A 65,325-nucleotide genomic window follows, 5' to 3' on the forward strand; every position below is an offset into this window, starting at 1 on the left:
ATCACTTCTGATGAATGATGCATTCAATGAGGGGTGATGGTGCTGTAATGGTAATGGCACTAGACTAGTTATTGATATAAGCCCAGGCTAGTAGCCTGGGGACATGGGTTCAAATCCCACCACGGCAGCTGGTGGAATTTAAATTCAAATAATAAATCCGAAATTGAAAGCTAGACTCAGTGATCTTAGCCATGAAACTATTGTTGATTGTCATAAAAACCCATCTGGTTCACTAATGCCCTTTAGGGAGGGAAATCTGCCGTCCTTACCCGGTTTGGCCTACATGTGACTCCAGACCCACAGCCATGTGGTTGACTCTTAACTGCCCCTCTGAAATGGCCAAGCAAGCCACACAGTTCAAGGGCAATTAGGGATGGGTAACAAATGCTGGCCTTGCCAGCGATGCCCACATCACTGCATCAAAAACCTGGAGCTCCCTCCCTAGCAGCGCAGTGTGTAGCTACAGCGCGTGGATGCAGTGGTTCAAAAAGATGGCTCACTGCCCAAGAGTATTTAGGGGTGGGTAGCAAATGCTGGCCTTGTCACATCTTGTCAAAGAATAAGTTGTAAAAAATTGCACTGTCACCAACAGCATAATTCAAATCTTTGTAAAACCACAAGTAATTATTTGATCCAAATCTGATCAATTTTTACCCAGGGACCTCCCCCACTGGAAGGTGCTAAAGCTTCAGATTTACCATTCTGATAGGTTTCCTACTGAGCATGACTGACTGAAAATAGAAAATCTCCCTTCTCCGTTTTTATGGCGATTACAATTTTTACGCCTACTCCATTACACAGCGATATCATCCCGAATCAGGATGGCAAGAGTCTTGGAGGGGAGCTTGCAGGGGTGGTTTTGCTGCCATTGTCTTTCTACGTGGTAGCAGTCGTGAATTTGGAAGTTGCTGTCAAAGGAGGCTTGGTGACTTCCTGCAGTTGGGGTCTGTGGGTGGTGGGGGCATGGTTGGGATGACGGGGTGGGGGGTGCGGTGTGAGGTAGTTGGGGGGGGGGGGTCGAGAGTTGGTCAGCGGGGGTGGGGTTTTCCAGTGGGGAGTTGGGGAGGTCAGTAGGACAGTAACCCAGGAGTTAGATCTGGTTTTAATCCTCCTCATTTTTCCTGGATAACTACTCAGGTAAGTGAGTCGGAACCCTGCAAAGTCTCCGGCTCACATTCGGAGTTTCGGAAGGTTCCAGAAGCCAGGGAATTGCCAAACAGAATTTGAAGCTTCTCGAGCAATTCCTGTAGGATTCCTGCACTGGGACTTCTGAGGGGTTCCCCAGCACATCTTCCGGAGACTGGAAAACCCGGGCTCTCTTTCTCGCTCCGCAGACACTGCCAGACCTGCTGAATATTCAAACCATTTTCTGTTTTTAATTTTGGATTTCCAGCGTCCGCCACATTTTGCTTCTCTGCATTGGGAGCGCTGTTCTTTAGTTAGAAAAAAGCCATTGGTGTGATTTTGAGAGGGCGCAGGAGTGATGTAAAATTCGAATCACACCAGGGATAACGAACTTCCACTGTGCGGGGAATATAGAAAAAGCTGGGAATGCTGTCCTCAAAGCACAATCTTAGAGAAGATTGGGGGAGATTTTACTGAGGTGTTCAAAACCATGAAAGGCTTTCATAGAGTGAATAAGGAGGAAGTGTTTTCAGTGGTAGAGGGGTCGGTAGTGACACGAATTTAAGATAATCGGCACAAGAATCGGAGGCGACTGGAGGAAACATTTTAGGAACATAAGAACATAGAAAATAGGAGCAGGAATAAGCCATTCAGCCCATCGAGTCTGCTCCACCATTCAATGAGATCATGGCTGATCTTGTACTTCAACACAATTTTCCTGAACTACCCCTGTATCTCTTCATGTTTTTAATATGTAGAAATCTATCTAATTTGTAGAAATATCTAGAAGTCAATGACCGAGCCTCCGCAGCCCTCGGTGTCAGAGAGTTCCAAAGATTCATTACCCCCGAGTGAAGAAATCCCTCCCCATCTCGGTCCTAAATGGCCGACCTCTAATTCTGAGCCTGTGTCCCATGATTTTAGACCCGCCCAGCCAGAGGAAACATCCTTCCTGCATCTATCCTGTTGAAACCTGTAAGAATTTTGATTGGTTGAATGAGATCCCCTCTCATTCTTCTAAACTCCAGAGATTAAGGGCCCAGTGTACTTAATCTTTCCTCATAGGACAATCCCTCCATCCCAGGAATTAATCTGGTGAACCTTCAGGTCTTGGGGCGCAGCAGCAGTGGTGGCCAGTGCCAAGTCGGGATGGTTAGTGGCTCGGAGAGGAACTTCCAGGTGATGCTGCCGCCCTTGTCCTTCTAGATGACAACCTTGGTGAGTTGCTGCAGGGCATCTTGTAGATGGTACACACACCGCTGCCCCTGTGCGTCAGTGGTGGAGAGAGTGAATGTTTGTGGACAGGGTGCCAATTAAGTGGGCCGCTTTGTCCTGGATGGTGTTGTTTCTTGAGTGTTGCTGGAGCTGCACTCATCTGGGCAAGTGGGGAATATTCCATCACGCTCCTGACTTCTGCCTTGTAGATGGCGGACAGGCTTTGGGGGAGTCAGGAGGTGAGTTCCTTGCCACAGAATTTCCAACCTCTGACTTTCTCTTGTAGTCACAGTATTTATATGGTTCAATTTCTGGTCAATGGTAACCCCCAGGATTTTGATAGTGGGTGATTCAGTGATGGGAATGCCATTGAATGTCAACGATGATAATTGAGGGCAGATGACTTATAAGTTTCAAACACAATTAGTAATATAACAGGGCCAGGGTATGGCAGGGTATGATGAATGGAAAGTTATGACTGCCCCTTTAGAGTCATATCAATGTCTGATTTATAAGGTCAGATCTAAATAAAAATCTGATGTTACTTCAGCTTTCTTGCTGTGTTTGAACCTGAGATAAACACCACTTCAAAACCACACAAAAAACATATTGTCACCTACCGCCCATGTAATTGAACCTGTTAATTTAAGTTTAAGAACTGAGGGGATGGAATTAACTGTGCCTTTTCTGAGAAGCCAGGTTTTGTGAGGGGGAGGGAAAGAGAAAGACAGAGTGAGAAAAGGCAGCTGAAGAAATAAGGAAATGAAGATAGAGAGAGAAATGGAGAGAGGGAGGCAAAGAGGGAGAAAGAGAGTAAAAAGAAAAACAGAAAGAGGGAGAGAATATGAAAGATTAAAAAAAGAGAAAAACAGGGGGAGAGACCGAAGGTGGGGTTCCACAAAAAGAAATCGGGTGTTATTTGTGGAGAGAAATAATGGATAAAAGGTAAATGGAAAGAGGGAGAGACAGAGAAGAAAGTAGTGAGGTGGTCATAGTGACAGAGAAAGAAAGAGAGAGAGACAGAATTAAAAAGAAAGGCACACATTCATAATACTGACAAACAGGAGGTTTTCTGGGATATTTAATCCATGAAGGCAAGACCGAGCTGGACTCCCTCTGCTCCCTTTCCCTGCTCCATGGAGTGCGATCATCGGAGGATAAGTCTGCAGCAACGCAGGAAAGACCGTCGATCGTGGCCAGGGAGGGGTCATTTAAAAACACGGACAAGCAATTTGAAACGAATGCACTGCAGCATGGGAAGGTCAGGGAGGGCATGGGCTGACTGAGTGCAGGATAGGATACAGGCGGCAAACGCCTGCGTCGGTTGGCGTTTGTGTAAGAGTGGAACGTCAAGAGATTGGACAGGAGCAAGGGGGTGAAGTGGAGCCTGGGATATCTTCAAGTGAGTGTGGGGGTTACAATGACGGGGTGGGGGGGTGGGTGAGTATGCAGACAAGCGGAGGTGGGTTGACATGGTGACGGTGAACGAGGAAATGCACTCCATGTTGTGGAAGCCGGTCCTTCACCGGTTCACCCAGTTCCATCATGCACTTTACCAATTAATTCAAGCTTCGGACAAATTGGTTCAGGAAGTGTCTCTGCCCAAGATGTAAGTCAAGGTTCAACGTGATCCAAGAGGAATTAAGGGCTATGGGGGGACAGGCAGGAAAGTGGGAGTTGAGGCCACAATCAGATCTTATTGAATGGCAAAACGAGCTCGGGGTGGGGGGGATGTTGAATGGCCTAACCCTACTCCTAATTCTTATGTCCTTAATCAGGATTCCAGCATCTTATGCCGGCATCCTGCTCTACTGTGGCTTCATATCCCAGCAGCTCGGAGTCTCACACATTCCTCAGAACAATTTGTCGAGCCGCCACCTTTCTCTTATTGCAGAGGCCCGCGCTGTTGTAGTCAGGGCCACAGGGGTCTGCTGATTCCAGTCTGTATCCAGCGGCTGTGACCAAAATCACTGGGGGCAGTGCAGCCGGAGATTTAACCACATGGCCAATGAAAGATCGAGCGCTAATGCATAAGATCTGAGCTCCTCTGCCCCATTTCCCCTGCTCCTTGCAATTCGAGCCTCGGAGGACGAGCTCAGATCCCCCTTATAGCCCTAAAAAAACTCCTGTTTGCCAGTTTCCTGAAAGTGACTTTCTTTTTAATTCTGTCTCTCTTCCTTTCTTTCTCTATTACTGTGACTCCCCCACTTTTTTCTTCTTTCTGTCTCCCCCTATTTTCATCTATCTTTCATCCTTTATTTTGCTCCACAAATATCCCCGATTTATTTTTTTACCTGCCGAATCTCTCTTTCAGCCTCTCCCTTCTTTCTCTTTTGTCTTTCACATTCTCCCCCTCTCTCGGTCTCTTTCTGTTTTCCTTTTCTCTATCTCTCTCTCTCCTTCTCTCCATTTCTCTTTCTTTCTTTCTCTCTCTCTCTCTGCCACCTTATCTCTCCTGCTGGCTTTCTCATACCATCTTTCTGTTCTTGCTTCTTATTTCTATTTCTCTCCGACATTATCTCCCTATTTCTCTCTTTAATTGCAGCTCTCTGTGTGAAAGAGAGTCATTTAGTGCGACGATCGCACTTTGAAAGCACATGATTGGCTGTAAAACACTTTGTAACATTGTGAAAGGTGCTACATAAATGCAAGTTCTTTGTTTTGCTTTCTAGGCCACTCTCGGACAGACTGACGACTTGCGGGGACAGTGGGATCTCACCTCAAAGCTAACATTGCGAATCAGCTGAAACAATTGGACGTCACACCTCAACAGTGCAACATGTTATAAATAGCACTCGCGCACACGTTAGTGAACAGAAGCAGCAATAAAAGGAAGTTTGTGTCATTAAAGCCAAGCTAAAACCTCCAACAAAGCCATTCGCCTCCTCTATTGTGACGTTTCGAGGGTTCATGTTCAGTCTATTCCGTTCAACTGCCATTTACAGATTGTCTTATCAGATCTAAATATCTGGCTCAACTGAGTATTTTTGAGATCACCGGTGGACTGCCTTTGTCTCGATTCACTAGTTATCTCGGTAGATGCAACCTTTCTGCATGACATGAACCCAGAAAGTGAAAGTCATTGCATCTCTGAGGGAAAAGCAAACACAGAGCGGTGAAATTTAACATGATTCGCAGATCAGAAATATTTCAGACCTGTTGGCACTTGCATGACTGAAGTGGGCTAAGTTTGATGAAATGGGTTAATAAGGATTACAAGGAGGTTGGGGCTGGGTGTTGTTTAAGAACACTTCAGTACAAGTGTTGTTAAACCCCACCTGGAGTATTGTGCACAGTTTTGGTCCCCTTACCTAAGGAAGGATATACTCGCCATAGACAGAGTGCAACAAAGGTTCACCGGACTAATTCCTGGGATGGCAGGATTGTCTTGTGAGGAGAGATTGAGGAAACTGGGCCTGTATTCTCAAGGTTTTATAAGAATGAGAAGTGACTTCACTTATAAAATTCTTAAGGGGCCAGACAGGGTAGGTACAGAATGGATTGTTCCCCCGGCGGCGGCAAGGGAGGGGTGAGGGGGGTGGTCTTTAACCGGGGTCACAGTCTCAGAATAAGGGGCAGGCCATTGAGGACTGAGATGACGAGAAATTTCTTCAACCAGAGGAGAGAGAATCTTTGGGATTCTCTACCCTGTGGAGGCTGAGTCACTATGTTCAAGACAGGAATTGATAGATATCAGGATACTAATGACATCAAGGGATATGGGGATAACACGGGAAAGTGATGTTGAAGTAGATGATCAGCCACGATCCAAATGAATGGTGGAGCAGGCTCGATGGGCCGAATGGCCTATTCCTGCTCTTATGTTCCTAGTCGAAGAAAACTGGAATATCTTTAAAGGTATAAAGCTGAGCCTGCTTTATCTTATTCGTTTACAGGGTGTGGGTGTCACTGGCTGGGCCAGCATTTATTGCCCATCCTTAATTGCTCTTGAGAAGGTCATTAAGTGATAGGCATAAAATGCTGTCCAAGACAGTGACACACCCCCGTCCTGTAAATGAATTAAAAAAAGCACGCTAGATAAACACCTTTCCAAAACCAACCTAGATAAATACCTTTCCAAAACCAACCAACAGGTTTCAGTTTAGTTTTTGGTCAATGATGATCCCCAAACAGAATGTTGATTTTTTTTTATTCATTCATGGGATGTGGCTATCACTGGCTAGGCCAGCATTTATTGCCCATCCCTAATTGCCCTCAGAGGGCATTTAAGAGTCAACCGCATCGCTGTCTACTTAAACAGTCTACTTATGGTCCAAAATACATTTGCAGATCCCAGATGAGTGTTTATCAATGCTCCACATGTAGGCCAGACCGAGTAAGGATGTTAGTCTTAGTAAACCAGCAATGGTCTCATTCCAGATTTTCATTGAATTCAAAATTTCACCATCTGCCATGGTGGGATTCAAACCCAGGTCTCCAGAGTCTCTGACAATACCACTATGCCACTTTATGGGATGTGGGCATTGTTGGCTGGGCCAGCATTTATTGCCCATTCCTAATTGCCCCTTGAGAAGGTGGCGGTGAGCTGCCTTCTTGAGCCGCTGCAGTCCATGTGGTGTAGGTACACCCACAGTGCTGTTAGGGAGGGAGTTCCAGGATTTTGACCCAGCGACAGTGAAGGAACGACTGATATATTTCCAAGTCAGGATGGTGAGTGGCTTGGAGGGGAACTTGCAGGTAGTGGTGATCCTATGTGTCTGCTGCCCTTGTCCTTCTAGATGGTAGTGGTCGCGGGCTTGGAAGGTGCTGTCTAAGGAGCCTTGGCGAGTTTCTGCAGTGCATCTTGAAGATGGTGCATGCTGCTGTCACTGGGCATCGGTGGTGGAGGGAGCGAGTGTTTAAGGTGGTGGATAGGGTGCCAATCAGCGGGCTGCTTTGTCCTGAAGAGTATAAAATTCTTCATGGTCTGGATAGAGTGGAGGGGAAGGACCTATTCCCCTTAACAAAGAGATCAATAAGCAGGGGGTATTTAAAATAATTGGTAAAAGGGTTGCAGGGGAGTGGAGGAGAGAACTTTCATCCATCAGGTACTGGGGCTCTGGAACTCACTGCCTGAAAGGGTGATCGAGGCAGGAACGCTCACTGCAATAAAAAAAATACTCAGATATGCACTCGAAATGCCGTGACCTACGGACTACAGACCAAGAACTGGGAGGTGGGAACAGCTCATTTTTGGCCATCACAGGCCAGATGGGATGAATGGCCTCCTGCTGTGCCATAAATTTTTTGAAATTAAGAGGGCAGGAGGTTTAGAAAATAGCTGAACTGCAAGGTAGTGTGAGCGAAGGAAGAGAAAAGTATACAGAAGGCCAGCAAAATATTGGGTCTTATGCTGGGGCGTAATACAGTGAGATCTCAATTTTTTTTAATCATTCATGGAGTGTGGGCATCGCTGGCTAGGCTAGTATCTATTGCCCATCCCTAATTGCCCCTTGAGAAGGTGGTGGTGAGCTGCCTGCTTGAACTGCTGCAGTCCATGTGATGTAGGTACACCCACAGTGCTGTTAGGTAAACTTGTACAAGGAATTAGTTAGGTTACACTTAGAACAGTGAGCAGAGTCTCGTGGAGGCAGCAGGGGGTCCCACCTGGTGAGGCCCACATTTAACCTCTATACAGGAAGGCCCGTCACTTCTTGTGACACTCAGGCACTTCGCAGGCCACCAGCAGGCTTTTCCCCAGGGTCAAGGACCCTAGGGGTGGAAGTCCTGCCCACTGAGAGCTGCCAGCCAATCAGAAGCCTGCAGCTCTTCTGTACTTAGTAGCGCCGTCAGGGGGGTGGGGTGGGGGGCAGTGGCTGCTGCCAGTACTACACCCACACGAGACCTTGGCTCAAGGAGAGACCCAGGCCATAGGTGAGCAATGACAGGAAGGGTGGTGGTCGTGGGGGTGGGGTTGGAAGGGGGTTGGCAACAAAGGGCAGACGGTCGCTCTCAGTGGGGTGACCCTTGCCCAATGCCGGGTCCCTCGATCAGGCACTGAGTATCTTTGAACAATGGATCCTTAGGGTTTGCTTGGCATGCTCTCTGCATGGCGAGACCCTACCCCCCCCCCCCACCCACCCCCCCGCTGCCCCACCACTAGGTTAATACCAGTGGCGGTGGGATGAGGGCCTTAAGTAGGCATTAATTTCCCACTTAACAGCCTCAATTGATGGCGGGGCAAGAAGGCAGTCCATGGGCTTTCCTGTCATGGACTTAATCGGGCTGAAGGTGGGAAGGCAACAGGGTCCCCAACACCACCCTGCTGCCTGATAAAATGACCCCCTTTATTTATTTATGAAGTAATTATGATTTTATTAAGTGTGTAATGTACTTTTAAGAATAATACTTGTAGTAACCAATAGGAGAGTAGCAGGGGCTAATTCAGTAATAGTGTAGCGATAGGGTTAGAGTTGAAAGCATAAGTGTAGTTGCTGCTGAGTATCTTGTAAATAAACTTAATGTTTCCACTTAAGAAGTGTCTGCAGATCACCTCTATTACCAATAGTACAACTTGGCCACCCTACAACAAACTGGCGATGAGGATACAACAGGATTGTACAGAAGAAATCAAGTTAAAAAGAAATCGGTACCGTACCTCGCCCAGTGATGGTGAGTAGCAAGCTCCGTTAGAATCGAAGAAATTATCCCCTCTCGAAATGTCACAGTTTGGGAGAATTGATCCTTTTGAACCAGCCACAGATGATTGGTCTGAATACATAAAACAACTTATGTTCTTTATTTAAGTGAACGAGGTTACAAGGGAAGAGAAGGGGTGAGCAATCCTCTTGAGTACTTGTGGGAGCAAAACCTATGGTTTGATTCAAAGTTTGACGGCCCCCAGTGCCCCAGATTGGAAGGATTTTGATGAATTGGTGGACCTTGTGAAGGGTCACTTTCAACCCAAGCCCTCAGTCGCGATGCAGAGGTTCAGGTTTACTTTGTGAAATAGAGCCCCGGGTGAGACAGTTGTATGCCACGTGGCAAATTTGAAGCAGCTAACGGAACATTGTGAATTTGGTACGACTCTGAATGACATGCACAGTGATCGTTTAGTGTTTGGTGTGAAAGAGGACGCTATTCAGGAAAGATTATTGTCCGAAGTGAATCTGGATTTCAAGAAGGTGCTAGAGATAGCGCTGGCCATGGAAAGCGCTGTAAGAGATTCACAAGCAGTACAGGGTGTGCAAAATGACGTCATTCTCCACATTGGGCAGGAAACCGCAAGCGAAAGTGGTGTGAAAAAGTGAGACTCTGCTAAAAAGTGGAAAGCAGCCCCCGCTATCCGAAGAATATAGAAAAATAACTTAGCAATGAGATTGAAGAGTAATGTTAATTGAGGTACAAACAATCAGTCTTTTAGTGATTGGCTGTTTAAAAAAATCAAATGCTACTATTGTGATAGAAATGGACATATAATACATATAATGTAATTATAATATATATTATAAGTGCAAGGAAAGTACATAATATCAGTGCAAGGAAAATTTCAAGCAGGCTTGTAAACAAAAGGAGAAGCCCAATGAAATCTACAATGTAGCAGAGGCTGAAACAACAAATTCAGACATTCACTCGTTGTTTAATCTGAAAGTTGGAAAGACAGAACCAGTATTTGTCACAGTGAAAGTAAATGGCAAACCTGTTAAAATGGAAGGAGACACGAGAGCTTCTACTATGGTATTTGGGGAACATACTTTCAGATATTTGAATAATGCTGAACATCAGTTAAGTTTAGAACAAACAGCCACCAAGCTCAAAACATACACGGGTGAAGACATTCAAGTAAAAGGCATAAGCAGAGTAACTGTCCATTATGGAAGCCAATCAGCAAAGCTACCAGTGTTGGTATTGAGAGGCAGAGGACTGAGCCTTCTTGAGTGAGATTGGCTAAGGGAGATCAACCTTGATGGGCCACTGAGATTCCAAAGGGAAGTTGGAAGCATTCCTGTTTTGGGAAAGGAGTGTGTAAGGACTCAACAACCTGAAGAAACACAGGCTGTCTTAAACCAAAACCTGGAAGAACAGCAGAAGGAACTCGAAGAGACCCTGCTTGATGACAGAGTTCGAGACGAGGTGAGCAACCTTCCCAGGGAAGAAGAAAACCTGCTGAAAGACCTTCACACATGACAAGGTTCCCTCAGGTCAAAGTTTGTACCTCTGGAAAAGTATGAAGAGAAACAGAAAGAATTCAGCACCTCTCTGAACAACCTGAAGAATGGGTTGGCAGAGAGGACACAACAATGTTCAATTTTCCAGGAGGCAGCAAACAAATACAGAAAAGAGACGGAAGAGCTGGAGAATCAGCTAAATGAAGACAAAGAGGATTTGGAAGTGAAAGTCGCAGAATTTCCCAAGAAGCGGACAATGAAGTTCTGGGAGACTCAGCCACTGAACTCAGGCAAGTTGAGCTTGCACCTGAGAGAAGTCTGGCCAACAGCAAAGTCAAAAATAAGGCTGAGAGTAAAGTCTGTGCCAGAAAGAAGGAGGCACAGAAAAAGAAGATACAGAAATACAGAAGGACCTTAATTCTGGTAGCACTTTCATACATAGGCCTGGCAATCAAATTGTAAACGTGATTAGTCAAAACACAGCGCTCTTAGTCATTTGCCTTTACAAGAAAATGATGAGCACGTCTCAGTTCCACTTGTTTTACTGTTACATTTCCTCACCGCTATGTGCTCAACAGATCAGAGACTGGACAAGTCAGGACTCAGTCCTATCTCAAGTACAAGATCAAGTGCTACATGGTTGGTCACAGGGTCCCGTATCAGATGAAATGAAACCGTACTTCAACAGAAGACGTGAAATAACCAGCCAGGATAGCATCTTATTGTGGGGAGCACGAGTGATAGTTCCTCCATAGGGAAGGGATCCACTTTTAGTTGAACTACACAGTGCCCATCCAGGAATATCCTGAATGAGGACCATAGTACGCAGCTATCTATGGTGGCCTGGGATGGATGGAGAAATGGAGAGTTTAGTAAAGCACTGTGTGCAATGGCAGCAACTGCAAAAGTTGCCAGTGGCAGCTCCATTACACCCATGGGACTGGCCAGGTAGACCCTGGGTGTGGTTACACATTGACTACGTTGCACCTTTCCTGGGAACAATGTTTCTGCTCATTGTCAATGCCCATTCAAAATGTTTGGATATATATGAGGTGAAGTCACCAACGTCGGCCACTACGATTGAGAAACTACATCAGAGTTTTGCCATTCATGGACTACCAGAAGTAGCCGTTTCCGATAATGGCACAGCATTTACAAATGCTGAGTTTCAACGGTTTATCAGTCTCAACAGTATCACTCATGTAAAAACTGCACTGTACCGCCCTTCCTCAAATGGACTGGCCGAAAGGGCTGTTCAAATGTTCAAGGCAGGCAAGAGAAAGCTAACTGGTGATTCCTTGGCAACCAAGCTAGCACGCTTTGTTTGTCATTACAGGACTACTCCTCACACAACAACAGGTGTCACACCTGCAGAGTTATTGTTGAAACACTATCTCAGGGTGAGATCGAGCTTAATAATGCTGAATTTAGAGGGGAAGGTGGAAAGGAGTCAGGGAAGCCAGAAAACTAGACATGACTGGTATAGTCGTGAGAGGAAATTTACCGTGGGAGAGCCGGTATACGTGAAAAGCTTCGGGGAAGGACCAAAGTGGTTACCAGATGAAATTAGTGCAGTGACTGGACTTCTATCCTACCATGTGGAGGTGGAAGGCTGGATCATCCGGAAACATGTGAACCATTTAAGGAGGAGAAGGACAAATCACCAGGATTTGGTTCCACCAGTGACCATGACCAGGCTTGCGTTTCCAGTTGAGGAAACTCAACCCAGGACTGACATGTCTGATGTTCCTGCAAGAGTTGAGGATACAGAATTGCAAGTGCCCACCGAAGCACCTGATGTTCAGGTAACTCCGGAAATGGAGATTCCTGACAAAGAATCTGAAGTTGTGGAGCTGCAACATTCCACATGTACCAGGAAACCACCTGAAAGACTGAACTTGTAAATTCCTGACCCAGTGTAAATATTATGTTGTCTTGAAAAATATGTACTTGTAAATATAAAATGTATAGACCAGTTTAAGGGAGAGGAATGTAGTAATTATGGTTTTATTTAGTACCTTTAAGAATAATACCTGTTAGGAAAGATCACATGATCTGTAGTAACCAATGGGAGAGCAGCGCGGGTTACCTTAGCAGTTAGCGTAGCGATGGAGTTGGAGTTGAAAACACACGTGCAGTTGCTGCTGAGTATAGTGTAAATAATCATAATGTTTCCAATTAAGAAGTGTCTGTAGATCAACTCTATTTCTAATAGCACAACTCGATCACCCTACAACACCCCTCTACTGCCAACTCGCCAGAGGAGGCACAAGATTCTGCCCAGTGCATACAATATTGGAGCACACATTAGAGGTAGAACAATATAACCATCAAGAGGATATAACATAGATTGAGCAGGATGATTCTCGAGATAAGACATTATAGTTTATGAGGATAGAATCGAAATACGTGGACTATTTCTGCTTAATAAGAAAATTGAAACAGGATTAATGGAAAGGTTATGATATTGTGAATATGGAATAATGACATGTTTCAGTGACAAGAGATTAATTTAAAATTGGCAACAGGAGAGTGGGGGGAGAGAGTGGAAGAAATTTCTTTACACATTAGGTTGTTGGAACACAGAGTCACACAACACAGAAAGAGACCAGTCCACTCATCACTCCTGTGCTGGAATGTTTTGCAAAAAGGAGAGTTTGAGGCTGAGGCCAGTACATATTTTTAGGAAAATGTATATACACCTTCACTTTCTCAGATGTATCCTTGGCATATCCTCGTGGGACAAGGTCACCCACTCAGAGGTCCTGGAGTGTGCTAATTCCATCAGCATACACTCACCACTAAGCCAACGACATCTGCGCTGCTTCAGCCATACCCATTGGCTTGATGATGGCCATAGAACCAACGACCCTGTGTCTGGTGAACTCGTCACTGAGCCACAACATGCTGGATATCCACAGCTCTGCTGAAAGGACTCTTGCCAGTGAGATGTGAAGATGGCGGACGTCAGCTGGGAGGCAGTCGCTGATGGTTGGGAGCTCAAGAGGCTTGACTGTTCGGAAGGTCATTGGGAGAGGTGAGGGAAAACGGAAAGACTGAGAAGAGGCTCTGAGGAAACAGAGGCTGGCGAGTCACTCACCTTCTCAGCCCCACTGTCTTCCCTCTGAGGTAAGTGTGGCAGGTCCTGAGCCCTGAGCCAACACCAGGCGACGCTTAACACGGAACTGATCACCGAGAAGGGAAGGCTACCAGAAAGCGACAGTTTCAATGGTGAACAAAGAGATGGAAGTATGGGGGGATTGGGGTGAAAAAGAGCTGACACAGAGATGATGGGCTGAATGATTTCACTCTGTGATTTAAACTTCTACAATTCAAATGAAAGAAGCTGAGTTGCGAAGGATGTCATCAGGCGAACTACTGAGAATTATTTATCGAACCACTAACCCACAGCAGCAATCAAAGCAAGTGTAAGTGCTCACTATTCTCTCAATTCTCTCCTCCAAGTTTCTTTTCTTTTGCAAAAATATACTTTATTCATAAATCTTCAACAACACTTCAAACCATTTCAAAATCACCATCACAAAAATACAATCAGGTTCAACTTTTACAACATGAATCACAAGGTGTATCCGTACAAACAATGAATATTACAATCATTGGCAGACATTCATTTTAAGCTGTACAGACTGAGGGACTCTTTACAGTTCCCAGCCCCTCAGTGCACTGTGGCAGAAAGGTCTTAGACAGCGACCCTTCCCCATTGCACCTTTGCGGCGGCTGCCCCAAGCTTTAGTGTGTCCCTCAGCACGTAGTCCTGGACCTTGCAATGTGCCAATCTGCAACACTCGGTCGGGGACAACTCTTTGCGCTGGAAAACCAACAAGTTTCAGGCAGGCCAAAGAGCGTCTTTCACCGAGTTGATGATCCTCCAGCTGCAGTTGATGTTTGTCTCGGTGTGTGTCCCTGGGAGCAGCCCGTAGAGCAGAGTCCTCTGTCACAGAATTGCTCAGGACGAACCTCGACAGAAACCATTGCATCTCTCTCCAGACCTTCCTTGCAAAGACACAATCCACAAGGAGGTGAACAATGGTCTCTTCCCCACCACAGCCACCTCGAGGGCAACATGCAGAGGGGGTGAGAGTCCTGGCATGTAGGAAGGATCTTACAGTGAGGGCCTTTCTCACCACCAGCCAAGCTACATCTTGGTGCTTGTTGGAAAGTTCTGGCGATGAGGCATTCTGCCAGTCTGCTCGGGGAACCATCCCACAGGATCCACCCTCTCCTTTTCCCTCAGGGCCTTTAAGACGTTACTGCCACTTAGAGAAGGACCAGAGGGTGGGCAGGGGGGCATGGAAGCTAAACGTGCAACTGCTGACCCCAGAGAACATTGAGGAGCTCAAGAGGGATTACAAAGGTTGGAGAACCATGAAACCCCACTTTGAGTCACTGACACATGGTGGGAAGCGAACAAGGGAACCTTCAAGAGGTTTTTCACCCTCAAAGGCACCCAGAAAGCTAGAAAGGAACAGAGGGAAATGTCCCGACTCCAGAAAAACATGCAGAACCTGCTCTGGCTGCAGTCGATGGGGGTCGATATCAAGGAGGAACTCCAAGAGGTGAAGAGCCAGCAAGCCTCGCTCTTTGCCTCGGAGGCCTCCAAGATCATCTTCCGTTCCAGAGTCCGCTCCGTGGAGCAGGATGAGACGTGCTCACGTTTCTTCTTCCAAAAGGTACACAGAGAGAGCTCTGTGATCAGCAGCCTGAAGGAAGAAGACGGCTCAGTAAAGTCATCACAGTCCGACATTTTGAGGATCAGCAAATCCTTCTATGCCGGATTGTATGACGTGAAGCCCACAGACAGCACGGCCTCCCAGTCCTTCCTGTCCTCTATCACGGAGGTCTTAGACGACAGTACATGAGAGAGTCTGGACAAACCGCTAACTCCTGATGAACTGACTAAGGCCCTTGAGTCCTTCGAGAAGAGTAAAACTCCCGGAAGCGACGGCTTACCGGCGGAGTTGTATTCGGCTCTGTGGGACTGGATCGGCCCAGACCTGCTAGAAGTGTACGAGAGTATGCTCCTGGCCGGCGGTATGTCAGAATCCATGAGGAAAGGCATTATCACCCTCATCTACAAGCACAAGGGGGAAAGGGAGGAAATTAGAAATTGGCAACCTTTTCACTGCCACCCTGACCAGACCTGCACTGTGCCTGGCAGGAAGATCTCTGACAGCCTCGCACTGCTCAGGGATACGATTGCCTATGTACAGGACAGGGGTGTGGACACCTGCCTCATCAGCCTGGATCAGGAGAAGGCCTTTGACAGAATATCGCACACCTACATGGTGGATGTGCTCTCCAAAATGGGGTTTGGGGAGGGAATTCGCAATTGGATCCAACTGCTCTACATTAACATCAGTAGTGCAGTCTCAATCAATGGGTGGGAATCAGATAGCTTTCCTATTAAATCTGGAGTCAGGCAGGGCTGCCCTCTCTCCCCTGTCCTGTTTGTGTGTTGCATAGAACTGTTTGCTGAGTCCATCAGGAAGGATCCGGGCATAAGAGGAGTGACGATCCCAGGCAGTGGAGGCACTCAGATCAAAGTCTCCATGTACATGGACGATGTCCCCGTCTTCTACTCGGATCCGCTGTCGGTGCACAGACTGATCCACATCTGCGACCAGTTCGAACTGGCCTCGGGAGCCAAGGTAAATCGTGGGAAGAGCGAGGCCATGTTCTTTGGGAACTGGGCTGACCGATCCTTTGTCCCCTTCACCATCAGGTCAGACAGCCTGAAGGTGCTAGGAATATGGTTCGGAGGGACCAGGGCACATGTTAGAAACTGGAAGGAGCGAATGTCTATGGTGTAAAGGAAACTGGGCTCTCTCCTCCAAATTTCGATTAATGTATAGATAAGAAAGAAAGCCTCTACATTAAATAACACTATTCACAACCCAAAGCATCTTATGGCCAATGAAGTACATTTTATAGTGGTGTAGTCACTGCTGTAGTGTAGGAAACATGGCAGCCAATTTGCGCACAGCAAGCTCCCACAAACAGCAATGCGATATTGACCAGGTAACCTATTTTGAGGTGTTAGCTGAGGAATAAAGTGACCAGAACGCTGGGAATAACTCTCCTCCTCTTCTTCAAAATAATGCCATGGGTTCTTTTGCATTCACCTCAGAGGGTTTGTTGGTTTAACATACCTTCTGAAAAACAACACCCCCAACAGTGCAGCACTCGCTCCGCACTGCACTGCACTGTAGGCCTAGATTACCTACCTCTGACACCAAACTTAACAGCCGGGCCTAATTTGAATAAATATTCTCCAACTTTCAGACCAACCTGGCCAGTGGAGGGTGAGAGGTGGGATCCAAGGCAGGGGTTTGATGGCAGGAGACAATTGCAGTGGGTGGAGGGCACGGGGCCTCAGACGGTCATCACGGGTGGAGGAGGGGGCACGCTGGGGGTTAAGGGAGTCCTCAGGCTTCCTTGTGAGGCTAGGATGAACACTCACACTCTTGCTGGGCTGTGAACCGTCACCCACTCCCCCAACCCCCACTCCAACCCCACTCCCCCAACACCCACTCCCCCAACCCCAATCCCCCAACCCCAACTCCCCCAACCCCCACTCCAACCCCACTCCCCCAACACCCACTCCCCCAACCCCAATCCCCCAACCCCAACTCCCCCAACCCCCCAACCCCCACTCCCCCAACCCCACTCCCCCAATCCCTACTCGCCAACCCCCACTTCCCCACGCCCCACTCCCCCAACCCCATTTCCCCAACCCCACTCCCCCAACCACATCCCCCAACTTCACTCCCCCAACCCCCACTCCCCCAACCCCACTCCCCCAATCCCCACTCCCCAACCCCACTCCCCCAACACCCACTCCCCCAACCCCAATCCCCCAACCCCAACTCCCTCAACCCCACTCCCCCAACCCCACTCCCCCAACTCTCAACCCCAAACCCCCAACCCCCACTCCCCCAACCCCACTCCCCCAACCCCACTCCCCCAATCCCCACTCCCCAACCCCCACTTCCCAATGCCCCACTCCCCAACCCCATTCCCCCAACCCCACTCCCCCAACCCCACTCCCCCAATCCCCACTCCCCAACCCCCACTTCCCCACGCCCCACTCCCCAACCCCATTCCCCCAACCCCACTCCCCCAACCCCATCCCCCAACTTCACTCCCCCAACACCCACTCCCCCAACCCTACTCCCCCAACCCCACTCCCCAACACCCACTCCCCCAACCCCACTCCCCCAACCCCACTCCCCAACCCCACTCCCCCAATCCCCACTCCCCAACACCTACTTCCCCATGCCCCACTCCCCCAACCCCATTCCCCAACCCCATTCCTCCAACCCCACTCCCCCAACCCCATCCCCCAATTTCACTCTCCCAACCCCCCACTCCCCCAACCTGACTCCCCCAATCCCCACTCCCCAACCCCCACTTCCCCCACCCCCACTTCCCCCACCCCCACTCCCCCACAACAGGGCTGACCTGATGGAGAAACCATCACTGTTCATCCTTCAACTTCTCGCCCTTTGGTTTCAATCCCTCCATGTCCTCACCCCTCCCTCTCTCTGCAATCTCCTCCAGCCCTACAACCCTCTGAGATCCCTGTGCTCCTCTGATTCTGACCTCTTGAGCGTCCCCAGTTTTAATCGCTCCATCACGGGCGGCTGTGCCTTAAGCTGCCTGGGCCTCAAACTGTGGCACTCCTTCCCTGAACCTCTCTGCCTCTCTTTCCTCCTTTAAGATGCCCCTTAAAGCCTCCCACTTTGACCAAGCTTCTGGTCACCCATCCTAATATCTCCTTCTGTGGCTCAGTGTCACATCTTGTTTAATATTGCTCCAATGAGGTGCCCTGGGACATTTCATTATGTCACAAGCACATTATGTTCTAAACGTAAGTTGCTTTCGTTGTCGTGGATACTGCGCCTCAGCCAGACGTCAGACTTAATGAGTGGATCCAGTTCCGATCACATCACTGGACCTTATCCCACATTTAAAGAGGGACACCACTTCCTGTCTACAGACATGCTGCTCAACAGGCCGCAGGCTCAGGCTGGGACAAGGCCGCTAGACTTGAGGGATGGGAATGTGAATTGCTACCCCCCCATCCCTGATTTAGGTTACTGAGGGCGTAAGGAGGACGGAGAGATAAAATCATGGGCCAGACTACCTTCTTGGTCCTGCCCAAACTCAGAGCTGCCAACTGATGGCTCAGGTCACCAAGGCAAATGGGCACACAACAGTCTGGTGGTTATGTTACTGGGCTGGCATCTCGAAGCTTGGGCTAATGGTCTGGAGGCATGAATTCCAATGCCACTACGGCAGGGGGCAAATTTAAATAAATTGGGAGCAAGCTGAAAAAAGCTGGTCTCAGTGACGGTGACTATGAAGCTCCCAGATTATTATTAAAATCCCACCTGGTTCGCTATAATGCCTTTTAGGGAAGGAAATCTGCCATCCTTACCCGGTCTGGCCTACACGTGACTCCAGACCCACAGACTCTTAACTGCCCTGTGAAAAGGCCTAGCAAGCCACTCAGCTGTGAAGAAGGTGGCTCCTCAATTAAGGACGGGTAAATAAGGGCTGGCTGTGCAAGTGATGCCCACAATCTTATAAAGGAAATTTTTATAATGATCTTGAGTAGCAACTAGATCAGGGGTAACTTATTCACAAGCATCACGTTTAATAATATATCTGTGCCCAATCCATAACCTGCTACTCACATAATGTTACTTCGTCACTGCTTGAGAGTCAGGGTTTGGAGAATCGGTCTGGTAGTGGGGCAGGTTTGCCGCAGTATCAGAAATGACCAACTAAATAAAAATACAATTGACAAAAACAGGAAATCTATAAATAGAGAGTGAGGTTACACCATGACCAGGTCATCACCAGTACCACTAAAAAACCGAGCCTCTTCACCAGTCCTACATGCCTGGCAGTGCATTGCTCCTGCTCCCCGGTGATTCAACCTTAGTCATTCCTATAAAATCCAGATTGGAATGCTTTCTGAGGACTGTGGGGATGCACGAGAAGACATCTTTGAAAGCCTCCCAGAAGGTCTTTATTCTGAAGACGTAGATTATGGGGTTGATCACCGAGTTGACGTGAGACAGGATGACCATGGTCAGCATCATGGAAGTTGGGATGTTGCAGCTGGGGCAATAAAGTTTGATGCAATGCAGAATGTGTATAGGAATCCAGCTCAGGGCGAAACAGAAAAGAACAATGAAGAGCGACATTGCGGTGTGGAGCTCCTTACGGACTATCTTCCGTCGCTTTTCCTCCACACTGATGCCAATGTGCCTCTCGGCTATCCTGCGGATCTGTTTTTTGACCTCGAGGAATATCTTGGCATAGATGACAAACATGGCGAGCAGCGGCAGGAGCGTGCAACCAATAAAATTGAAGTAGACCATGTAGCTCTCGTCGATCACTTTGTCAAAGAGGCAGCCCTCGTTGGCGACAGGAGCCTTGCGCCATCCCATCAGAGGCACCAGCCCAATGGCCATCGCCAGCACCCACGATGCCACGATTGTGAGGCTGGTGTTCCTGGGTGTCACCAAGACCTGGTAACGGAATGGCTTCAGGATGGCAATGTAGCGCTCCACAGCAATGGCAAACAGCCCAAAGATGGAAGCTTGAGTCAGGACGAGCAAGGTGCAGAGCATCAGGACACAGAGGTAGTAGCTGCACTGGGGCAGGCCGAGGTCTGACAGCAGGGCGCATGGGATGGCTACAGCTCCGACCAATATGTCCGCCACAGCCAGTGACACCAGGAAGTAATTGGTCGTCGTCCGCAGCTTCTTGCTCCTGACGACAGCAAAGCAGATAAAGATATTCCCGAGGACAGCAAAGATCGCAGTTAACACTTCCACTATAAAGTACCTGACATTGATGTGGAAGGAAGCGCCGGTACAATTGGTCTGGCTGTGCGACAGATTTGCCAGACTAGCCATGAAACTTCCAAACACGTCCATAATGAAATGACGGATTGCCCACGCTTCCTCTCCCTTAGTCTTTCTCCTTATCTCCTTTCGGCTCCTTCATTCTTCCCGTTTGGATCCTCGATGATTCTGAAATGAGCCATACACAAGTCTTCAGCGGGAAGAGTTAGCCCTTTCTGTTTCCCTTTAGGAAGAAAAGAGGTAATTTTAGAAGGGTTATACTGTCATTCTGTTCATAGAAAATCACAGAAGGGAGCCATTCAGCCCATCGTATCGATGTTAGTTAATGAGGAGTTAGCCAGCCTAATCCCACCTTCCTGAACTAGATCCCTAGCCCTACAGGTCACTGCTCTTCAAGTAGACATCCAAATACTTTTTAAATGTTTTTGGAGACAAGCAATTATTGGTCAACCTATGCTGTGAGAGTGTAAGATGTTTAGCATCTTCATATGATGAAATAAAATGGCATTGAAGCAGTCAGCCCACTCTCTTATTTTTTGACAATATTTGCCCTTTAGTTCATCTCCATTTCTCCTAAGAATGCTGAATTTTTGGTGGGTTTTAGATGGAGAAGCACCTTCCATTACCTCCCCCCAGAGACCAGTTTTTCATTGTGAAATTGGGTACTGAATGTCACCTAACATGGAGTCCTTTCAAATGTGTCCAATCCTAGACTTGCACACTTTTCCTGGAAGTTCCTAGATGATCGGATGAGGGTTGAAAAGTAGGGATGTTATGCTAAATCTGTATCGAGGTTTGGTCAGACCTCAGAGAACTGTGCGCAGTTCTGGTGACCATGCTACCAAAAGAGTATCGAGGCACTGGAGAGGGCGCAAAGAGGCTATTACCAGAAATGCGTGTATTTACACATCAGGAAAGGATTGATAAGCTGGGTCCCTTTTCTCTTAAAAACAGATTGGGTGACCCAATCGAGGTCTTTGAAATTATGGAAGTTTTCGACAGATACAGAGAGAATATTTCCTCTTGCGGGGAAGAACATAACAAAAAGCTATCAGTTTAAGACAATCTTCAAGGAATCCAGTAAGGAATTCAGGAGGAGCATCCTTATCCAGAACGTGGATGAGAACATGGAACTCGTCACCACAGGGAGTGGTTGAAGTGAATAACATTTAAGGGGAAGTTGGGTAAGCACAAGGGAGAAGGGACTTGAGGGTTATGATGGTAGATTTAGATGGGGAAAGGTGAGAGGAGGCTTGAGTGGAGCATAAAAACCAGCATGGACTGGGTGGGCCGAATGGCCTGTTTCTGTGCTGTAAATACTATGTAAACCTATGTATTCACGTTTCTGCATCTCTCTCTCTTTCACTGCATGTATCTCTTTTTGCTCTGTACAACACTCACACCTTACCTCTATCTCCCCAATCTTTCTCTCTGCCTCACTCTTTATTTTTGTCCCTTTCTCACTCACTCTCTTCCTTTCTCTCTCTCTCTCTAACACAACACACACACACAGACACACACACACACACAGCTTCACACATCAAGATAATTAACAAGCCAAAGTAATTGGCATTTTTGAAATCAAAGAGAGTAAAAAGATTCTGTGTGTCAAACTAGTTGTTGTTTAAAAAGCTAACACAGAGGAAGCTATCAGGCAGGTAGGAACGTGATGCAGGGGGAAGGAGACAGTTACCACCAGTTAAACCACATGGGGGTTGATGCAGATTTACAGCTAACCACACAATAATATGACAAACATCACAGCATTTTGAGAAACGGAACAGAGGAAACGTGTCCCAGACACTGTAGAGACACAGTATTGTTATTGGTTTACATTGCAAAAAGCATTATGGATCAGAAACTTCAGGGGGGGCGGGGGGGCATGGGGGGACTGGACAAAGCGGTAATGTCACTGGACAAGGAATCCAGAGGCTTAGGCTAATGCTCTGGGGCCAGAGGTTCAAATCCCACCACAGCAGCTGGTAGAATTTAAATTCAATTAATAAAATCTGAGTTTAATAAAAGCTAGTCTCAGTAATGGTGACCATGAAACTATCATCGATTGTTGTAAAAAGTCATCTCGTTCACTAAGTTTCCTCAAGGAAGGAAATCTGTTGACCTTACCCGGTCTGGCCTACATGTGACTCCAGATCCACAGCAATGTGGTTGACTCTGAAATGGCCCTAGCAAACCATGGACAACAAATGCTGGCCTTGCCAGCGGCATCCATAAAGGAAACAAATCCAGACATGTAGCTAAAATGAGAGGCAACTGTAAAGGAAGTCAGAACTTGCATTTATGTAGCACTGTTCACAAGCTCAGGATGTTCCATGCATTTCAAAGCCAAAGCACTTTTGAAGTAGTCACTGTTTTGAAGGTGCACAGCAAGGTCCCATGAACAGCAATGTGACAAGAACCAGATAATCTATCTTTAGCGACATAAATTGAGGAATAAATATTGGGCAGGACACAATGGTTAACTCACAGAATCCCAGAATTGTTACAATACAGCCCATCATGTCTGTACCGGCTCTCCGAATGAGCAACTCACTCTGTGCCATTCTCCTGCCTTCTCCCCACCCTGCACATCCTTCCTTTATCAGATAACTGTCTGATTCCCTTTGATTGCTTCGATTGTACCTGCCTCCAGCACACTCTCAGGCAGAGCATTCCATTCGCTGTGTGAAAAAACTTTCCCTCCTGCCACTTTTGCTTCTTTTACCGATTACTTAAGGTCTGTGCCCTCTCGTTCTCAATCCTTTCACGTATGGGAGCAATTTCTCCCCATATACTCTGTCCAGGCTTCTCATGATTTTGAATACCTCTATCAAATCTCCAGTCTATCTTCATAACTGGAGTTCCTCATCCCTGGAACCATTCTCATGAATCTTTTCTGCACTCCCTCCAATACCTTCACATCCTTCTGAAAGTGTGAGGACCCAAACTGGATGCAATACTCCAGCTGAGGCTGAACTAGTGCCTTATACAAGTTCACCTGATCTCCTTACTCTTGTACTCTCCGCACCACCGCCCCCCCACCCCCTCCCACCCACACACCCCCCTTACTAAAGCCTATTGCTCTTCTTTGCAATAGCCCACAGGATCTTTTACATCCACCTGAGAAGGCAGGTGGGGCTTCAGTTTAACATCTCATTTGATAGAGGCACCACTGACAGTGCAGCAGTCCCTCAACGCTGCCCTGGAGTGCCTGACTGATTTTTGTGCTCATGCTTCTGGCCTGGTACTTGAGCCCACAGCCTTCTGACTCAGAGGTGAGATTGCTACTTGCTGAGATGCAACAGACGCTTCAACCTTCAGCTCCAGGGAGATCCAGGTTGCTGTGGGCCTGTTACCTCCCTGAACTAGATGGCCAAGGGACAAAATCAGATAAACGCCAATCGCAAGTAAAGCTCTAAAAAAAAGACACAGCCAGGTCGGTCCCTGTGTGGACTCTAACTAACCCCCACCTGAACCACAGAAAAGGCTCTTAGAGTTTCTCACTCCTGAGATAAATTGTGGGCAACTTACAGCCTGCAGTATACCTACCATCCAGTCTCCTTCCTCTTGGCAATGTTAATTCCACATTAGGGACCATTCCAGTTCATTAAAGATTGCAAAGTTGGCCCAACTTGCCTGTCTCAGACAGAACAGTACCTCAAACCTAGGGTGACTCTTATCCACAATTTCCCTCAACAGCAAAGCTGATAAACAGAACAATCCAGCGAGAAACCTCACGCCAGACACAACTTCCTTCCAATTAACTGGTGATTATTCTGTGATAAACCTGAATGAATGGCGTCAAGAGCCTGTTAATGTGTAACAGGTACAGGGGATATAGTAATCTAATCAGCCTGCTTCAGCAACAGTTATAAACAGCACACACTTTGATCTTCAGAGTGGTGACGACAGCTGTGCACCTCAATTCGATTATCTTTAAAAGCAATCCCAGGCATCCATCATTCTATATAAATAAACAAAAGTCATCAAATTGAATTGTGGAAAATACAGAAGCTGACAGCCCTCCCTCTGTGTTTCCGGCATGTTCTGTGTATAAACTATTCAAACCCTTTAAATAAATTTGAATTATGTAACTTATTATCTATGACACTCTATATAATCAGCTGAATCCCTCGATTAGATTCCAGTCTGTAACTCATTCCTCAGTATCTGTTATTCTATATACAAACCCTCCGCACCCATCGATTAGATTCCAGCCCATAAACCACCTGAACCCCTCGATTAAATTCCAGTCTGTAACTCACTCCCGGGTATCTGTTATTCTATATATAAACCGCCTGAACCCCTCAATTAAATTCCAGTCTGTAACTCACTCCCGGGTATCTGTTATTCTATATATAAAACACCTGAACCCCTCGATTAAATTCCAGTCTGTAACTCACTCCCGGGTATCTGTTATTCTATATATAAACCACCCAAACCCCTCGATTAGATTCCAGTCTGTAACTCACTCCCGGGTATCTGTTATTCTATATATAAACCACCTGAACCCCTCGATTAAATTCCAGTCTGTAACTCACTCCCGGGTATCTGTTATTCTATATATAAACCACCTGAACCCCTCGATTAAATTCCAGTCTGTAACTCACTCCCGGGTATCTGTTATTCTATATATAAACCATCCCAAACCCCTCAATTAGATTCCAGTCTGTAACTCACTCCCGGGATATATTATTCTATATATAAACCAACCAAACCCCTCGATTAGATTCCAGTCTCTATCTCACTCCCGGGTATCTGTTATTCTATATATAAACCACCCGAACCCCTCAATTAGATTCCGGTCTGTAACTCACTCCCGGGTATCTGTTATTCTATATATAAACCACCTGAACCCCTCGATTAAATTCCAGTCTGTAACTCACTCCCGGGTATCTGTTATTCTATATATAAACCACCCAAACCCCTCGATTAGATTCCAGTCTGTAACTCACTCCCGGGTATCTGTTATTCTATACATAAACCACCTGAACCCCTCGATTAAATTCCAGTCTGTAACTCACTCCCGGGTATCTGTTATTCTATATATAAACCACCCAAACCCCTCGATTAGATTCCAGTCTGTAACTCACTCCCGGGTATCTGTTATTCTATATATAAACCACCTGAACCCCTCGATTAAATTCCAGTCTGTAACTCACTCCCGGGTATCTGTTATTCTATTTATAAACCACCCAAACCCCTCGAGTAGATTCCAGTCTGTAACTCACTCCCGGGTATCTGTTATTCTATATATAAACCACCTGAACCCCTCGATTAAATTCCAGTCTGTAACTCACTCCCAGGTATCTGTTATTCTATATATAAACCACCCAAACCCCTCGAGTAGATTCCAGTCTGTAACTCACTCCCGGGTATCTGTTATTCTATATATAAACCACCTGAACCCCTCGATTAAATTCCAGTCTGTAACTCACTCCCAGGTATCTGTTATTCTATATATAAACAACCCAAACCCCTCGATTAGATTCCAGTCTCTATCTCACTCCCAGGTATCTGTTATTCTATATATAAACCACCCCAAACCCCTCGATTAGATTCCAGTCTGTAACTCACTCCCGGGTATCTGTTATTCTATATATAAACCACCCGAAGCTCTCGATTAGATTCCAGTCTGTAACTCACTCCCGGATATCTGTTATTTTATATATAAACCACCCCGAACCCCTCGATTAGGTTCCAGTCTGTAACTCAGTCCCGGGTATCTGTTATTCTATATATAAACTACCCGAACCCCTCGATTAGATTCCAGTCTGTAACTCACTCCCGGGTATCTGTTGTTCTATATATAAACCACCCAAAACCCTCCGATTAGAATCCAGTCTGTAACTCAGTCCCGGGTATCTGTTATTCTATATATAAACCACCCAAACCCCTCCGATTAGAATCCAGTCTGTAACTCACTTCTGAGTATTCTGTAGAAAAAATATCCTAACCCTTCTGATTATATATTTGCTTTATACAGTTCAGAACATTATTATATATAAAACAGAGCTGCATTAGTTCCTGTAACCCACTGAAGATCAGATCCTTCATTGATTACATGATCAACATAATCTGCCACTTAATGGATCATTAGCCCAGGCCTCTGGGTTATTAGCACTAGTAACATAACCACTATGTTATTTAATTCACCATCCTTAACTAATTAGCACCGTGTCCAACACACACCCCTTTGACTATAGGCACGAAAAATAACTATTCTATGCTACGTGAGATTCAACTTTGGTTAATAAATGCCAGAAGGAAAATCTATTGCACTTAGTGAAGGAAATCACTTAATAATTCCCAAAAGCATTTGCACAGAATGTCCTGGGATCACTGCTGGCGGGTGGAATATGATTTTTTTAACCATCTTTCCTGCTGGACTTTGTCCCACCCACTCCCCAAGTGCCTTAATTGAGTGTCCTCGTCAGTGCAATGATTTAGATGCTTTGGCTTTCTGTTTTACACAGCCATGCCTCTCATTTGATAGACAAATTGAGGTGTGGCATTAAAATGAATTTGCAGTTTACGTGCTCCCTCTTTATCTCGATGCTGCTAATAAAGTGACCTTCCTGCAGCACGGCTTATGGCCTGGGGTCATGAACTGGAGGGAACGATTATCACGCGGCCTTCCAGTGCTGTTCTAGAAGATTCCACTGTCCTAATGCGTCCTTCAAGCTTCCTTGTTGACTTCCCGCTCAGACTGGCAGTGAATCGCACATCTGTGAGTGTCAGCTGTGGTTCAGTTGGTAGCAGCCTTGCCCCAGAGTCACAAGATTCTGGGTTCAAGTCCCACTCTAGGGTTTGAGCATAAAAATTTAAGGCTGAACTCCTGGAGGGAGTGCAGTACTGAGGGAGTGCTGCACTGTCATTGATGCCGCCTTTCAGATGAGTTGCTAAACTGAGCCCCATCTGCCTGCTCCACTCTGGTAAATATTGAAGATCCAAAAAACATATAAGATCCTGAGGGGACTTGACAGGGGTGGATTCTGAGAGGATGTTTCCCCTCATGGGAAAGGCCAGAACTAGGGGACACAGTTTAAAAATAAGGGGTCTCCCATTTAAGACAGAGATGTGTGACAGACAGAGATGGGAGTGCACAGTTAATTCTAGCCCCACTTCTCCACAGGTTATAACAATAGTTTAAATGTTTAATTCACCCACAAAAAAATAGCCAATTGTTATCCTTTGATATTGTTATTCCCAGCGTGAAAAGACTCTAACCAGGTTTCTTTCAGTAAACACAAAAAAAATTGATTTATTATATAACAAACTACTTTTAAAAACGAGTAAATAAACTGGTTAACTTACAAGTTGTGGGTTAGAGTGTAATGATTTTCCTTTTTATTTAAAAACAGATATTTGAACCCCCATACACTCACACACATACACACAAAACGGGACAAAACAATCAGTCCCCTGCAGAGGCTGGAGTATGGGAATGTTTCTCTTAAAAGGATAAAATTTGAAAAGATCTCGACGCTGCTGACCAAACAGAATTCTGGTCACATTGGGTCTGGAAGTTCTTCTGGACAAACTTTTTTGATGAAACAAGTCCATGGTGACTCTTACTTATCACAACTTTGCAGACTTGCAAAATAGAACAGATGAGTTATTCCGATGAGACGTTTCTGACGAAAGTTTGACACAGAGAGAGGGAAAGAGTCTTTTTCTTGCAGCCTGCTTCAGAGGCGTACCCTCGCACTCTCTGACTGAAAGTCTTAAAGACTGACATGTTCAAAGGATACTTCTCTTAGGCCAGATGTTTTTAACCAATCAGCAAGAGCCTTTAGCCTGGCAACAGCAGGACTTTGTTAACTTAAATGTACAAAGTATCTCTACCCTCTCCAGGTGTCTCCGCTGGACATCTATCTTGACCGGTGTTATCTTGGTGAATGGCATATTCACAGCCCTGAATTAATATCGCAAACTTTTAAAAATAACTTGGGAGGAAGAATGTCCCAAGATTCAATGTCATTCAAATTTTTCCACAAAGGGGTTCTACACACCTGAGAAGAATTTTTTGCTCTCAGAGAGTCCTGAATCTTTGGAACTCTCTTCCACAAAGAGCAGTGAGGCAGGGTCAATGAATATTTTTAAGGCCGGGGTAGATAGATTCTTGACTAACAAGGGAGTCAAAGGTTATCGGGGGGAGGCAGGGAGTGGAGTGTGGAGGTGAGGCCGCAATCAGATCAGCCATGATCTTACTGAATGGCAAAGCAGACTTGAAGGGCCAAATGGTCTACTCTTCCTCCTAATTCGTATGGTCGGGTTGTTCGTATCCCACGGCACTATTTTGAAGAAAAGCAGGGTACTTATCCCTGGTGTCCTGGTCAATATTTACACCCCCCCCCCCCCCCAATCAACATTACAAAAATGCAAATTACCTAGCCATTCATCACCTTGCTGCTTGTGGGATCTTGCATTGCGCATATTGGCTGCAGTGTCTCCTACACTCCAACAGTGACTGCGCTTCAGAAAAATACTTCATTGGCTGCAAAGCGTTTTGAAATGTCTGGCGGTCATAAGTGGTGCTATATAAATGCAAGTCCTGGTTTTCGCACACAATTTACAAAACAGAAAGAGGCCATTCGGCCCAACTTGTCTATGCTGGTGTTTATGCACCACATGAGCCTCCTCCCACCCCTCCCCATCTCAGCCTATCGACATACCTTTTTTTTACTTTCCCCCCATGTGTTTATCCAGCTTTCGTTCAAATGTATCTCAAATGCATCTCTGCAATTTGCCTCCTTGTGGGAGCGAGTTCCACACTCTCCCCACTCTCTGGCTAAAGAAGTTTCTCCTGAATTCCCTAGTGGGTCTATTGGCGACTATTTTACATTTATGGCCCCTTGTTTAGGCCTCCCCTACCAGTGGAAACATCTTTTCTAAATCTACCCTATCGAACCCCTTCATAATATTAAAAGTTCTGTCGAAGGGTCATGAGGACTCAAAACGTCAACTCTTTTCTTCTCCGCCGATGCTGCCAGACCTGCTGAGTTTTTCCAGGTAATTCTGTTTTTATATTAAAAGACCTCTGTTAGGCCACCTCTCCTTTCTAGAGGAGAGAGCACCAGTCTGCTCATTCTTTCTTAGGGCTCAGGAAACTCATAGGTTCAGTGTCTGGTCTGCATTGAGTTAACAGATTGCAAGTCAACCAGGCAGGTTGGACATCAGAGGCACTAGCTACATATGTGACAAATCCTGGTTATTTGCAGCATTTTGAGATATTGAGGAGGATGGATTTAAACTTTAGATGCGGCTCCAAGGCTTAATGATGTGTGCCTGCATGGTCGACACAGACACAATATCAGAGTGCCCCAGATCCAGAGCCTCAAGCCAAGGGAAGCATCATAACTGCAGGCCTGTGTAGTGGCAGTCACAGAGGGTAAGGCTGGTGCAGCACCTGCCAGCTAAAGAGACTTGGCTAAGCTTATAATAAATGCCACTAAAAGCAAACCACGCACAAGGCTTTATTATAGAGTATAAAATAATAACAGAAAATGCTGGAAAAGCTCAGCAGGTCTGGCAGCATCTGTGGAGGGAGAAACAGAGTTAATGTTTCGAGTCCGTAAGGCTCTTCTTGAAAAAGAGTCACACGGACTCCAAGCGTTAACTCTATTGCTCTCTGCACAGGTTCTGCCAGACCAGCTGTGGCTTTCCAACATTTTCTGTCTTTATTTCAGATTTCCAGCGTGCGCAGTATTTTGCTTTTACACGAGGCTTTACTGTTAGACGGATAGAATTGAAAAGACATCGCCGACAAATCTTGTATCAATCACCATTTCACTGTGAATGACATTTCATTTTAAACTAGCTTCACTGACCTGAACAGCAGGAGTTTTATGAGCTCTTTCAGTCCATGTAGAAATGATCCCTGAGAGGATAGCAGGATCGAATGAACTGTAGCTAGCACCCTATTCCAACAAGGAAGTGTCTGGGCAGGATTAACTTGTTCAAGTTCTGGCTAACCTAGAGCTGAGTTGAATAATGAGCATTTTTCTCTTAGCTCAGTTAACCAGATTCACGGATGCTCAATACGTACTCAATTATCTTATGAAAATCAGTTTTGATGATTCACGTTATTGTTCTTTCACTGTAATTGAACGGTGATAATTACCTGCTCCTTCTTATTGATTTCCTGCCTCCTGCTTCTCTCTCTGTTTTTTATTGATTAGCTCATCCTTCCTGAGATCGTGAAGTTAGTGAGTGTGGGAGCATAGAGTGTGACGAAGCCTGATTATGAGGAGGTACCAATGCTAATTTAGGAATTTGGTGCAGGTCCGAATCTCTTTGGTACATTTTTCTCAATCTTTAATATGAGATTAGCAGCCAGATTCTGACTTAGAACTTTTAAATCGCAGGCTGGTTAAGGACTGACATTGGTTCCCATTCAAGCAGCCTCATGTCATACCCAGTACGGGCATGAAGATATTACAAACTTCAAGGCTATGTTTCTTAAAAGTGGACATCAAAAGCTATTTAAGATGACTTCAGCATCTCGTGTGACTCGGCAGTATGTTGTTCCAGACAGTCCCTGACTCACAGCCAAATATCTAATCCCATATGGACAATCACTGCTCCTTGTGAAATTCCCACATTCCTTTTGTTCAGGAGGGACTGTCAAGAGACAGGACCATGGACATCGAAACTCAGGGGTGTTAGCCGGATATGAAATGGATCTCATCAACCTTTCATTGCATTGTAGAGGTTCCTCACCTCAAACACAAAGACCATGGCTTTCTGAAACTCCCAGGAGGTGAATAGCCTCAACGCAGGATGTTTACCAATCCACCGCCTTATTTGGAAAAGGACTTTGGGCCTATCACAGGTCACATTGGTAAGGCAGCCATCTTTGCTCCCTGCTTTTAAAATATATAACGGCAGGAGCTGTTCCAAAACACCATTGAAAGCAAGATCTAAGCCATTGAACCAGCTGCAAGACAACCACAGCCAAGGTTCTACATTGTCATACCTTGCAAGTAGGAGGAGGCCTCTTTCTCACAATCTGTTCCAACTTCAAGTTCATCTAGGAGCTGACCTCCTGGCAATTCGACTACAGGAAGCCTCACAGCTTACTGATAATCCTTTGCTTTTACAAGACCACCACTCCAGCTAAAGCATCAATTCATTCAAGAAATGACAGGCCTACTGTGAAAAAGGCTGAAATAATTCCAGATTGTAAGCGTGTTTTTTTTTTCTTCACCTGCATCTAATCATTGTGTGTGGAATAGTGTGTTAACATATTGCGTTTAAACCCCCGGGGCAAGTGTGTGCTAATAAATAATCTTCTTAATTTTAAATTCACTAAAGCTTGCTGCTGGAAATTATTGAGACAAATCACTCAGAAGGTAACAAAACACACTAACCTGACACATTAAAATACTTTGATCACAGGCAACAATGAAACACATAAACTCTGTCGGTGACATTTGATTTTAAAATTCTCCTCCTTGTTTTCAAATGTCTCCATGGCCTTCCCTCTCCCTATCTCCAGCCCCACAACACTCCAAGGCTTCTGCATTCCTCCCATTCTGGCCTCTTGTGCATCCCTGCTCCACCATTGGTGGCCGCGTCATCCAGTTGCCTGGGCTCCAAGCGTTGGAATGCCCTCCCTAAACCTCTCTTCGCCTCTCCCTCCTCCTCCTCCTTTAAGACGCTCCTTAAAATCTACCTCTTCGATCAAGCTTTTGGTCATTTGTCCTAATATCTCCTTATATGGCTGGCGTCATACTTTCTGTTATGATGCTCCTGAGAAGCGTCTTGAGATATTTCAGTATGTTAAAGGCACTATATAAATATAAGTTATTGCTGTCCCTTTGATTTTTCTTGCAGCAGCGTTCTGGAGATTAATGTTGGAGACTCCAAACCAGTTCTGGAGGGTTGGCAACCCTGCTCTAGATACATTAATTTTGTTTCTTTGCTTGAACCGTTGGGAGTAAAGCAACAATAACTGAGACCTTCCGGCAAGCGTTGACTGAATAATCCTAAATTTACATAGGGTCCAGTGCTGTTGACACAGCTGCCTCGGATCAAGTCATCCAACTCAGCAGCCGACGTTTAACAAACAGGTGAACCGATGGTTACCTGTTGGCACGGTCACGCATTCACAATACTGTTCCATGCAACACCGCTCCTCCCAGGCTCTCGTTTTAAAGAGGCAGCACGAAACCACTGCAGGATCCCAGGTTTTAATCCCCAAATCCTGCCGACGTGAACTCAGTCCGAGTGGCGGACAAATGGGGTCATCCGGTTTTTTGGTGATGTTGGTTGAGGGGTAATGGGTGGCCTGAGGAGAACCCCACCCCCTCCACCCCCCCGACCTTGGAAAGCGTGCCTTTACCTCACAACTGAGAGTTTAACGCCCCATGGGACTGTGCAGCACTCCCTCACTACTGCACTGGATTGTCGGCTTGGATTTTCCTGGAGTGAACCTAGAGAGGGTTCGAAGGAGATTTCCGTTTTTTAAAATATTCATTTATGCAGTGTGGGTGTCGCTGGCTGGGCATTTATTGGCCGTCCCTGATTGCCCCTTGAGAAGATGGTGGGTGAGCTGCCTTCTTGAGCCGCTGCAGTCCCTGTGGTGTAGGTACACCCACAGCGCTGTTAGGGAATTTTGATCCAGCGACAGCGAAGGAACGACGATATAGTTTGAAGTCAGGGTGGTGAGTGGCTTGGAGGGGAACATGCAGGCGGTGGTGTCCCCATGTATCTGCTGCCCTTGTCTGTCTAGGTGGTAGTAGTCATGGGTTCGGGCGGAGCCGATCCCAAGGATGAGAGAGACTGGAGAAGCTGCAGCTTCTCTTTGGAGCAGGGAAAGTTAAGGGGAGATTTGATAAATCATGATGAGTTTTGATAGATTAAATAATGACTGTTTCCAGGGACAGAAAGGCCAGTGACCAGAGAACACAGATTTAGGTAACTTGGCAAAGCAACCAGAGGTAATATGAGGAAAAAAATATTCAACTGTTTGGTAGTACAGAACTTGAGTATTGCTGAAAAAAAGCCATGTTGAAGCTTTTCGTCTTGCACTCAATAGGACAAATGTAAGAATGCCAAATTTCAAAGGGAGAAACAATGTATACTGCATGGGAAAAGGGTGCTGATTGGTTGGCAAGTCAGCTCTGATTGATCAAGGTGTTGTCACTGAGAATGCACCAGGGAATTATTGTCCTCCACACTCTTATTTAGTGCAAAAATAGTGCAATGCCTGGACATGTTCTTTTTGCGTGTAGAAGACAGGTCCCTCTGTTTCAATGTATGTAGCTTCTAGCAAGTGTAAGTGAGCCACATCACAAGCCCGACTGAGTATCTTAAATTGGCTCTTAGTGTACTTGTTAGCACATTTAGGATTGTTCAGCAAGTGCTGCTAAAAATTACTTAGGTGGTGAGTTGCTGTGACCCGGGATGTGCTGCCTGAAAAAGCGGTGGAAAGAGGTTCAATGGTAAATTTCAAAAGGGAATTGAATAAATACTTGAAGTGGAAAAACGTGCAGGGCTATGGGGAAAGACCAGAGGCTAATTGGACAGCCGGCACTGGCAGGAAGGGCAGAATGGCCTCCTTCTGGTTTGCATTATTCTATGATTCCAGTATGGCGCTGACTGCGTCCACTCTCCCGAACCCGTCAGGGTTGCACCTCAAAAGAGTGCAAACCTTGTCACGTCCCCACTGCTGGGAGGACTCCTGACCCTAGGTTATTTGTATTCGCTTCCACAGTTCGTTGATTTGTTTAACTAAGGAATGGGAGAGATGCAATTGAATACGCAAAACAAAACAAAAAAAAATGCCAAGCTAGGGAGCGGAAACACTCTGTCATGGGCTCTTAAAGCCGCTTCTTTTGCAGAGCTTGGAATATTGATCCTCTCTCTCTCTCTCTTCCAATTTGCCTGGAGTCCTGAAAGAAATGTGAGCCAAAGGAGGTGACTGGGGTCAGAATGCAGACAATAGTTTGGCTTCGTGAAAAGAAACGTTGAAGGCACTTTGCAAACCCAGCAGAAGGAATAGAGCTCCATTTATGATACTCAAGGTCCATTCAAACGAACAATCCGGGCTATTCACTTGGAACAACTCATGCGGAAACAGCTGATTCACTCCAATCCCTTCCAAATCAGGGCCCAGTGAAGGCCTTCACCCACAAGCTGAGATTTCCTCTGACAGTCACCTTCCCAAGTTCGATTTTGTCCACAAGAACCCAGTGCTTTTAGGGCTGATTTGGGGGGAACTTTATTTTCTCCCCAGAGTTCAGTGGACAGCACAAATTGGTGATCTTGTTGACGATTTACTAGAGTACAGTTCCACGGAGCTTGGCTGTGCCCCGATTAGAGAATGTACAGCACAGAAACAGGCCATTCAGCCCACTAATATTTATGGTGAGCCTCCTCCCACCCTACCTCATCTGACCTCATCATTATGTCCAACCACTCCCCTATTTCCTCCTCCATTTGTCTAGCCTCCCCTTAAATGTATCCGTTATTCACTTCAGCTACTCCCTGTGGTAGAATTCTAGCCACCCTCTGGGCAAAGATGTTTCTCCTGAATTCCCCCCTACGATTTATTAGTGACTATCATGTATTTATGACCCCTGGGTCTGGAATTTTCCAGAAGTAGAAACATCTTTTCCAAACACTAGCTCCTTCCTGAACCTCTCTCCATTTTGAGATGTCTCAAACTCAACCCTTTTCGGGTTCTCCTCCGAAAACCATCCTCTCAAACATGGTGCTTGATCCTTCTATGCATCTCGAGACATTTTACTATATTTAAGGGGAGACAGTAGCGTAGTGGTAATGTCTCTGGATTATTAATCCCATAGGCCCAGGCTCACATTCTGAGGTCACTGGGGGGGGGCGGGGTCAAATCCCACCATGATAACTGATAGAATTTAGATTCAATTAATAAACCTGGAAGATAAATCTGGTCTCAGTAATGGTGACCATGACAACTATCCTTTAGGGAAGGAAATCTGCCACCCTTAGCTGGTCTAGCCTACATGTGACTCTGGACCCACAGCAATATGGTTGACACTTAACTGCCCTTTGAAATGGCTGGGCAAGCCACTCAGTTCGAGGGCAATTAGGGATGGGCAACAAATGTTGGCCTAGCCAGCGACGCCCACATCCCATGAGAGAATTTAAAAAAAAGAAACCTTCATAATTTCAAAGACCTCTATCAGGTCACCCCTCAGCCTCTTCTTTTCTAGAGGTGCCTCAAGATGAACCTTGACAGTCAGCGGCAATTGGATATTCCACCCATGAAAGCATCACACTGATCCTGCACCTGTGCTCACCAATGCCAACATGGCCACAGTCACCCAGCTTCATCAAGCTGAGGGATAGTCATGTCTGGATACAGATTTCTTCCCAATAGTTTTACTTTCAGCTCCCTGGCCTCTCTGTTCTCCACTGACATTCCACAAACCAGTGACCTGACTCCAAAGTTCAGTTCTGCTTTCTGAAATCTCTCAATGGCCTCACCCTCACTTTCCCTCAGTCACCTCCTACCACCTGACACGAGGTCCAATGAGTATCCGACACACTTCCAACCCCATGCTTTTCCTCAGCTATGTTCCCTCCAGTGAGCCGTTGGTAGCCGCTTGCTCACCTTTGCCCTTTGAGCTTACTGGACCAATTACGTGCACCTTACCACCTAACACCAAACCCTTTCTCTTCAGCCCTGTCATGGATGACAAACATGACCTGTTCATTTCTCCCCTTCTGCTTAGTGTCTAAAATTGTCCTTCTTAATCTCCATGGCTTTGAGACATCCTCCAGTAACTCTCCACGCTGTAGAAACATAACTTATTGTTCTCTTAGTGTCAGGATCGAACACACCAGGAAAGGAACAGCACGGGGTTGATATAGAGTAAAGCTCCCTCTACACTGTCCCCATCAAACACTCCCAGGACAGGTACAGCACGGGGTTAGATACAGAGTAAAGCTTCCTCTACACTGTCCCCATCAAACACTCCCAGGACAGGTACAGCACGGGGTTAGATACAGAGTAAAGCTTCCTCTACACTGTCCCCATCAAACACTCCCAGGACAGGTACAGCACGGGGTTAGATACAGAGTAAAGCTCCCTCTACACTGTCCCCATCAAACACTCCCAGGACAGGTACAGCACGGGGTTAGATACAGAGTAAAGCTCCCTCTACACTGTCCCCATCAAACACTCCCAGGGCAGGTACAGCACGGGGTTAGATACAGTGTAAATCATCCTCTACACTGTCCCCATCAAACACTCCCAGGACAGGTACAGCACGGGGCTAGATACAGAGTAAAGTTCCCTCTACACTGTCCCCATCAAACACTCCCAGGGCAGGTACAGCACGGGGTTCGATGCAGTTTGGATCTGTAACCTCACAAGGTACAGTAAACTGATCAGAGAAGGCTGGAGGGATGGGAGGATATTGAAGATTAGAAAGCCAGTAGGGCATGAGAGGATTCAAAGTTCATTTTGTTTCAAAGATGGTATTGGGAAACCAGTGCTGTGAGGGTTAATCATCAGCGAGAGAGCTCGGTGTAGCTTAAACTGTCCTTTTAACTGGATGGATTGCACTGGAAATGGAGGCTGCTGCCCCCTTGTGGTATGTTTGCTGAACAAGAGCTGGAACAGATGAATGAGGCACTGTTAGTTTGATCGGTCTGCCCTTCGCAAATACCCACACCTCAGTGATTAATGAAATCAGCCTGCTCCAAGAAGCAGGGGTTCTCTTTAGTGATTGCCTCTTATCATTAAATGCAATTATATTTTATTAGAAAACATCAATGCATTTCCCAATCATAACTTACAGTGTATTTTTTAATTCATTCACGGGATGTGGGCCAGCATTTATTGCCCATCCCTAGTTGCCCTTGAGAAGGTGGTGGTGAGCTGCCTTCTTCAGCTGCTGCAGTCCCTGTGGTGTAGGTACACCTACAGTGCTGTTAGGGAGCGAGTTCCAGGATTCTGACCCAGCGACAGTAAAGGAACGGCCGATATATTTCCAAGTCAGGATGGTGAGTGACTTGGAGGGGAACTTCTAAGTGGTGGTGTTCCCATGTGCCTACTGCCCTTGTCCTTCTAAATGGTAGAAGTCGTGGGTTTGGAAGGTGCTGTCTAAGGAGCACCGGTGAGTTGCTGCAGTGCATCTTGTAGATGGTACACGCTGCTGCTACTGCGCTTTGGTGGTGGAGGGAGTGAATGTTTGCAGACAGGGTGCCAATCAATCAGGCTGCTTTGTCCTGGATGATTTCGAGCTTTTTGAGCATTGTTGGAGCTGCACTTATCCAGGCAAGTGGAGAGCATTACATCACACTCTTGGCTTGTGCCTTGTAGATTGTGGACAGACTTTGGGGAGTCAGAAGGTGAGTTACTTGCCACAGGATTCCCAACCTTTGATCTGCTCTTGTAGTCACAGTATTTATATGACTAGTCCAGTTCAGTTTCTGGTCAATGGTAACCCCCAGCATGTTGATAGCGGGAGATTCAGTGATGGTAATGTCATTGAATGTCAGTTGGAAATGATTAGAGTCTCTCTTGTTGGAGATGGTCATTGCCTGGCACTTATGTGGCATGAATGTTATTTGCCACTTGTCAGCCCAAGCCTGGATATTGTCCAGGTCTTGCTGCATTTTGACATGGACTGCTTCAGTACCTGAGGAGTCGCGAATGGTGCTGAACATTGTGCAATCATCAGCGAACATCCCCACTTCTGACCTTATGATGGAAGGAAGGTCATTGATGAAGCAGCTGAAGATGATTGGGCCGAGGACACTACACTGAGGAACTCCTGCAGTGATGTCCTGGGACTGAGATGATTGACCTCCAACAACCACAACCATCCTTCTTTGTGCTAGGTATGACTCCAACTAGTGGAGAGTACTCCCCCAATTCACATTGTCTTCAATTTTGCCGGGGTTCTTGAGGCCACACTCGGTCAAATGCTGCCTTGATGTCAAGGGCAGTCACTCTCACCTCACCTCAGGAGTCCAGCTCTTTTGTCCATGTTTGAACCAAGGCTGTAATGAGGTCAGGAGCTGAGTGTCCCTGGCGAACCCAAACTGGGCATCAGTGAGCAGGTTATTGCTGAGTAAGTGCTGCTTGATAGCACTGTCGATGACACCTTCTGTCACTTGCTGGTGATCAAGAGTAGACTGATGGGACGATAACTGGCCGGGTTGGATTTGTCCTGCTTTTCGTGGACAGGATATACCTGTGCAATTTTCCACATAGCCGGGTAGATGCCAGTGTTGTAGCTGCGTTGGAACAGCTTAGCTAGGGGTGCAGCACAAGCCTTCAGTACTATCGCCAGAATGTTGTCAGGGCCCATAGCCCTTGCACTATCCAGTGCCTTCAGCCATTTTTGATATCATGTGGAGTGAATCGAATTGGGTGAAGACTGGCATCCATGATGCTGGGGACCTCAGGAAGAGGCCGAGGTGAATCAGCCACTCGGCACTTCTGGCTGAAGATGGTTGCAAATGCTTCAGCCTTATCTTTTGCACCGATGTGCTGGGCTCTCCCATCATCAAGGATGGGGGTGTTTGTAAGGCCTCCTCCGGTGAGTTGTTTAATTGTCCATCACCATCCACAACTGGATGTGGCAGGACTGCAGAGCTTAGATGTGATCTGTTGGTTAAGGGATCGCTGAGCTGTGTCCGTCACATCTGCCTCCACTGTTTGGTACATAAGTAATCCTGTCTTGGAGTTTCACTCCATTTACAAGACTTGGGGCAGAATTTTGCCCTTGTCGGGCAGGCTTGGCCATAGATGGGGCTGGACCTTGATTTCACGCAGGCAGGCCAATTAAGGACATGTTAAGCCAATTAAGGCCGTAGTAGGCCAATTAAGACCCAGTTAGGCCAATTAAGGACCTGTTAAGCCAGTTAAGACCCTGTTAGGCCAGTTAAAACCCTGTTAGGCCAATTAAGGCCCTGTTATGCCAGTTAAGTGTGCTGCAACACGCTGTTTGTGCGGGGAGTCGGGGGGTGGGTGGGGGGGGGTGGGTGGGGTGTGGGGGGGTTGGGGGCGTTGGGGGGGTGCGGTGTTGTGGGGGGGGAAGGGTGAGCAGGGTGAGCAGGGATCTTTGTGTGGGTACACGCTGGAAAAGCTCCTTGAGGCAGGGAGCAGCCTCAAGGAAATGAAGAGCTCCGATAAACAAAAATAAATCATTTTTAAATGTTTAAAAAACATGTCCCCTCACGTCACATGAGCAGGAACATGTTATGAATGAGACATAAATTGTTTTATTTTATTTTTATTTGCTATTGGAAACCTCATCCCACCTGTGGATGGGGTTTCCTAAAAAGTGCAAAGGCCGCTTCGGCCTTGTCGAAAAATTTGAGTCAATGTCCACCAATATCCATTACAAACCCACCGACTCCACAGCTATCTTGACTACAGCTCCTCACACCCCGCTTCCTGTAAGGACTCCATCCCATTCTCTCAGTTCCTTCGCCTCCGTCACATCTGTTCCGATGATGCTACATTCAAAAACAGTTCCTCTGACATGTCCTCCTTCTTCCTTAACCGAGGTTTTCCACCCACGGTCGTTGACAGGGCCCTCAACCGTGTCCGGCCCATCTCCCGCGCATCCGCCCTCACGCCTTCTCCTCCCTCCCAGAAACATGATAGGGTCCCCCTTGTCCTCACTTATCACCCCACCAGCCTCCGCATTCAAAGGATCATCCTCCGCCATTTCCTCCAACTCCAGCATGATGCCACCACCAAACACATCTTCCCTTCACCATTTTTATCGGCATTCCGTAGGGATCGCTCCCTCCGGTACACCCTGGTCCACTGCTCCATCACCCCCTACTCCTCAACCCCCTCCTATGGCACCACCCCATGCCCACGCAAAAGATGCAACACCTGCCCCTTCACTTCCTCTCTCCTCACCGTCCAAGGGCCCAAACACTCCTTTCAAGTGAAGCAGCATTTCACTTGCATTTCCCCCAACTTAGTCTACTGCATTCGTTGCTCCCAATGTGGTCTCCTCTACATTGGAGAGACCAAACGTAAACTGGGCGACCGCTTTGCAGAACACCTGCGGTCTGTCCGCAAGAATGACCCAAACCTCCCTGTCGCTTGCCATTTTAACACTCCACCCTGCTCTCTTGCCCACATGTCTGTCCTTGGCTTGCTGCATTGTTCCAGTGAAGCCCAACGCAAACTGGAGGAACAACACCTCATCTTCTGACTAGGGACTTTACAGCCTTCCGGACTGAATATTGAATTAGGTCGTGAGCTCCCTCCCCCATCCCCACCCCCTTTCTGTTTCCCCCTTCCTTTTTTTTTCCAATAAATTATAAAGATTTTCCTTTTCCCACCTATTTCCATTATATAATAAAAAAAAACCCCCACTAGAGCTATACCTTGAGTGCCCTGCCATCCATTCTTAATTAGCACATTCGTTTAAAATCACCAACTTTAACTCTAACACCTATGTGTTCTATTGTACTATTGTCGTTGACATCTTTTGATGATCTGCTTCTATCACTGCTTGTTTGTCCTTACAACCACACCCCACCCCCTCCACCTCTCTGGCTCTCTATCTCTCCGCCCCCCACACACACACCTTAAACCAGCTTATATTTCAGCTCTTTCTTGGACTCGAACTCAAGTTCTGTCGAAGGGTCATGAGGACTCGAAACGTCAACTCTTTTCTTCTCCGCCGATGCTGCCAGACCTGCTGAGTTTTTCCAGGTAATTCTGTTTTTGTTTTGAATACTTTAGTGGCCTCATTAGGCCTTCTACTTGTCAGTGGGCAGGCGTGCCCACCGACTGAACTATTGCGTGACTGTGCGTTGATGTCAGGACTCTTGCCCAACATCATTGCGCGCCATTTCACGCTCAAGCAGGTTGGGTCTACCACCCTCCCGCCAAGGTGAAACTTCTGCCCTTGGTTCCCTAAAGAACTTGCGTTTATATGCAAGTACAATTTCCATTTGTACAGCACCTTTAACGTGATAAAATTGCAAGACATACGCAAGATTAAATAAAATATGACACTGAGCCAATTGGGTGCTAATAGGGCTTGGTCAGAGAGGTGGGTTTTTAAGGAGCATCTTAAAGGAGGAAGGTGAGGTTGAGGGAGGGAATTCCAGAGCTCGGGGCTCAGGCTGCTGAAGGCATGGCCGCCAAAGGGGGAGCGATTAAAATCGGGGGATGGTCAAGAGGCCAGAATTGGAGATCTTGGAGGTTTGTGGGCGCTGGAGGAGATTACAGAGATAAGGAGTGGGTAAGGCCTTGAAGAAATATTAAAACAAGAATGAGAATTTTATGTTCGAGGCATTGTTTAATCAGGAGCCAATGTAGGTCAATGAGGACAGTGGGTGATGCGTGAACAGGACTTGGTGTTCTGTGTCTGACCTCAGGACCTGCCAGAGCGCCTGACAGTCAATTAAATAATTTCTGAAGTACAGTCACTGTTGTGGCACAGGAAGCACAGCAGCCAATTTGCGCACAGCAAACTCCCACGAACAGCAATGTGACCATGACCAGATAATCTGTTTTTTTTGCGATGTTGATTGAGGAGTAAATATTGACCAGGATGCTGGGGACAGCTCCCCTGCTCTTCTTCGAAATGGTGCCGTGGGGTCTTTTACATTCACCTGAGATGGCAGACGGAGCCTCGGATTAACAGTCCATCCAAAGCCAGCACCTCTGACCTTGCGGTGCTCCCTCAGCACCGTACTGGAGTGTCAGCCTTGATATTTTTCTTTGCTCAAGTCCTGGAGTGGGATTTGAATCCAGCTGAACCACAGCATTCACCAGAAGACAAATGATTTGCATAAAGAGGATAGAAATATTGGATAATGATCTCATTTGCAAAATCTTTGCATGGTCAGTCTGTTTAAAAACGGAAAAGCTTTTGAAACTATCTGAGAAAATTTAAATATATTTTATCCAAAGCTTTTGCTGTCCACACCAGCTTTGTTAGGTGCATTAGGTAAATAAGGCTCCATGTGTATTTAAGCGCCGGGGATGATAGGTTATATTTTGAGAGAGAATGCTGATTGTTTGGCAGGTGGACAGAGTTGAGCCGGTGTTAGAAACTCTCCTGGAGTTCCAGTCCGATTGTTAGTCAGGGTCTGTGATCCCTGCTGCTGCTGCTTTCTGACTCCCACTTGTCCGCAATGCCTCGGTCATTTCTGGTCAAAAAGCGACATGTCAAGTGTGGCAGTCAGAACTGGGGCAACGTATCGGATGACCAGCGAGGGGATTTCTACATTCCAGGTAGGTTTCCTTCTGCAAAACAATCCCAATCTTTTCCAGGATGGAAAAAGGGACACAGAGCAAGAGACAGAGAGAGAGAGGAAGAGATTGATGCACAGGTGGATAGAGAGATGGATAGATTGAGATGGCTAGAAAGAGAGCTAAAGCGACAGAGCTGGGGAGAGATAAAGGGGGAAGAGAGATGGACAGGTGGATGGATAGAGAGATAGATAGATAGAGATAGCTAGAGGGAGAAATAGCTAGAGAAAGGGATAAAGAAGGAGAGAGATAGATGGATGGATAGATAGATAAAAATACTGCACTTTCTGAGGTACTATCTTTCATGTGAGCAAGAGATAGAGCGATTGATGTACAGGTGGATAGAAAGAGATAGCTAGAGAGAGAGAGAGAGAGACAGAGCTGGGGAGAGATAAAGGGGCAGAGATGGATGGATGGATGGATAGATGGATAGAGAGATGGATAGAAAGAGATAGCTAGAGAGAGGGAGCTGAAGAGAGATAAAGGGGGAGAGAGATTGATAGATGGATAGACAAATGGGTAGCTAGAGGGAGAGAGATAGGTGGATGGATGGATAGATAGCTAGAGTACTGCACTTTCTGAGGTGCCATCTTTCATGTGAGCAAGAGATAGACCGTTTGATGTACAGACGGATAGTGAGATGGATAGATAGAGATAGCTAGAGACAGATGGAGAGCTAGGAGGAGAAATGACGGGGGAGAGAAAGAGATAGATGGATGGAGGGATGGATGGAGAGATGGATAGGTAGATAGACTACTGCATTTCCTGAGTGTTAATGTTGGAATCATGTTGCAATAGAGTGCATGCTTTAAGTATGAAATTGAGAGCAGCTGCCACCAACTGGGGAAAGGCTAGGGAATTATTGCAAGTGTATAAAAATCAGTTCATGCTGAGTGTTGGGGGAACAGGAGGAGTCTGGTGCCTTTACTCTGTAATCTGGGGAATAACCCTGGATTAAGGAAAAGACTGGCTTCAGAGTCATCCATTCCTCAATGTACGAACAGGTGAGTTGAACACTGAGATGCCATCTTTCAGGTGGGACTTTAAACCGAGCTTCTGCCTGCCCTTACAGATGAAGGTAAAATTATCCCATGGCACTGTTTTAAAGAAGGGCTGGGAAATTTTCCCAGGTGTCCTGGGGCCAATATTTGTCCCTCAAGTAACATCACTGAGAGGGAAAAAAACAGCTGATCTGGCCATTGTCACATTGCTATTCGTGGGATCTTGCTGTGTGCAAAGTGTCTGGCATTTTTCCTACAACAGTGACTACACTTCAAAAAGTACTTCATTTGCTGTAAGGCGCTTTGGGGGCGTCCTGAGATCATGAAAGGCGCTATATAAATGCAAGTTTCTTTTTTTTTTAACCTCGCCAGGTATAAGCTGTCTAGCAGCTGATAAGTAGCGATTGCCTAAAGATGCTCCCTCACAGTAGTCTTGATGCCTATAGCAACATCACATCTGATTTACGTACCCGTGATCTGTCATGAATAGCATTTAATTCCACCCACAGAATGCCCGGATGCCTGTGCCCTGGACAAGCAGCAACCTCTACCTCAGCAAAATGCCACGGTGAGTAGAAAGGCCAAAAGGCAAAGGAGGTGGGTGGGATCGTTTGCTAAAGAATTGCATGGAATAGCTCACCCTGAAGGGCCAGCGCTCAGCAGGGCTAAGGTACGTCTTTATTGCGTTAAAGCTGTTAGTGATCGGCCATCGCTTCCAACCCAACCACCACCCCATCTCCCCGCGTTGCTGTTTTTGCGAGATTCTCACTGCCCGAAAGAACAGTCAGGGTTCTTACCACGCTGGGGGATGGGGATGGGTGTTGAGCAAGGCCAAGGTGGAGCTGTACTGAGGAACACCTACCCCCCCCAACCCCTCCCCACAGATGGGATCCTCAATTTTGAGGTCCAGACGTGACAGCTGGTCACTTCAGCCGAGTGTTGGAAGAATTTTTTTTATTATTCGTTCATGGCATGTGGGCATCGCTGGCATTTATTGCCCATCCCTAATTGCCCCTTGAGAAGGTGGTGGTGAGCTGTCTTCTTGAACCGCTGCAGTCCATGTGGTGTAGTTACACCCACAGTGCTGTTAGGGAGGGAGTTCCAGGATTTTGACCAAACGACAGTGAAGGAATGGCGATATATTTCCAAGTCAGGATGGTGTGTGGCTTTGGGGGGGTGACTTGCAGGTGGTGGTGTTCCCATGTGTCTGCCACCCTTGTCCTTCTAGGTGGCAGAGGTTGTGGGTTTGGAAGGTGCTGTCGAGGAAGCCTTGGCGAGTTGCAGTGCATCTTGTAGATGGTGCACACACTGCTGCCACTGTGTGTCGGTGGTGGAGGGAGTGAATGTTTATGGATGTGGTGCCAATCAAGCGGGCTGCTTTGTCCTGGATGGTGTTGAGCTTCTTGAGTGTTGTGCGAGCTGCACTCATCCAGGCAAGTGGAGAGTATTCCATCACACTCCTGACTTGTGCCTTGTAGATGGTGGAATGCTTGGTGCCAGCAGGCAAGGGAAAAACCAGTTCAGAATTTTGAAATCCCAGTAAAAATCAGTAATACTGGCAGCAGTAGTACTGGAGTTCATTTTTAGGTATAGACCAGACTGGACAAGTTTTACTGGTACCCTTCATTCCAAGTTTTACAGGTTTTTTCCTTTTGGGTGGGGAGAAATATCTCAAAACAACTGAAGCAGGGAGGGCAAGCTAACTTGAAAATGGTGACAGTACAGAAATCAGTCTCTAACTTGGGAGCACACTCTCAGGATAAAGGGTCGGCCATTTTGAACTGAGATGAGGCGAAATCTCTTCACTCAGCAACACTGGCATCTACCCAGTTATGTGGAAAATTGACCAGGTACGTCCTGTACACAAAAAGTAGGACAAATCCAACCAGGCCAATTACCGCCCTATCAGTCTACTCTCGATCATCAGTATAGTAACGGAAGGAGTCATCAACAGTGCTATCAAGCGGCACTTGTTTAGCAATAACCTGCTCACTGACGTCCAGTTTAGGCTCTACCAGGGCCATTCAGCTCCTGACCTCATTACAGCCTTGGTTCAAACATGGGCAAAAGAGCTGAATCCAGAGGTGAGGTGAGAATGACTGTCCTTGACACCAGGGTGGCATTTGACCAAGTGTGGCATCAAGGAGCCCTAGCAAAACTGGACTTAACGGGAATCAGGGGGAATGCTCTCTGTTAGTTGGAGTCATAACTAGCACAAAAGAAGATGGAGAGACCAAACGCAGACTGGGTGACCGCTTTGCAGAACACCTTCGGTCTGTCTGCAAGCATGACCCAGACCTCCCTGTTGCTTGCCATTTCAACATTCCACCCTGCTCTCATGCCCACATGTCCGTCCTTGGCCTGCTGCATCGCTCCAGTGAAGCTCAATGTAAACTGGATGAACAGCCCCTCATCTACTGACTAGGCACGTTACAGCCTTCCGGACTGAATATTGAGTTCAACAATTTTAGATCATGAACTCTCTCCCCCATCCCCACCCCCTTTCCGATCCCCCTTTTTTCCAATAATTTATATAGATTTTTCTTTTCCCACCTATTTCCATTATTTTTAAATGTATTTCCATCCGTTGTTTTATCTCTTACCTTTTAGCCGATTTCGATTCCTTCACCCCACCCCACCCCCACCCCCTGGCTATCTGTACCTTGCTCATCCTGCTTTCTACCCTTAATGTCACCTATTAGCACATTTCTTAGTTAATATCACCACCAACATCACCTCTTTGTCCTTTTGTCTATGACATCTTTTGGCAATCTCTACCTATCACTGGCCCTCTATCCAGCTCTACCTGTCCCACCCCTCTCCTTAAACCAGCTTATATTTTACCTCTCTTCTATTTTACCTTGATTCTGTTGAAGAGTCATATGGATTGGAAACGTTGACTGTGTTCCTCTCCGCAGATGCTATTAGAGCTGCTGAGTTTTTCCAGGTATTTTTATTTTTGTTTTGGATTTCCAGCATCCACAGTTTTTTTGCTTTTATCTTACAAAGGATGATATGTGATTGTTGGAGGTCAGTCATCTCAGCTCCAAGACGTCACTGCAGGAGTTCCTCAGGGTAGTGTCCTTGGCCCCACCACCTTCAGCTGCTTCATCAATGACCTTCCTTCCATCATAAGGTCAGAAGTGGAGATGTTCAATGATGATTGCGCAATGTTCAGCACCATTCGCGACTCCTCAGATACTGAAGCAGTCCATGTCCAAACGTAGCGAGATCTGAACAGCATCCAGGCTTGGGCTGACAAGTGGCAAGTAACATTCATGTGCCAAGCAATGACCATCTCAAACAAGACAGAATCTAACCATTGCCCCTTCACATTCAATGGCATTACCGTCGCTGAATCCCCCACTATCAACATGCTGGGGGTTACCATTGACCTGAACTGGACTAACCATATAAATACTGTGACTACAAGAGCAGGTCAGAAGCTGGGAATCCTGCAGCAAGTAACTCACCTCCTGACTCCCCAAAGCCTGTCCACCATCTACAATCACAGGTCAGGAGTGTGATGGAATACTCCCCACTTGCCTGGATGAGTGCAGCTCCCACAACACTCAAGAAGTTTGACACCACGCAGGACAAAGCAGCTCACTTGATTGGCACCACATCCACAAACATTCACTCTGTCCACCACCGACGCACAGTAGCGGCAGTGTGTACCATCTACAAGATGCACTGCAGAAACTCACCAAGGCTCCCTAGACAGCACCTTCCAAACCCACGACCACCACCGTTTAGAAGGACAAGGGCAGCAGACACATGGGAACAGCACCACCTGGAAGTTCCCCTCCAAGCCACTTACCATCCTGACTTGGAAATATATCGGCCGTTCCTTCACTGTCGCTGGATCAAAATCCTGGAACTCGCTCCCTAACAGCACTGTGGGTGTATCAACACCACATGGGCTGCAGCGGCTCAAGAAGGCAACTCACCACCACCTTCTCAAGGGGCAACTAGGGATGGGCAATAAATGCTGGCCCAGCCAGCGACACCCACACATCCCTTGAATGAATAAAAAGAAAACTCAAGAGGGTTGTGAGTCTTTGGAATTCCCCATTCCAGAGAGCTATGGACACTTAGTCATTGAGTAACATCTAAGTCAGAAGCAACAGGTTTCTAGATACTAAGGGAATCGAGGGATATAGACGTAGGACAGGAAAGCAGAGTTAATGTAGCAGTTCAGCTAGTATGTTATTGAATGGTGGAGCAGGTTTGAGGGGCAGTATCCTGCTCCTATTTCCTGCGTTCTTAAGATTATTGAAGGCTTTGGCAGGGCAGGGAAGATGTTTCCGCCGGCGGAGGGATCCAAAACACTGGGTATTAATTTAAGGTAGTCATTTAGGAGGAACCCCTTTACCCAGAGAGTGGTCAAGTTCCCTCATGAAGTGATTGAAGCTAATACCACAGATGCTTTTAATGGTAAGCTAGTTAAGTATGAGGGAGAAGAGAACACTGATAGGGTTAGATGAAAGAAGGGCGACAGGCGATGTCTCAGAGCAACCCAAACGTTCTTGTGGAGGCTGCACTTAGGTCGCTCCCTTTAAGCTAGCAGGCCTGTGAAAATTTTTTTTTAAAGGGGCCACACACTTAAAAAGAATCACTCGCATGCTCCAAACAAAAATGAGAGGATAGGGTGGTGTCAGGAGTCTCAACTGGATCATAAACACTGGCATGGTCCAGTTGGGCCTGTTTCTGTGCTGTGTGCATTTTTTGTAGAAAATTCTCTCTTGCCACAATGCTTTCTAATCCTTAAATTCTCTTTGGAAGGTGAAATCGGCCTATGCCCAGGGCCACTTCCGCTGCTACTGCTGCAGCAAAGTTTTCCCTTTACACCGCATGCTGACCCGTCACCTGAAGTGCCACAGCGTGGTAAAGAAACATGTCTGCAGGTTCTGCGGTAAAGGCTTCAACGACACGTTTGATCTGAAGAGGCACATGCGAACACATACAGGTAGGGGGGACGGGAGGGGGAGGGTTCCATGGAGGTCAAAATGGGCCCCATCCGGTAAAGTCTTCTCCAAAAGGTGGCACCTCTGACAGTTCAGCGTGCCCTCAGTACTGCGTTCGGAGTGTCGGCCTAGACTTTGCCTTTGACCCACGGTACTTGAACCCACGGCAGCGCTGTTGCCTCAGTGTCAAAACATTGTGGAGGCAGAGACCTGAGCACATAGTAGGTCTGACAGTACGGAGGGGGTGCTGCACTGTCAGGGGTGCTGCCTTTTCAATGAGACCTGTCTGTTCTCTCAGGTGGATGTTAAAAGATCCCACTGCACTATTCAAAGAAGGGCAGGGCTGTTCTCACAGCACCTCAGCCAACATTTATTGCTCAAACAACACCTGATGTAGGTGAGCTGGTCATTTATTTCATTGGTGTTTGTGGGAGTTTGCACAAATTGGCTGCTGCATTTCCGACATTAATAAAAAGTGACTACACTTCAGAACGATTTCACTGGCTTTAAGTTGCCTTGGGCCATAACTGAGGTTCTGAGAGGTGCTACGTAACGCCAAGTTCTCTCTTGTTTTGCCTTTTGGTGCAGTACTTCCCCTCACTACTACTCTAGCAAGAAAGACTTATCACCTCACCTTTGTTTTAAGCAGGCATTCGCCCGTACAAGTGTGACCTGTGTGAGAAGGCATTCACACAGCGATGTTCCTTGGAGTCTCACCTGAAGAAGATTCACAGTGTACACCAGAATTATGCCTACAGGGAACGGCGTTCCAAGATTTTTGTATGCGAGGACTGTGGTTTTACATCCAGTCAAGGGGACGCATTCTTCCTGCACATCAGGGACCATCACCCTAGCAGCCCTTTACTACGCAAGTACCTGCGGAAGCAAAGTGCATCGTTCCAGAACAGATTAAGCATGTTGCTCTTTCCGCATTTTGTCTAGAAATGAGCTAAGACAGAAAGAACTTGCATTTATTTGGCACCTTTCACAACCTGAGTCCTAAAGTGCTTTATGACCCAAGAAATACTTTTAAACATTGATTGTTGTTATATAGGAAACATGGTAGCCATATTGCACACAGCAGGTGCCACAAACAGCAATGTGATAAACAACTGGATAATAGGGGACATGGTGGTGTAGTGGTAATGGCACTAGCCTAGTAATCCAGCAGCCCAGGACCATGCTTTGGGGGACATGGGTTCAAATCCTACCATAGCAGCTGGTGGAATTTAAATTCAATTAATCAATCTGGTCTTAGTCATAACAACTACCAGTGATTGTTGTAAAAACCCATCTGGTTCACTAATACCCTTGAGGGAGGGAAGGGATAAGAGATCTGTCACCCTTACCTGGTCTGGCTCCAGAGCCACTGCAATGTGGTTGACTCTTAACTACCCTCTGAAATGGCTGAGCAAGCCACTCAATCAGTTCAAGGGTAATTAGGGATGGGCAACAAATGCTGGCCTTGCCAGTGATATCCACTTCCCACATAAAAATAATCCAAATATTGGCCAGGACACCAGGGATTAACTCCCCTGATGTTTTAGACAGTGGTTATGGGATCAATTATGTGCACTTGAGCTGGCAGTGCAGCACTCCCTTAGTAACGTTCTGCAGGTGTCAGCCTAGGTTATTGTGCTCAAGTCTCTGGAGTGGACTTGAGGCTGTGACCTTACAAGTGAGACTCCTACTCACTGGGCCGTGGCTGACATTGTTCGTTGTGATAGTAGATTGCACAAGTTGGGAAGATCCCATGGTTCAAATTCACAGTCTGCATCGAGTTGGATCATCTTGGCTGCAGCAGAGCTAGTGGTACATGGCTTTAGTAGCTCTGTGCTAGGTAGGAGCAAAATCGTCCAGAGCACTACTTCCTGACAGCTATCCATGGACACCTGTTGGTAAAGTGTGTGTGTATTTTGGGTGAGGGCTGGTTTGTATTCATGTGTGATGCCCTCCACAATCGAACAGCTTGCTAACAATTACTATACAGGCACAGCAGCTCTATCAGCACTCATGGAACTACACTTCATAAGGAATCAGCCCCTCCAGGAGGGGAGGGGAGAAATCAAGGCATGGGCAGGGGAAGGAAACTTGAGCTTCTCCAGTGAGTGACCACTCTCCCTCCCTCCCTCCATCGGTAATAAACTGCCAAGCTCCTGGAGACTGAGTTCTGAACCCCATTTCAACTCTTCTGCCCTTTGCTGAAATAAATCATGGGCCTGTGCCCTCGACAGAAAGCTGAGATAAACGGGGGAAAGATATGCCAGGGGTACAATGTGCCACGACATGACAGTTTGGGGTGAATATTCCCCTGTGATTCTTCACACTGTCAGCCTTCGACTTGCAGCTGTAGTGACACCATTGTATCCAGCCACAATCGTGAGGTATCCCCCTGCCAATTCCCCCCTGGAAATGGCACTGCTGTACGTGACTGGGACTGATCTTACCCACACTATTTGCATAACATTAACTATCCTCCACTCGCTGCATTTTTGGGAGAAATCGTGCTTTAATCAGGAGTTGCCCCAGTCTTGGTCATGAGCTCCGTTTGCTGTAGTTCATGCAGACTCTCTTTCTAAATAAGACACAGGCGACTGAAGCTGTTTAAACTATTTGCCCCGAGTTCTACAACTCACCGGTCAATGCAGTAGTATCAGTAAACAAATGCTTGCTTTCAACTTATTGAAAGTGGACAAGGCAGTAGTCGGATATTCAAGAGACTGTTTATTAAGGGGAGGATAAATAATTTTAAACAGGCGTAGGAGGAAATATAAAAGGAGAGAAGGAAGCATCAACAGGAGCAGATTTGACTGTAGGACCGAATAAAATGCAGCATCGATTGTAATACAAGACAGACAGGACTCCAAATGGACTAAGTGGTAAGCAAAGGAGGAGGGGAGACCTTGTGGTACAGTAGGTAGCGTCACTGTCTCTGAGCCAGAAGCCCCAGGTTCACATCCCACTCTGGGACTTGACAAGAAAGAAGGTGTGGCCAAACAGGTCAAGTATCAACCTGCAAATCCTTCAAACACAACATGTGTGTAAAAGTGCATAGCAACTCCAACTCCCATTTAAACTAGTAACATGAATTCCTCTGCAGCAGGGGACAAAAAACACTAAGTGCACCATGGATTCAGCTGGAAGTCCCAGGACTGAATTTACCAATCTTTGCCTGAACTCCAGTCAGGGACAGCAGGTCGGAGGAAGGCAATTAATCTCAGTTCAGTGAAGTTCACACTTAATTTTTGGTTCTCACTGGAAAGTGCATGTTGAGTGAGGATAGTTCAAGGTCTGTTGTGAAGCCCACTGTAGTTGAATAGCATTCCAACACACCACCTGGAGTCTCTCAGAATGAACTGCCACCGTGATGAGGTGCTAGAACCCAAGAAACCGGAGTCAGCGTGTCAGCAACTTTTCAGGAAAAGAGAGAGAAGAAACCATAAAGGGATAGCACAGCTGCTCGGGGTACAAGTGAGATGCAAAACGCAAGGTGTGCTGATGCAGAAAAGCTTTGAATTCACATCCAAATCTCAAAAATACATTGGCAGTTCATTCCCCAGCCATCTATTATTCGCAGAATGTACAAAAAAAAGCCCATCAAGGTCAACCCTACTCCCACATCCTCACCTCCCACAACGGATAATGAGGATTCCGATGCTGGCCAGGGTGGAGGTAACTGGACTGGGCAGCTCAGCCCATCTGTAAAGCACGGGAATGTGTCAGCAGGGCTGCAGAACTACAGGAAAATTTACAAATCCACATGTTAATGCAGCAGAATATGGCAATTTAAAACAAAAATGCAGGCAGGGACAAAGCAACAACTTGCATTTATGTAGCACCTCTACTGCAGTAAACAGAGATTATCAAACACAAATTGACTCTGAACCAAAGAGCAAGATAGTAGGGTGGGTGACAAAAAGCTTATTCAAAAAGTAGACTTTAAGCAGCTTCTTAAACAGAGAAGGGTACAGAGGCAGAGGGGTGGTGTAGGGAGGAAATTCCACAGTTTAAGCCCGAATACAGGGCCACCAACGGCAGGGTGAAGGAAGTGGGAAAGGCGCATCTCATATTTTTTCCCCCTCTCTGACGTACCTTTACACAAGGGCTAACATTGAAAAGCTTCATTAGTGGGTTCATGCTGAAGCTGTTAATCGGCTTTAGGACAATTAGATAAACAAAGAAAAATATCAAAGGGTGTGAGGAAACGGAATTAGAGTAGATAGTTCTGAGTTAGAGTGGTTTCAGGCACAATTGACAACATGGCCTTTCTTTTGTGGTATTTATTTAGCGTCTGCATGTGTAGTCACAGAGCCAAGCAATAGTCCACTCAGTGGCTAGTTGGAGTTCTTCAAGTCCATTTTCAAGTTTAGTCACTGGGCAATGTGAATTGTTGTTTGGGCTGTACAACAGCTACAGCCTGGATAGTCTTGGTGATCTCACTGATGTCGGGTGTTGCACAGAGGCCTTGGCCAGTACGGAAACGCTTTAAAAAAGGGCCCACTGTCATCGTAGGAGATCAAAGCTGGGTGGAGGAGCAGTGGGGTCTACGATGAGAGAGTGGCTTCTAGTGGATGTCTTCTCCCGTCATGGGTACTCAGTTGTTACTCCTCGGCATGGTGGGTTTAACCAGGTGGGGTGGTGTGTACCACCAGGGAATGTGTACCGGTGGTGGGTTACGGAGGTCATTGACTAACGGCTGGCTTGGGCTGACCTTCTCCAATAGCTTGCCTGTTGCAATTACCCTCCTGATGTTGGGGGAAGGCGTGGGGCAATGTTGCTCAGGATTGGGGGCCAGGGGGAGTGAGTTGGTGAAAGAGTACCTGTAACGATGCGTTTCATTGAGTTGAGTTGCAGATCGAAAAGTTTGGTGGGAGCAGATTGGTGCCATACTGAGGCACAGTACTCTGCAGTTGAGGACACGGTGGCAAGTTCAGAGGTCCTTTGGGTCCTGGCCAGTGATCCTCAGTAGATACCGGCCAGTTTACTGCTGAGAAGGTTCATGTAGGTTTTAATTTTTCCTGTTGTGGTGAATCTTTGGGCTGAAATTTCTCCATTCCGTAAAACAAGTTTCTTAAATGTTTATCAGTTAAGTCAATGCACAGAGTAATATTCCAATTGTTTTAAAAATAAGTTTTATTAGTGTATTTACAAAATTAGCAAAAAATTAGTACAAGTATGACTTTTAAAAAATAAACATCATTACCACATTGTTGATTTCTTTGTCTTACATTATGCCTGAACTGATATGTCCATTGGCAGGTCCAAAAACAGCACAGCAAAACCTCAAGGGGCAACACGGTGTGTCCTCATTCAGTCCAGCGATGGCCGCAGTGTGGCGCTGTACACACGTAGTACAGCCTCATTGCATCCTGCAGCAGGGAGGAAGGAGGCTGCATTAAATGCACGCTTAAAACTCGCAATCCTTTGTCAACAACAAAGAGCCACAAACACCATTTGGCTCACTCAAAAACAGAGGCAGGACTGCAGCCACGTCCCTTGTGTTCTAACATTTTTCTAGCCCTTTTAAAAGCCACAATTGTTGCTAATGCTCATTAAAATTTCCACTGTACACAAAACGAGGTCAGGCAATCCTGATCTAGATCTTAATAAGCATGTGCTCACAGCAATTGAACTGTCTATAATTCAGAGAGAAACTTCCTGCTTTTTGAATACTAGGAGAATACATTTATCACGTAAATTTTATGTACAGGTAAACGCAATATACTCTACATATACAACTAATTGTGGAAAACTTTACTGCATCCCCACAATGTTTAGTTTTTGCAGAGTGAGACCCCAGCTATCCGTGGAAAACTCACTTTTGAATAGTTAAAGCTCTCCAGATAGCATGTAACCAATACACCATCTTGCCAGATTCCCATAACACTGTAACCAAGGGTCAAACTTAAGCTTTTCGTCTCCCAGGCTACCTTTCATAGTCTCACGGCTTACACACAACAAAAACACACACACCCCAGAGTAATACATGCCTAGTCATTCTCCTATTCTCCCTGGCTACACATTCACACTCAGAAATGGCCACAAAAGCGAGAGAAAGCCGACAGCTACGTGCACATTCTGGGCCAGGCAGCTGAGGGTTTAAGCAGCGCTTATAATGGCTGTTTTTGGGCTCGTGCAGAAAACTCGATAGTGGGGTTGGCAACAGGGCAGTGAGAAATCACAGGTTACAAAAGGATATGGTCAGCAAACAAAGCCGTACACAGCAGCAACACCTACTTTCAAAGTTCAAAATGCCCTCCCCTCCTGTCTTTAATTTATCTATTTTAAGTTCAGCTTTCTTTACAGAAGGACAAATGGTGAAAACAAATAATATGTTTTTGTGGCCTTTAATAGGGAGCAACTCATATCCACATAACTTATAATATTCACTGGCATAAGTGGTTTGAGTTTATACTTTCGAACAATTGCATGTACTTCTGCAAAGGGTTCCATTACTGTACCTCAGCTCTTGCACTGTGCGACTGGAAAAACACCGCTTCCTTGTGTCCACACCTGCAACAATATTTAAAGAAACAGCTGTAACAGGTTATAGGGGACAGACTGGTGAAGTAGGCAGACATGCAGCAGACAAAATTTAATACGGAGCAGCAAGAAGTGATACATTTTTTCTGGGAAGAACGAGCAGAGCCAATATAAACTAAATGGTACAATGTTAAAGGAGTGCAGGAACCAAGGCACCTGGGGGTGCCCGTCCACAAATCTTTGAAGGCGGTTAAGCAAATTGAGAAGGCTGTTAAAAAAAGCATAAGGGTCCTTGGCTTTATTCAGAGGCATAGAGTGCAAAAGCAAGGAAGTGCTGCTAAACTTTTATAAATCACGTGTTATCCCTTAGTGTATCCAAATCTAAGCAACACATTGTAGGAAGGATGTGTGGCCTTGGAGGGGATACAGAGAGATTTACTAGAACAATGCCAGGAATGAGGGACTTCAGTTATGTGGCGAGACTGGAGAAGCTGAGGCTCTTCTCCTTAGAGTAGAGAAGATTAAGAGATTTGATAGAGGTGCTCAAAATTCCAAAGGGTTCTGACAGAGTAAATAAAGGGATACAGTTTCCAGTGGCAAAACGGTGGGTAACCAGAGGGGACAGATTTAAGGTAACTGGCAAAAGGAGACATGAGGAAAAAGAATTCTGCATAAGTTCGGAATGCATTGCCTGCGATGGAAACAGATTCAATAGTAACTTTAAAAAGTTAAGTGGATAACTGCTTGAAGAGAAAAAATACAGTTCTATGGGGAAAGGTCGAGGGAATGGAATTAATCAGACAGCTCTAACAAAGAGCCGCTCGGTGCAATGGGCCAAATGGTTATCTCCTGTGCTATATTATTCTATGAAGTTACCTATCCATGTTAAAATGAGCTTTGAAGCCCTGTTGCACTCTACTGGTTAACTAGTTCATGAGATCCCTTCATCCATTTCTTTCAATCAATCTGATTGGTTTATGGGAATTACATGTCCTTTCTAAAATGGCAATGGCAACCAGTGCTCTACTTCACAATCCCACGTCCTCCCCAGCTCACTGGTCTAAGGCCACTGATTCCCAGCTTTAGCCTCCAAACTCTCTGTCTCCAGCTCTAGCTCCTCAAACCAAGTGCCTCGGGCTCTTTCTCTCAGCGACACAGCATCTGCTGTCACGCTTCCAGACAGCAGAGCTATGCTGCAATCTCTGAGCCTCTGCTCCAGGACTCAGGATCACACCCAATATGCTCTGGTTGGAAGCTGTGTCTCTTGGAAGAGGGAAAACAGCAACCACAATAATTACTGTAAGAGTGTATACATTGGAAAATAAACTTTACTGCTAGGGAGGTGTGATGTTGGCCTGTGGAAGTAGGGTGGACGTCAGGAGGAGGTAGACAATGTGCATTAAGTAGTTGGCATCATGGAGAGTATTATTGAAGACGACAGTGAAGTTGTGCAGAATCAGGTACAGTAAACCTCAGTGGGGAAGAGTTGTAGCGGAGTGTAGAGATTTGGGATAAGCTACTAGTTTCTTCTGACAGGCCCCAACAGGGTGGCTAAATCTTGCCAACAGTAAGTTGGAAGAAGGTCTGATCGCAATAATGTCAAACAAGCAATGTGACTGCTGGGCTATCAGAGATGAAGCTTTGACATTTTTACAAGAGAGGCCTTTCTCTCTCCACCACCAAAAGGAATCTCTGTGCCAAATCTATTGCAGCAAGGAGAATGTGATCCAATTCAGATGCTTCTACAACACTTTTGACCAAGGTTCTCCATGATTAGTAAATAAGAATGGGTGTGTATAACAGTGTGACAGAGACTCAGAAATACCAAAGGCTTCAACAGTTACACCTAGCTTTTTTTTCCCCCTCAATACCTGAAGATTAGATATTCACTAGATCGGAGGAGGACAAGGCTGTTAAAACATTGCTGCAGCGCTGCTTACTTTGGGCAGGGGTGGTCTTCTGTTCTAGGCAGTGTTGGATCTTGTGCCACATCAGCTATGATTTGGGTCAATTCACTGTTGAAGGAAAAAAAAAAATCACCTTTGTGAAAACAATGCGGATGCTCTGGACAAAACTGTGCAATAACCATTGCTGCAAAGTCCAATACAAGGCTTAGGGCCAGATATTTGACATATCGGAGCATTAAAATAAATCAACATAAAGGACACAGGACCTGTCAAATCAGAATTAACTTAAGTCAGTTTTGTATCACTTGAGCGTATAACCTGGATTTTGTGGTAGTAATGACAGCAGGACAGTCAGTGTTCTCTGTCGGCACTCCGAAAATTAACAGCAACTTCTGGAGTCCGTACATGAGCAGAATAGTGCAGAAATCCAGAGGTTGCTATCAGTGAGGTCTCCTCCAGAGGATGCGCTGTTAAAATTCTCCCAGACTGCAATCAACTGGAAACCATTGAACTGACAAGAACTTTCACTCATGCACTCTTATTCTCATTATAAAAACACTGGAAAACACTGTTGAAATGAGGTGTAACTGAGATTTTATAGATATACTTGGTTATAATTACTAAACATCCCCATTGGTCCTGAAAAGCTGATTTTATGTTTGTGGGATGTCAAACGACTTCACATATTGTGAAAAAAACTTTTTTAAAAAAAATCTGATTTATATTTTAGTTTTCATCTTAATCCAATCAAAGTCATTTATTTTGCACTCTGAATTGTTTAAATTTTAAATGAAGGGATTTACTGCTTCACGCTGTATGAGAACGCTTCAATGTAATTAGCTGCTTACGCTGCTTCCTGACAGCACTGCGGCTGGATGTCTGGAGGTCCCCTTGACCTGGCGCCAGGTTTAACCTGTCACTGGGAAAGGGGGAGAAACCACACCTCACAGATCACTGGAACTTGGTAGGCAGCTTCCTTCGGGGACAGCAGCTGGCACCATTCCTTCACTGTAGACTGCAAAACCCAGCCCAATATCTCGGCATAGCTCGCCGGGGACCTCTGATGACAAAGACGCAGCATTACAATATTTTACCAAATGGGTCTTTGCAAAAGTACCCAGAGCATAGATGGTGTAACACTTGTTACAAAATAAATCATTTGATGGCCCAATCAAATTGTTTTTGGAACTAAAATATTCATGGGTTGTTCAGATTTAGTCATTAAACTGTTATAGAAACTTCATGTACAGCTTACCTTTATTCTTTTCACCCCTATTTCCTCTTAAGATGGGGATCCCAGGAGTGCAGATCTTTGTAATCCTCCAGGACATCACCAAAAGTGGCCATTCTCCATGTGTAAGTATGGATAGTATGGTTGTGTGTGTTTCAGGGGAACATAAGAAATAGGAGCTGGAATAGGCCATTTGGCCCATCGAGCCTGCTCGGCTATTCAATACGATCATGGCTGACCCTCGGCTTCAACTCCACTTTCCTGCTCGCTCCCCATGTCCTTTAATTCCGAGATACCAAAAATCTGTCTACCCCCAGCCTTAAATGTGTTCAACGATGGAGCATCCACAACCCTCTGGGATAGAGAATTTCAAAGATTCACAACACTTTAGCCCTTCACAGTCCTAAATGATTGGCCCCTTAATCTAAGACTGTGCTCCTCCCTGAGTTTTATGTTCATCAAACAGCAGAAACATCCAAAACAAAAACAGAATTACGAGATCAAGGGATTAACTTTACGCTCTCAAGCCCTCGGCACCTGGGTCAACCATAGGACCTGGCTGCGATCAGGCAACTCATCAAGGATCAGAACAGAAACTGGGTCTGTATGGTTCAGTACCACAGTGGGCATTTAACCACAATGTTCAAAGGACCTGCGAGGAATGAGATAAATCACACACTCAGTAATTGCAGTCCCTGTTGCATCTCTGATGGAAGAAACATCCTCTCAGTATCTACTCTGTCAAGCCCCTTCAGAATTGTGTATGTTATCATTCTAAACTCCAGAGAATATAGACCCAATTTACTCAGCCTCTCTCTCATCTTAGAACAACCCCCTCATTCCAGGGACCAATTTAGCGAGCCTTCGCTGCACCACTTCCGTACCAGGTGCCATTACAATGAAAATTGATTTTATCTTGACCTGATGCACACAGATGTTACTGAGACCACACCTCGAGTACTGCGTATAGTTTTTGTCTCCGCACCCAAGGAAGGATATACTTGTCTTAAGAGGTGATCCAATGAAGGCTGATTCCTGGGATGAGAGGGTTGGCCTGACTGGGAATCTAGATCTGAGGGGCACAGTCTCAGGATAAGGGTCAGCAATTTGTGACTTAGATGGGGAGAAATTTCTTCACGCGGCAGTTTGTGAATCTTTAGAATTCGCCACCCCAGAGAGCTGCGGATGCTCAGTCGTTGAGTATATTCAAGACTAAGATTGACAGATTTTTGGACACTGCTCACACACCTCAAGCCTCAGTGGAGCCAAGGTCGAAGATCAGCCAACATCTTATTGAAGAGAGGAGCAGGCTCAAGTATGACCTACTCCATTTTAAGTTCTTACACTTGCACACTTTCCAGCCAAGATCAAGGGATTAACTTTACGCTCGCAAGCCCTCGGCACCTGGGTCAACCATAGGACCCGGCTGCGATCAGGCAACTCATCAAGGATCAGAACAGAAACTGGGTCTGTATGGTTCAGTACCACAGTGGGCATTTAACCACAATGTTCAAGGGGGCTGCGAGGAATGAGATAAATCACACACTCAGTAATTGCAGTCCCTGTTGCATCTCTGATGGTGGCGCAAATCCTGAATTAAGCTGAAATCTCACTGGGAAGTACAGCTACAATTTTACTGCTATCCTCGGCTACAATGATGTGTTGTTTAAACCTGCACACAGCAGACATGAGTGCTACTTACTCGACTTCATGTGTGATTTTGTTGACATAGATACAGCTGTTATCGGCTTCTTGTTGGTAGTCACAGTTTCGACACTGAAATTTAAACAAAGTATTTGAATTACAGACCGCTTACAATCAAAGCTTCAGCTTTTTTTCCCTCAGGATAACAGTCAAAGTATGAATGGATAGGGAAACGTTAAAAAAAAACTTCCAAATCTATCCAGCAGCCACCCACTACCTGCTCAGCAATGGACAAATCCTCTTTAGGATTGAGAGATTCAGGTGACAGGTCAGGCACTAGTAGGCTTGAAAAGGGTGATAAAGATAAGATAAATCAAGCAGTTCTAACAGAAGGTCATCAAGCTGAAATGTTAGCTCTGTTTCACTCCCTGCAGGTGCCACCAGGTCTCCTCAATGTTTCTAGGATTGTGTTTTCAAATGAGGTTGTTGTAGCTGAAGCTTGTTTTCATCTCATAAGTGTGTAGGTGAAGGAAACGTGGAAGGAGAAGCAGTTACAGTTTTGCTGTCCTGAGAGACAATATGTTAGGTTGCCTGACAAGTTAGCAATGCAATGGTTGGCATATGTTATCCCTTCAATTTCCCCTTCATATGAGAGGGGAAGCACCCTCACAGACTGGAAATTCAGGGGTGGAGAAGCATTGACGTCAATTGCAGCGCCAAGCAGATCAGGCAATCTAGCGCAGGCAATGGAATTGAACCGGAAATGTTCTGCACTGTGTGGGCTAGTGTCACACTGGACAATGTCTTTATCCCGTAGGTCAATGGGGGAGCCTCGCAATCTGTTTTCGATCAGTAACATCATTGACGCTGGCAACTCAAAAGGTTTTAAAGCTCCGTTGCAATATAAAGTGCAGCATTTCACTGAAAGTAATCTTAGATTCAAAGTGTAATCTACGATGTCATATCTTTAACTGTCACTGGACTGAATCAGCTCCTCTCCATTTCAATGAGTCACAGAACATTGCAACCCTTCAATGTTTCTCTGTTGTTTCACTTATAATAATAGGTGAAAACATTCAAATTTTGTCTAGACATGTTCTTGATTTAAGCGACGAGCTCTGCTATTTTCATAAATGCATGCATAGCCTCAGGATAGTTCTACGTGAGTTTCACAGTAATAATGTTGTCTATAGTATCACCCAAGGTGATGTTACATCACAGATTGTAGACATCAGCTTTCCCACACTTGGTTTACAATTCTAAATATGAACAGTGAAATCTGTGGGAAACTAAAAGCAGCTAAGACTGCTCTAGATACAAGCTCAGATCTGGCAACAGGGTGAGGCCATTTATCTTACAACTGCAACCTGAATTACATAGTGCCTTAACATTGTAAAATATTCCAGGGCACCTCACAGAAGCATTATCACAGAAAATTTGACACTAAGCCACATTAGAAGATATCAGGCCAGGTGATCATAAGCTTGTTCAAAGAGGTAGGTTTTAAAGGAGAGGGGGCTGCGGAAGGCTTTGGGGACTGAGGGCCCAGGCTGCTGAAGGCAGAAGACATTTGCCAATGGTGAAGCAAAGAAAACCGGGGTGCACTAGCTTAGACTGAATAAAGGAGCCAGTTTCACACATTGGCACTTTGAATGATGAGTCTGTGATGCTACAGAAATGTTTATAGCAGCTTTGCTGAAACATTAATCAATGTGAGTTTTTAAACCATAGAACCATTTTAAACCACTTGGTATTTTGGCCTTTTTAATTTAAAAAATGCCTATGCTTTCTGAAGAGCTGCTGAATGAACATATGGAGGAGAACACACAGCAGAGGTTAGCAGCTCCTCCATCAATGCAATGATAGCTGATCAGGACTTCATTTACCCTTTATTTCCAAAAGCTTTAGCTAACAAAAAAATCTAGCAACTTCAGTCACAGGAGGTGGTGATGGCGAGATGGTATTGTTGCTGGACTAGTATTCCAGAGACCCAGGGTAATGCTCTGGGCACCCAGGTTTGAATCCCACCATGGCAGCATTTGAATTCAATAAAAATCTGGAAGTAAAGTCTGATGACGGCCATGTTGATTGTTGTAAAAACCCATCTGGTTCACTAATGCTCTTTAGGGGAGGAAATCTGCTGTGCTTACCCGGTCTGGCCTATGTGACGCCAGACCCACAGCAATGTGGTCGACTCTTAAATGCCCTCTGATTTATTACCCTCGGATGGCCAGCAATGCCCACATCCCGTGAACGAATAATAAAAAATTAAATTTTTAATTGATAACTTGATACAGGGGGTGGAGCATTCCAGATTTCCATTCCTTCTATGGAAAAAGTGCTTCCTCACATCATATCTGAACTGCCTGGCTCTCATTTTAAGGTTATGCCCCCTTGTTGTGGGCTCCCCACACCAGAGGAAATAGTTTCTCTCTAACAACCCTAACAAATCATTTAATTGTCCCAAACACCTCAATCACCACTTATTCATTGATGCTCAAAGGAATACAAAGCTAGTCTACGAGGAGTGGGAGGAGCAGAAAAATTGAGATGGCTGATGTCACGCCGGCAGTTCTCAGTGAAAAGATCAAGTGCAGGTGAGAGGCCAGAGGGGTCCATTTGGAGGGAGGATATTGGAGGCGGGTGAAAGGATCCGTAGAACAGGGGGAGGACTCCTGCCCAAAGAAGCGAGCACAGAGACGAAGGCGGAAGAAGAGTTCAGCCCCCGGGAATGTCCCGTTAAACCGATCATGTCAGCCTGTTCCTGCCCCACGGAACTCAGTGCTTCCTATCTTGACTCCGTTGTCTCTCCCCTTGTCCAGTCTCTTCCCACCTACATTCGCGATTCCTCTGATGCCCTACGTCATATCAACAATTTCCAGTTCCCTGGCCCTAATCGCCACCTCTTCACCATGGATTTCCAATCCCTCTACACCTCCATCCCCCAGCAGGATGGTCTGAGGGCTCTCCGCTTCTTCCTTGAACAGAGGCCTGAACAATCCCCATCCATCACTACTCTCCTCCGTCTGGATGAACTCATTCTCCCACTGAACAATTTCTCCTTAAACTTGTTTCACTTCCTCCAAATAAAAGATGTGGCTTTGGGTACCCACATGGGCCCCAGTTATGTCCGTCTCTTTATGGGGTATTTGGGACATTCCTTGTTCCAGTCCGACTCAGGTCCCCTCCCACAACTCTTTCTCCGGTACATCGATGACTGTTTTGGTGCTGCTTCATGCTCACACCTGGACCTGGAAAGAGTTATCAATTTTGCTTCCAATTTCCACCCCTCCATCACCTTCACATGGTCCATCACTGACACTTCCCTTCCCTTCCTGACCCCTCTGTCTCAATTTCTAGTGATAGACTGTACACCAATATTCATTATAAGCCCAATGACACCCAAGCTACCTCAACTACAGCTCCTCACACCCTGCTTCCTGTAAGGACTCCAACTCATTCTCAGTTCCTTCACCTCCGTCGCATCTGTTCCAATGATGCCACTTTACAAAATGGCACTTCTGACATGTCTTCCTTCGTCCTTAACTGAGGTTTCCCACCCACTGTGGTTGACAGGGCCCTCAACCGTGTCCGGCCCATCTCCCACACCTCTACCCTCACACCTTCCTCTTCCTCCCAGAACCATGATAGGATGCCCCTTGTCCTCAGTTTTCACCCCAGCAGCCTCCGCATCCAAAGAATCATCCTCTGCCTATTCCGCCAACTCCAGCATGATGCCACCAAACACATCATCTCTTCACCCTCCCACCGGCATTTCATAGGGACCATTCCCTCCAGGACACCCTGGTCCACTCCTCCATCATCTCCAACATCTCATCCCCCGCCCACAACACCTTCCCATGCAACCGCAGAAGGTGCAACACCTGCCCCTTTACCACCTCATCGGCCAAAGGCCCAAACACTCCTTTCAGGTGAAGCAGTGCTTCACTTGCATATCCTTCAATTTGGTCTCCTGCATTCACTGCTTCCCAATGCAGTCTCCTCTACACTGGAAACACTAGACACACACTGGATGACAGCTTTGTGGAACACCTTTGGTCTGTCCACAAGCATGACCTGGACCTTCCTGTCACTTGCCATTTCAACACCCCATCCTGCTCTCATGCCCACATATCCATCCTTGCCCTGCTGCAATGTTCCAGTGAAGCCCAATGCAAACTGGAGGAACAGCAACTCATCTTACGATTAGGCACTTTACAGCCTTCCTGATTTAACATTGTGTTCAAAACTTCAGACTATGAACTCCCTCCTCCATCCTCACCCCTTTTTTCAATATTCATTTTAATTTATTCATTTATGATTTTTATTTTTATCTACTTATTTTTATTTATTTTCATTTTTATTCATTGTTTTAACCCCACCTTTTATCCTATCTTTTTTCCCACCACTGTCCCCTCCCCTCACCCCCACAAGGGCCATCTGTCATCTGTTCGTGTTGCTCTTTCCAGAGTGCTTACCCTTGTCCTGCTATTATCACATTCTGCTTTCTGACCTTAATGCCACCATCAGCACCTCCTTTAGCCAGTACCCACTACCATTAACACCCCCTTTGTACTTTTGCCCATGACATCTCTGGCAATCTCTCCTTGGCCCCCACCTATCGCTGGCCTTCCATCCAGCTTCACGTGTCCCACCCCCCCTTATAAATTTCATCACATTTTTACTTCTCTTTAGTTCTGAAGAAGTCATACAGACACAAAACATTAACTCTTTTTTTCTCTCCATAGATGCTGTTAGATGTGAGTTTTTCTAGCATTTTCTGCTCTTGTCTCAGATTTCCAATAACTGCAGTATCATGTCACCCGGCTATATCGTACAAATACCTACACTTCCTCAAGCCCAATATTATAACACCCTAGACCACTAGACCCCAGAGCATGAATAAATAAAAGAAGGTTTGAACTCACCGCATAAAGCAGGATCCGATTCTCTTTATCTTCCTTTGGGTACAGCATGTTATTACTAACAAAGAATAAAAATATGTCAATAATGTTCAGAAATTGACAGTTTAAAGGCTTACAGACATTACGTTATCCCTACTCTCATTTCTCTCCAGAACTGCCAGGCTTGCTGGTTTTTCAGATTTCCAGCACCTGTGGTACTTTCCTTTCCAATACTGTTTACATTATCTGCCAACTGTGCCTTAAAGGACAAAAGAGAGATGGCGAGGTTCACGGAGGGAATTCCAGAGTTTGGGGCCCAGGTAGCAGAAGGTACCGCCGCCAACAGTAGAGCGATTAAAATCAGGGGTGTACAGGAGGGTAGAATTAGAGGAATGCAGATATCTCAGAGGATTGTGCGGCTGGAGGAGATTACAGAGATGGGGGGGTGACGCTATGGATGGATTTGAACACTGGGAAAGAATTTTAAAATCAAGACACGACTTGACTGGGATGGGAGAGAGGGGGGGGGGCAAGAGAGAGGAGGGGGCAAGGGGGGGAGGGAGAGGGGGGGGGCAAGGGGGGGAGGGAGAGAGGGGGGGCA

General features: G+C 46.2%; 3 protein-coding genes across 3 annotated transcripts; 1 reads left to right on the forward strand and 2 right to left on the reverse strand.

Moving 5' to 3' along the window:
* Positions 1-19,369: 19,369 nt before the first annotated feature.
* LOC121272566 (adenosine receptor A1-like) lies at positions 19,370-27,913 on the reverse strand. The gene is made up of 3 exons (XM_041179216.1): positions 27,736-27,913; positions 26,647-26,692; positions 19,370-20,405 (listed from the first exon to the last, which is right to left on the reverse strand). The coding sequence occupies exons 1-3, from the start codon at positions 27,911-27,913 to the stop codon at positions 19,370-19,372; spliced, it is 1,260 nt and encodes a 419-aa protein (XP_041035150.1).
* A 20,475-nt stretch (positions 27,914-48,388) lies between these two features.
* On the forward strand, positions 48,389-49,497 carry LOC121272593 (putative transcription factor Ovo-like 1). Its single transcript, XM_041179247.1, has 2 exons — positions 48,389-48,557; positions 49,205-49,497. The coding sequence occupies exons 1-2, from the start codon at positions 48,443-48,445 to the stop codon at positions 49,495-49,497; spliced, it is 408 nt and encodes a 135-aa protein (XP_041035181.1). The 5' UTR covers positions 48,389-48,442.
* A 4,173-nt stretch (positions 49,498-53,670) lies between these two features.
* Positions 53,671-64,804, reverse strand: polr2i (RNA polymerase II subunit I). Its single transcript, XM_041179246.1, has 5 exons — positions 64,749-64,804; positions 59,879-59,952; positions 56,979-57,053; positions 55,017-55,068; positions 53,671-53,924 (listed from the first exon to the last, which is right to left on the reverse strand). Exons 1-5 carry the CDS (start codon positions 64,794-64,796, stop codon positions 53,862-53,864), a joined length of 312 nt encoding a protein of 103 aa, XP_041035180.1. The 5' UTR covers positions 64,797-64,804; the 3' UTR covers positions 53,671-53,861.
* Between the last annotated feature and the right edge of the window lie 521 nt (positions 64,805-65,325).

The sequence above is a fragment of the Carcharodon carcharias genome, chromosome 34, assembly GCF_017639515.1.
Source record: "Carcharodon carcharias isolate sCarCar2 chromosome 34, sCarCar2.pri, whole genome shotgun sequence".
Classification (NCBI taxonomy): Eukaryota; Metazoa; Chordata; class Chondrichthyes; order Lamniformes; family Lamnidae; genus Carcharodon; species Carcharodon carcharias.

Bases quoted from the DNA above. Each gene is read 5' to 3' on its own strand.
- LOC121272566 (XM_041179216.1), bottom strand. From the start codon at position 27,913: ATGGACTTGTTTCATCAAAAAAGTTTGTCCAGAAGAACTTCCAGACCC. The intron at 26,693-27,735 runs GTGAGTGTATGG...TCCACCCGCCAG, and splicing joins CCCGTTTTGTGTGTATGTGT to CAGTGATCCCAGGACATTCT. The intron at 20,406-26,646 runs GTGATTTCCTTC...CGTGTTTGGAAG, and splicing joins ATGCTTTTGGGAATTATTAA to TTTCATGGCTAGTCTGGCAA.
- LOC121272593 (XM_041179247.1), top strand. From the start codon at position 48,443: ATGCTGACCCGTCACCTGAAGTGCCACAGCGTGGTAAAGAAACATGTC. The intron at 48,558-49,204 runs GTAGGGGGGACG...TGTTTTAAGCAG, and splicing joins GCACATGCGAACACATACAG to GCATTCGCCCGTACAAGTGT.
- polr2i (XM_041179246.1), bottom strand. From the start codon at position 64,796: ATGCTGTACCCAAAGGAAGATAAAGAGAATCGGATCCTGCTTTATGCG. The intron at 57,054-59,878 runs GTAAGTAGCACT...TTCCTTCAACAG, and splicing joins AAAATCACACATGAAGTCGA to TGAATTGACCCAAATCATAG. The intron at 55,069-56,978 runs GTAAGCAGCGCT...ATATTGTTGCAG, and splicing joins GAAGACCACCCCTGCCCAAA to GTGTGGACACAAGGAAGCGG.